At 39.2% G+C, this 72,089-nt stretch overlaps 4 protein-coding genes across 4 annotated transcripts in view; all 4 read left to right on the top strand.

Moving 5' to 3' along the window:
• The window catches only part of LOC123788861 (putative inactive serine protease 58), an 18,616-nt gene extending 5,358 nt beyond the window's left edge, over nt 1–13,258 (top strand). Inside the window, exons 2-4 of the mRNA XM_087860778.1 lie at nt 3,717–3,961; nt 4,752–4,888; nt 5,280–13,258. Of these exons, the coding sequence (XP_087716904.1) occupies nt 3,717–3,961; nt 4,752–4,888; nt 5,280–5,429 (532 nt within the window). The 3' untranslated portion in view covers nt 5,430–13,258. The remainder of the gene's footprint in view (nt 1–3,716; nt 3,962–4,751; nt 4,889–5,279) is intronic.
• Nucleotides 13,259–21,403: 8,145 nt separating this feature from the next.
• On the top strand, nt 21,404–31,572 carry LOC123788856 (olfactory receptor 9A2-like). The gene has a single exon (XM_087860773.1). It carries the CDS (start codon nt 29,100–29,102, stop codon nt 29,700–29,702), a length of 603 nt encoding a protein of 200 aa, XP_087716899.1. The 5' UTR covers nt 21,404–29,099; the 3' UTR covers nt 29,703–31,572.
• Nucleotides 31,573–37,183: 5,611 nt separating this feature from the next.
• LOC123788855 (olfactory receptor 9A1-like) lies at nt 37,184–44,818 on the top strand. Its single transcript, XM_087860772.1, has one exon. The coding sequence runs from the start codon at nt 39,958–39,960 to the stop codon at nt 40,900–40,902; it is 945 nt and encodes a 314-aa protein (XP_087716898.1). The 5' UTR covers nt 37,184–39,957; the 3' UTR covers nt 40,903–44,818.
• Nucleotides 44,819–56,203: 11,385 nt separating this feature from the next.
• LOC123788858 (olfactory receptor 9A4-like) lies at nt 56,204–59,231 on the top strand. Its single transcript, XM_045792477.2, has one exon. It carries the CDS (start codon nt 56,879–56,881, stop codon nt 57,821–57,823), a length of 945 nt encoding a protein of 314 aa, XP_045648433.2. The 5' UTR covers nt 56,204–56,878; the 3' UTR covers nt 57,824–59,231.
• Nucleotides 59,232–72,089: the final 12,858 nt, after the last annotated feature.

The following is a 72,089-nucleotide window of genomic DNA, read 5'->3' as shown; positions in this document are numbered from 1 at the left end:
TTCTTTCATATATGGCCTTTATGATGTTGAGGAATGTTCCTTCTATCTCTACTTTCTTGAGGGTTTTTATCAAGAATGGATGCTGTATTTTGTCAGATGCTTTTTCTGCATCTCTTGAGAGGATCATATGGTTCTTATTCGTTCTTTTATTAATGTGGTGTATCACATTGATTGATTTGGGAATCTTGAACCACCCCTGCAGCCCAGAAATAAATCCTACTTGACTGTGATGAATAATTCTTTTAATGTACTGTTGAATTAGATTTGCTAGTATCTTGTTGAGAATTTTTGCATCCATGTTCATCATATTGGCCTGTAAGTCTCCTTTTTAGTGGGGTCTTTGGTTTTGGAATCAAGGCAATGCTGTCTTTGTAGAATGAGTTTGGAAGTTTTCCTTCCATTTCTATTTTTTGGAACAGTCTGGAAAAATAGATATTCTTTATTATCTTTATTTTAATTTATTTTAGAAAGAAAGAGCACATGAGTGGAGGGGCGAGGGGCAGAAGAGGACAGAGAATCTCAAGGAGACTCTTCATTGAACACAGAGCTTGATGTGGGGCTCAGTTTCAAGACCCTGTGATTATAACCTGAGCCAAAATCAAGAGTCAGTTGCTTAACTGACTGAGGCACCCAGGAGCCCCGGTATTAACTCTTCTTTAAATGTCTGGTAGAATTCCCCTGGGAAGCCATCTGTCCCTGGACTTTTGTTTGTTGAGAGATTTTTTGATTACTGATTCAATTTCTTTGCTGGTTATAGGTCTGTTCAAATTTTCTATTTCTTCCTGTTTCAGTTTTGGTAGTTTGTGTGTTTCTAGGAATTTATCCATTTCTTCCAGATAGTCCAGTTTGTTGGCATACACTTTTTCATAGTATTCTCCTGTAATTGCTTGTATTTCTGTGGCGTTGGTTGTGATCTCTCCTCTCATTCATGATTTTATTTATTTGGGCCCTTTCTCTTTTCTTTTTGGTAAGTTTGATAGTGTTTTATCAATTTTATTAATTCTTTGAAAGAACCAGCTGTTAGTTTTGTTGGTCTGTTCTACTGCCTTGTTTCTATATTGTTTATTTCTGGTCCAGCCTTTACTATTTCCATTCTTCTGCTGGCTTTAGGCTTTATTTTCTATTCTTTTTCTAGCTCCTTTAGGTGTAAGGTTAGGTTCTCACAGGCCTTCTTAGTTACATTCCATCCATATCCCTCAGAGGGAACCACTATTCTCTTGTTTCTCCACCACAGTTTAGTTTTGCATGCTGTAGAGTTGCCTTAAGCTGTAATTAACTCACTCTAATTTGCCTGAATCATCTATTTATCATGAACTCTTTTTTTCAGTATAAACCTCTGTATTTACTTATAAACATTTTATGATAAATTAAATCACAAAATTTCTTAAGGGAAGAAAAAAAGAAATAGAGGAAGGAGAAGAAAAAATATTAGAGGGCACCAGTTTTAGATAGTTATTCAGTTAACACTGTCAGCACTAATGACTTTCCTTTAGCAAGAAAGGAGGGTAATCTTAGCAACAGAAAAAGCCAATTTGATAAACATAGATGCACAAGAGAGTTACTACAACTGATTTAAACAATAAGTTCGGCCTAACATTTCCTTAGGTTGTATAATTAAAACACCAAGTACTCATTAATTCCCAAGGTATAGAAATGGAGTGATGGGGGTCATTAAGCAATCTCTCATTTAGAAAGATAAGAGATAAAGAATCTTTTTTTTTTTTAAAGATTTTATTTATTTATTTGACAGAGAGAGAGACAGCCAGCGAGAGAGGGAACACAGCAGGGGGAGTGGGAGAGGAAGAAGCAGGCTCCCAGCGGAGGAGCCTGATGCGGGGCTTGATCCCAGAATGCCGGGATCACACCCTGAGCCAAAGGCAGATGCTTAACCACTGAGCCACCCAGGTGCCCCAAGAGGGAAAGAATCTTAACATGAAGGTTTCTTTCCTTTCTGTTCTAATGTATCTGTCAAATGAACAATCTTGCTCTTGTCAAAAGTTCCTCCCAGTAGCCACTGCAATTTCATATTGTTCTGGAGGAATTATGCCAATTGGAGAGAGATCATATGAATTTAAGCACAAAGGGATCATGTGTTTGGTATAGAGAACCAAATAGACTGAGATGATATAATGAGAAGTGCAACAGTCAGTGAAAACAACTTGGCCAAAGACCAGTCATCCCCACCTGGGGGCCCAGCAAATCCTTTACTGCAAGTAGATGAAACAAAGTATGACAGTTCTCAGGAACACAGCAAAACTAAGGAAAATCCTTATAATGTCCAATGTCTTGTAAAAGTGACCCGAAGAAAAATTTGCCTAAAGGATGTTGCTCTGATGAGACCTTTTAAACTTGTCAGTCCTTGGGCTTGGCTCAAGGATGAATTTATCAGGCCTATTCCTGTCCTATCTCTTTATTTTAATTTTATTTTTTGAAATATTTTATTTATTTATTTATTTTGAAGAGAGCAAGAAAGGAGAGAATGAGTACGAGTGGGGATTTGGGGGGAGGGGCAGAGGGGGAGGGAGAGGCACAAGCAGACTCCAAGCTGAGTGCAGAGCCCCACACAGGGCTTGATTCTACAACCTCGAGATCATGACCTGAGCCAAAATCAAGAGTCAGATGCTTAACCAACTGAGCCACTCAGGGTGCCCCCCCCCCACCCTGGTTCTATCTCTTTAGACTTTATGTGATAACTCTCTACAAGGTGACAAAGACAGACTGAGAGACAGGTGGTACTGTTGTTAGGAGACAATATAATCTTAGCATTTGGGAGCTTAACAAAAAAAATTTGTGCTCAGTACTAATGTGGTACTTATCTCACTCTTGTGGTTGGAGAAATACCTGAGTGGGAGACTCAGGAGCCTCACTGGAGAGCCCCGTTCTGAATTTAGAGTCTTCAGACATGTTAGTGAGTGGATCTCAACTGGGTCTCAGGGGAACATGCAAGACTTTTGACTATTCTTTTCCCAAAGGACCACCAGAAAACCCTGTTAATCCAGCAGTTTTGAGAGACATGAGTAGAGCACAGTATATTCAGGTGATCCTCCCTAGCTTTAGAATATTTAAACTCTCGGGGCGCCTGGGTGGCTCAGTCGTTAAGCGTCTGCCTTCGGCTCAGGGCGTGATCCCGGTGTTCTGGGATCGAGCCCCACATCAGGCTCTTCCACTATGAGCCTGCTTCTTCCTCTCCCACTCTCCCTGCTTGTGTTCCCTCTCTCATTGGCTTTCTCTCTCTGTCAAATAAATAAATAAAATCTTTAAAAAAAAAGAACATTTAAACTCTCAAAGCTGTTACTCACTTCCTCTGTACAATTTCACATTTCCTCTTCCCCTCAACTCCCAAAGGAGCCTCCCTAATAGAGCCTACTACTTTCATAAAAGCCTTCACTATCCATTTGCATCCTTCTTTCTACTGTTTCTCAGTCTTGAATTGGAGCTTCTCTCTAGAATTATGCTAAGAGTAGAGTCCAAGCCATTGCATTGCTTAACTCCGGGAGGCACTATTCACATTATAGTCTATGTGAATAGCAGCCCGTTGGCTTGTATGATGTACAATCTGCATCACCACACGTGGCAGCTACACATAAAGGATGAAGTGGACAAAAATGAGAGGAAAAGGTTAAATGGGTTACCATAGAAGGAAATTGTGTGTGTGTGTGTGAAATTAGCCTTGGGATCTGGGAGTATTAATCTTTTTTCTCTTTTTCATTTTTCAGCGATCTTCAGATCATCTTCTATGGCAGTTCCATAAATCCTGGAGACTTTACTGGGGAGATTGTACCTTATGAGAGGGTCATCATTCACCCAAACTTCACTGTTACCTCTCCTAAAGATGACCTCATGCTGATAAAGCTGTCTCTACCTTTTACCTTCTCCACCAGGAGTTTTCGGTTGTCTACTCTCAAGAATGAAGTGAAAGATTGCTTGATTCTCACTTGGTTAGACAACAAAGACTTTATTGGTGAGTGACTATCAAAAAGAAGAGTTGGTTCTTGGATATATTCACATCTTTAGGATCTCTAAGGAATTAGGGGAAGGAATTGGAACTTATAGGGCTAGTGCCAGATTTCTAAGCACATATGTAAAGCTAGAAATGGAGCAACAGTATGGGCTTTCTAGAGTAGAAGAATGATCTTTAGACTTTGGGAATAAAATCCTAAATCAAGATGTTGCGTGAATGTATCACATTGGGACACACTGTAGGGGCTAGAATCCAAGGTCTATGTTTGAGTATTGATTCTAACATTTGTTATAGGTTTATGAACAAATTCTTTCACTTCTTTGAATCTTAATTTGCAAATTTGTGAGAATCATATTTTCCCTTTACCTAACAGGAGTGATATTGTTATCAATTACAACAATGGTAGTAACTACCATTTGTCAATCACTAAGTATGTACCAGGCACGAAGCGTCCTATACATATTATATAGTCATCATCACATAATCATGTAGATAAGTATCCTTGGAATTTATATCTTATAAGACAGGAAAACGAAGACTCAGGGAAATTAATTATCCAAGATCATGAACTTGGCAATGACAGAGCTTGGATTCCGATCTTGTTTGATGTGTGGAGTGTCTTAGCAACCACCCCTGATGCTGATCATCTGTCAGAGATGATAAATTGAGCAGGAGGATGTGTTTGATCCATGGTCATTCATTCTTACTGAGTGGAAGCCCTGAAGGAGGAGGCAGGATGCCTTCTGAAAAGGCAAACAGGAATCAAAGTCTCCTTATTTCTTGTGTTTAGGAAATTCAAACTATAAGCTGCGAAGAGTCGGGATCCGATTGAGGTCTAATATAAACTGCAAAAAAATACTGGGTGAAAAACTGCTTGAAGACATGTTCTGTATAGGACCCACGCTAGGAAGCCAAGAGCCCTGCCAGGTAAGTCTTCTTACTTCATTTGCCCCTAAGCTCAGTCTTTACTCTTTGTGTCTCTCATCCTTCTTCGAGAGGCTGGATTTTTCAGTCAGGCTAGGAACTCAGAGAGTAAGGGGGCTGAAGAATGATGACTCTTTCTTCTCCACCCTGTGATAGAGATGAATGAAATAGATTTTTGGGTGGAAAGCTATCTTCCAGCTACTGCTTGGAAATATCCATGCAGGGATGACTAGGAGGTGTAGGGGTCATTAGTGCAATGGAAAGAAGCTTTCATACTGTATTCTTATATCTTGGACACCTTTGCATGGCAAATGTAGTAACTTTCATTTTTGTTCAGGTGTTGAGGAAATCTCAGGTGGGAAGGAATTTCTGATCCCTCTACTCTATCTGGCAGGTGGTCACAGCTGCACCAGCCATTTGTGGTGGTGAATTACAAGGAATTTTGTCTTGGGAAACTGGATGTATTCTAACAGGATACACTGTTGTCTTCACTGACCTACACAACTACGTTCCATGGATCAAGAACATTATGTCTACAAAATAAGCTGATATAGAGCTCCATTGACACCCTTACCTCCCAGCTGATCCACAGCAACCCCATTATGTATCTCAGTCCCAGTCTTTCCTAGGATCTAGGTTTGATTGGAGTTCCAAAAGAGATCGTTGATGACTCCTGGGTGTTGGCATGACTCTAGTCTCTTTAACTGCTCCTTCACTTATTCCTGACTCATGACTAAATGTTTATAACATTGAAAACATGAGTGCTGGTCTCAGGAGGTGGAATTCACCGAGGAATCTATTTGGATTCTACCAACTCAGATATTTCTGTTAAAACACTCTCTGCCTTATCTTAAGAACACAAAAAACAAGTGGAAATGAGGGATAATAACTACCAGGAGTCTGTCTGGGCAAAGTGTAACCATATAGCTGAGCAATAATTTGCCAAAAGTTGGTTAGATGATTAGCAGTTTTTCTGATGACCAAGTCTCTCCTGTGTAAGTGCGTGCGTACGCGTGTGTGTGTGTGTGTGCGTGTGTGTATGGATGGTTGTAGTTAGTTCCCATTAGTTTGTGTGTGTGTGTGTGTGTGTGTGTATACGTTTGTGTGTATAGCTGGTTGTAGTTAGTTCCCATTAGTTACTTAAAAGATCTATAGAATTTAGATTTGCTTAGGTTTACTGAGACCACCCAAAGGTCATTGTAATATTTGGAACAAATAAGGACTTTTGTATTTTGAATGAAAGCTGTAATGCATATTCGTAAACGATAGGATGGGATTTTTTCCAATACATTTTCCTTCTGGTTTACTGCTTTTTATTTAAAATCACACATACTTGCTTAAAGGGGGCAAAGTGGTGGAGTTCATGCGGATTTTGCCTGGGAGCTTTCATACATGCCCTGCATACATCTGTACAGCACCTGCACTCATGAGCACACACTTTCATCCACAAGCACACTCCGAAGACGCTTGTCATTCCAAAAATGTGTTTTCCACATACTACTTTTCACTAATCCATGAAAGATTAAACTGATTTTAAACTAAAGCCTATCCATTTTCATATAAAATATTGAGCATTCAGGAAATTTGTCTCTGAAGTGTGAAATGCATTTTTGTTTTGCCCCATGCTGTGAAATATTGGGATTTCTTAAAATTCAAATTGCTATCCAGTTGATTAAATCACCTATTTTTACAGATTCACAAATCAAAACATTTATCTTTTTTTTAGTATTTATTTATTTATTTATTTATTTTTTAATGTTTTTTAAATTATATTATGTTAGTCACCATACAGTACACCCCTGGTTTTTGATGTAAAGTTCGATGATTCATTAGTTGTTTATAACACCCAGGGCACCATGCGAAACATTTATCTTTTAAAGACTCTCATGTGGATTAGAGATAATGTGGGAATTGCATTATATGCAGAGGAACAGTGTAGGAATTAACAGCGGCTACTAATTTTGACACTTTCCACCTCTTTCACCCTTTTGTTGCCTAGTTAATTCCTACTACTCCTGGTTGCTAACAATCCTTTTCATCCTTGCCGTATGCCAAGTTGTGTATTGTCTGAACTAGTTGCAAGCAAACTTTTTACTGGGATAATCTTCCTAACGACCTACCCTGAGTCCTGTCCTCTGTTTTCTGGTTTCATGCTTACAGATCTTTCTCCATTCCACTGCCGTTGTTCCAGGCTGAGTCATGTGTTTTAATTACAAGTCTTTTCTTATTTATTGGGTCATAAATTCTTCAATTTGGGGCCTTCTTGCTTCTTTATATCTTCTGGACTTGAGTTTTTTGTGTATGAATTACCTTCTCTCTTTCTCATCTCATTCCTCAATTTGAGAAGGAAAAGGTAAGTCTACCTATCTATCCAGCTGTTTTACCTTCTATCTATCTATCTATCTATCTATCTATCTATCTATCTATATCTATATCTATCTATGATCTATTATCTATCTAATCATCATCTCATCACATCTGTGTATCTAACTGAACCGGGACTGTTTATCACACTACTAATTTTTGGAGTGTGTGAATACTTTTCTAATTATCCTATCAATTTCACCTAAACTCCAGTCCTGTGTATGATTGATTCCAAAGACTTTTTTCTCTTTTCTTTTTTTTTTTTAAACTATTTTCCATTTTACGTTAGTCTACTAAGAATTTCAGGTATCACATCTACCTTTCTCTCCTGACATGTCCACCAACAACTGCTCATTTCTTTCTAGCTCTTTTTTCTCTTTACATGGGCTAGGGCTAATGTTCCATGACCTTCTCTGTAGTTTAAATACTTTTCATTTAAATGGATCCTTGATACCAAGCTACAGATTTTAGTATCATAATTGAAGAACACAACAATGGGAGCAGGAATGCTTGCCCTGTTTGGTCAAGTGGATGGCTTTTCTCTGCACTCTGGTTCCCCATCCTGTCTCCAACCTTATGATTCAGTCATGTCTGACCTTCAGATCAGGAGGATAAGGATCACCTCTTGGGTACATACTTTTCTTTGTATAGTACTTCAAAGATCCCTTCTAAACTCATGTGAATATGTTACATATTTGGCTTTTATTTACCCCTCAATGTGATTATGGGCCTTCATTTCTGTTGGTTCCCTGGGTAAACTCTTGTAAGCTCACCATTTTTATTACCACATACTTGCCTACCACTTACATGCTTCTGACATCAAAACTTTTCTTCCTCAGTCCATGTCCTTCTTTGGAAATATGTAGGGGACTAATACTCAGTTTCGGTTGACTGTGGTTCAGTTCTCAGCCTAGAATTGACAAACTGTACGTTTGGAAAATCAATGAGCTTTGGTTTTTAGATTTGCTTAATTTATAACACAAGACTTAGACCTGACGATCTTGGTGGTGGACACTGACTTCCCTCCCAGCGTCCACTTCACCCCTCCTCTGTTAGGTCACAGTCATGCTCTAGGGTGCAGTCTGCATTGACTTAAACTTATCAGTGAACTGCCTGAGTTTGGTTTGGGGATGGATACATGATGCAGTTTGGCTTATTAAACATCAGTCCATCTACACTCAGTGTTGAGAAAACATCGTAATGAGTCCATGTTGAGACCTTGTTTTGGGCAGTAGTGGCAGGTGAATGAGACTGATCAGAGTTGCTCCTGTCACTTGGCAACCATCAGGGAAGCTGCCTGAGGATGAAGTGCATCCACAGACATCAAAACAAGAGAATTGCCCAGAAATGTAGCAGAAGTCCTGATAAAACCAGTCCAGAATTTAAGTCTTCTCTCTGGATGTTTTTAGTTATATAATCCACTATGAAATTCCTTTCAGTGTTTAAGACAACTTGAATTGGGCTTTCCATTGCTATAATTAAAAATATCTCAAGTGATACAGTTTCCAAAGTTTCTTCTATCTCTGCCATCAATCTAGACCAATGTGTGCTAAGTGTTTTATATATTCATTCTTATTAATTTTCATGGAATACGTGTGGAGTCATTTTTATTAGACACAAACATTCTGCATCTCCTCAGACCTCAACTGCCTCTTTGTTTTCAAAGGCTTTGCCTGTCTCCTTGATCATACTGCTACCACTTTTTCGGGGCTCTGTAAACTGGCTGGAGGCAGAGTTGAAACTCTGAGCATGAATAGCTCTCATGTCCCTAAGCTGAGCCTATCCACTCCAAGTTGCCACACTACTTTAAAGCTTGTATACAAAGGCACACTTTCAGGCCTTATTTTGGGCTTTCTGAGTGACTGTTAAGGGGAAGATGGTATCATGAATTCTGAGTATTTGTAACCTGGGGCATGAGCCTTGACCAATGAGAAATGAGACAGGGGAGCCACGCAGATAAACTCCCACTGTTCTTGCTCTGCTGTGGGCTGCTCTGTGGTGTGGGTTTGTCTCTCACCTTTCCCTGTAGCTTTGCTTCATGTCTCTCCTTGCCTCATTTCCACTTACTCCTTACTCTTACTGCCCTCGCTTTGTAACTTTCAAATCATGGCAGGTCTTTAATCCTTGCCTCTGCCTCGAAAAGACCATCTTTATTCTAATAAGGCAACTGAAGTTCAGGGATGAGTTTGTTCAAAATCAGTCAGCAGCAGCCCTTGGATTTGCATCTGCATCTCACACCAAGCCAAATTGCTGTAAATGTTTCTAAATATCTACTTTCAGGTTTGTAATGTTTTTTTCACAGAACATAACGAACAGTTCAGGAACTAGCACTGGTCCATGGACTATCACTGTCCTGATAATATTAGCACTACAAAAGCCTTGGGGTCTAGAGTTATGTTCTTTTTGCCATCTCTCCCCCGTATCTTCTTCCTATAGTACTCACTGCTGGTGGATGTGAGTGGTTGGGAGGATGTCAAAGGGACTTATAATTTATCTATTTATGTATTAAGTAATTTATACTTCATTGCTTTCCTTCTTAGAGATGGAATTATTTTTTTAAATTTTTTTGTATTAGGTTCAGTTAGCGAGCATATAGTACATCATGTTTTTGATGTAGTGTTCAGTGACTCATTAGCTGCATATAACACCCTGTGCTCATCACAACATGTGCCCTCCTTAATACCCATCACCCAGTCACCCCATCTCCCCAACCACCTCCCTTCTGTAACCCTCAATTTGTTTCCCAGAGTCCAGAGTCTCTCATGGTTTGTCTCCCTCTCTGATTTCTTCCCCTTCAGTTTTCCCTCCCTTCCCCTGTGGTCCTCTGCTCTATTCCTTATGTTTCACATATGAGTGAAACCATATGATAATTGTCTTTCTCTGCTTGATTTATCCCACTTAGCATAATTCCCTCCAGTTCCATCCATGTTGATGCAAATGGTGGGTATTCATCCTTTCTGATGACTGAATAATATTCCATTGTATATATGTATCACATCTTCTTTATCCATTCATCTGTTGAAGGATATCTCAGCTCCTTCCACAGTTTGGCCATTGTGGACATTGCTGCTGTGAACAGTGGGGGGCATGTGCCCCTTCTTTTTACTACATCTGTGTCTTTAGGGTAAATACCTAGTAGTGCAATCACTGGGTTGTAGGGTAGCTCTATAATCTTGAGGAACCTCCATACTGTTTTCCAGAGAGGCTATACCAGCCTGCATACCCACCAACAATGTAAGAGAGTTCCACTTTCTCCACATCTTCTCCAACATTTGTTGTTTCCTTGTTGTTAATTTTTGCCATTCTAACTGGTGTAAGGTGGTATCTCATTATGGTTTGATCATTGAACACTACATCAAAATCTTATGATGTACTATATGCTGGCTAACTGAACATAAAAAAAAACAACAAAAAAAAAACCCCAAAAAGAGACAATTAACTGTGTGCTGGGGTAAGTTATTTAAACCTTCTAAACCTTAGTTTTGTCATTCCAAAAGGGGGATATAATAATTAGTGACTAAGGGCTCAGACTATGGAGTTAGCTGGCATTTGCATCCTTGCTTCATTACTTAAAACTTATGAGAATCTTGGTTATGTTATATAACCTCTATCTATTTCACTTTCCTTATATATTAAAATAGAGATAATGCTACTACTACCACATAGATTAGTTGCGGATTATAAATTACATGTTATGTATCTAGTTCTTAAAAGATGGCATAGTACATAGTAAGAGCTCCATAAATATTAGATACTACTTTAGGAATAGGGTTGTTGTAGTGGTTGAATGAGATAACCAATGTAAAGCATCTGACATATGATAGGTATGCAATAAATTGAGACCATTACTCGATCATTAGATCCCTAAGAAGCACATCACCTCTTTTTTTGCTACCGCAAATTATAATACTTTTGCCTTCGAAATCAATTTCTATCTTAACTGTATTTTATTTACAAAACTTTTGATGTAACTTAATTTTATTGAAGTATAATTTTTGAAAATTTTTTATTATGTTAGTCACTATACAGTACATCATTAGTATACATCATTGAAGTATAATTAACATACAATGTTACATTAGTTTCAGGTATACAATGTTTCAATTCAACAATTCTTTTTTTTTTTTTTAAGATTTTATTTATTTGACAGAGAGAGACACAGTGAGAGAGGGAACACAAGCAGGGGGAGTGGGAGAGGGAGAAGCAGGCTTCCCACTGAGCAGGGAGCCCAACGCGGGGCTCGATCCCAGGACCCTGGGATCATGACCCAAGCTGAAGGCAGACGCTTAACAACTGACCCACCCAGGCGCCCCTCAATTCAACAATTCTGTACATTACTCAGTGCTTACCATAATTGTAGTCACCAACTGTCACTGTACGATATTATAGTATTATTCACTGCATTTCCTATGCTGTACTTTTTATCTCCATGACTTTTTATTTTATAATTGTAAGTTTCTACCTCTTAATCCCCTTTATCTGTTTCACCCATTCCCCACCCACCCCTCCTCCCCCTACCACCAGTTTGGTTTCGCACATCACTTCTTTCTGAAGGTCACAACACATATATACATGTATCAAAGAGCGTTTGGATTCTCAACTGGCAAAACTTTTTTGGAAAAGAAAACCTGGGGAATTCGTATTGATTTACACATACATTTATTCCTCTTTTAATGAAAACTTACTGAATACATGCAATGTGTTAGATTCTGTGAGGACTATAAAAAAGTAGATCCTGCCCCAGAACTAAGAACTGTGAACTCAAAGCCACATAACTGAGATAGGACGTATCCACAGATAACTAGTGCAATGCTGAACTGCTGGGTTCTAGAGGAGACATACGGGGTGCTTAGGAAATCCCACCGAGGAGGAGATCACATCTAGGTAGAGAAACAGGTCACTTGAGAGAGTCATCACTTAAGAGAGGACCTTGAGCCAGTCCTTAAAGTATTAGTAGAACGTTCATAGACATAGATGGGAAAAGAGGGCATTTCAGGAGTCAGACTCAGCATGAACAGAAGTCTGATTTTAGGGAGATAGGAACAGCATTTGGTAAGTAAGCCTTTGACAAACACTAAGTAGTCCAGAATGGGGATAGTACAGGGGAAGTGTGCACAGAAAATTGGCTGCATATAACTGGAAGGGTGGGTCATGGATCAAGTGTGACAGATTCTGATTACAGTGGTTACATTTATTCCTTGTCTCACTGGTTTCCAGGAGGAGAGATTGTTCCTACACACTCCTGACCTGTTGCCCTATTCCCTCCCCTACTCCTAATGGAAGGTGGAGGGATCTTTCTGTGTGTTGAGTTCAGGGGCAGACACGAAGCCCAGCGGCCTTTTTTCCTCCTGTTGTTTCTCTGAGACCCAGAGACCCACAAGAAGCCCAGCAACTTCATGTGGTGGGTTTTGCAGAGGCAGAGCCAGAAAAGCGGTGAGGGTGGGGGGAAGCCTACATTTCCTTTTTATCCCTATTTAGGATGCACTGATCCCACCTATCTAAGCCTGTATTTCAGCCAACTTGTCAGTGATAGGCTTCTATATATTTATGTATATTTACATGTTTATCTCCATCAATCTCTCTTCCTTTTTTGTGTGTTCTTGGATATGTTATATCATAACATAACAAGACGGAACCCAAAAGTATCAATATCCTATTAATACAGCAGAACACACCTTGAATCTTACCTCCAATGCGACAGGGTAGAAGGTGGACATATCCACCCCCCTTCTCTCTGAGAGTGTCTTTGAACCTTCCATCAGAGGAGCTGGTCATCAGAAAAAGCAGTTTTCTCTGTTCTGCCTCAGTCTTTCCAGCAAATCATTTTGCCCATCTGATAGGTGGGAACTGATATCTTATTGTAACCTTAATGTGGATTTCTCTTATAATGAGTGAAGATTAACATCATTTTTATAAGGGCCATTAGTATATCTTTCTTTGAGGACAATTTGTTTTTATTTTTTACTTTTCCTGTTAGGTTTTAATCTATTTTCTTGATTCTAAGAACTTTTTATATATTAAGGAGATTAGCTTTTTATCTGTGATATAATATACCAATATTTTCTCCAGATTTGTCTATTGTGTTTGACTTAGGTTAAAGTCATTTTGACAAGCAAAAGTTAAACCTTAAAAAATATTTATGTGGTCAAATTTGTCTATCATTTATTTTATGTTTCTTTTTTTTTCTTTTGCAGTTTCAACTATTTATTTATTTACATTTTATGTTGTTTTTACTTTATTATTTTTTTAATGATTTTTTATTATATTATGTTAGTCACCATACAGTACATCCCCGGTTTCCGATATAAGGCTCGATGATTCATTAGTTGTGTATAACACCCAGTGCACCATGCAATACGTGCCCTCCTTACTACCCATCACCGGTCTATCCCATTCCCCCACCCCCCTCCCCTCTGAAGTCCTCAGTTTGTTTCTCACAGTCCATAGTCTCTCATGCTTCATTCCCCCTTCTGATTACCCCCCCCTTTCTTTATCCCTTTCTTCCCCTACCCATCATCCTAGTTCTTATGTTCCATAGATGAGAGAAATCATATGATAGTTGTCTTTCTCTGCTTGACTTATTTCACTTAGCATTATCTCCTCCAGTGCTGTCCATGTTGTAGCAAATGTTGAGAACTCGTTCTTTCTGATAACGGAGTAATATTCCATTGTATATATGGACCACAACTTCTTAATCCAGTCATCTGTTGAAGGGCATCTCGGCTCCTTCCACGATTTAGCTATTGTGGACATTGCTGCTATGAACATTGGGGTACATATGGCCCTTCTCTTCACTACGTCTGTATCTTTGGGGTAAACACCCAGTAGTGCAATGGCTGGATCATAGGGTAGCTCAATTTTTAACTTTTTAAGGGACCTCCACACTGTTTTCCAGAGTGGCTGTACCAACTTGCATTCCCACCAACAATGTAGGAGGGATCCCCTTTCTCCACATCCTCTCCAACAATTGTTGTTTCTTGCCTTGTCTATTTTTGCCATTCTAACTGGCGTAAGGTGGTATCTCAGTGTGGTTTTGATTTGAATTTCCTTGATGGCTAATGATTTTGAACATTTTTTCATGTGTCTGTTAGCCGTTTGTATGTCTTCATTGGAAAAGTGTCTGTTCATATCTTCTGCCCATTTTTTGATTTGTTTATTTGTTTCTCGTATATTGAGTTTGAGAAGTTCTTTGTAGATCTTGGATACCAGTCCTTTATCTGTAGTGTCATTTGCAAATATATTCTCCCATTCCGTGGGCTGCCTCTTAGTTTTTCTGACTGTTTCCTTGGCTGTGCAGAAACTTTTAATCTTGATGAAGTCCCATAAATTCATTTTATCTTTTGTTTCTCTTGCCTTTGGGGATGTGTCATGAAAAAGGTTGCTTTGGCCGATGTCGTAGAGGTTGTTGCCTATGTTCTCCTCTAGAATTTTGATGGATTCCTGTCTCACATCGAGGTCTTTCATCCATTTGGAGTTTATTTTTGTGTATGGTGTGAGATAGTGGTCAAGTTTCATTCTCTTGCATGTAGCTGTCCAATTTTCCCAGCACCATTTATTGAAGAGACTGTCTTTTTCCCACCGGATGTTTTTTCCTGCTTTATCAAATATTAGTTGCCCAAAGAGCCGAGGGTCCATTTCTGGGCTCTCTATTCTGTTCCATTGGTCTATGTGTCTGTTTTTGTGCCCGTACCATGCTGTCTTTGTGATCACAGCTTTGTAGTACAGCTCGAAATCTGGCATTGTGATGCCCCCAGCTTTCTTTTTCCTTTTCAACAGTTCCTTAGAGATTCGGGGCCTTTTCTGTTTCCATACAAATTTAAGGACTGTTTGTTCCAGTTCTTTGAAAAATGTCCTTGGTATTTTGATAGGGATAGCATTGAAAGTGTAGATTGCTCTGGGTAGCATGGACATTTTAACTATGTTAATTCTTCCGATCCATGAGCATGGAATATCTTTCCATCTTTTTATGTCTTCCTCAATGTCTTTCAAGAGTGATTTATAGTTTCTAGAATAAAGGTCCTTTACGTCTCTGGTTAAGTTAATTCCAAGGTAACGTATGGTTTTTGGTGCTATTGTAAATGGGATGGATATCCTAATTTCTCTTTCTTCGGTCTCGTTATTCGTGTATAGAAATGCAACTGATTTCTGAGCATTGATTTTGTATCCCGCCACGTTACTGAATTGCTCTATAACTTCTAATAGTTTGGGAGTGGCTTCTTTTGGGTTTTCCATATAGAGTATCATGTCATCTGGAAAGAGAGACAGTTTGACTTCTTCTTTGCCAATTTGAATACCTTTGATGCCTTTTTGTCGTCTGATTGCTGTTGCAAGGACTTCTAGTACTATGTTGAATAATAGTGGCGACAGTGGGCATCCTTGTCGAGTTCCTGATCTTAAGGGAAAGGCTTCCAGCTTTTCCCCATTGAGAATAATATTTGCAGTAGGCTTTTCATAGATGGCTTTTATGAGATTGAGAAATGTACCTTCTATTCCTACACTCTGAAGGGTTTTAATCAGGAAAGGATGCTGTATTTTGTCAAATGCTTTTTCAGCATCAATTGAGAGGATCATATGGTTCCTGAGTCTTTTCTTGCTGATATGATGTATGACGCTGATTGATTTGCGAATATTGAACCACGCTTGCATCCCAGGTATGAATCCCACTTGATCGTGATGGATAATCCTTTTAATGTACTGTTGGATTCTATTAGCAAGTATCTTGTTGAGGATTTTGGCGTCCATATTCATTAGGGAAATCGGTCTGTAATTCTCCTTTTTGATGGGGTCTTTGCCTGGTTTGGGGATCAAGGTAATATTGGCCTCATAGAATGAGTTTGGTAGCTTTCCTTCTGTTTCTATTTTTTGAAATAGCTTTAGGAGAATAGGTATTATTTCTTCTTTGAATGTTTGGTAGAATTCCCCAGGAAAACCGTCCGGGCCTGGAGTTTTGTTATTTGGAAGGTTGTTTATCACTGACTCAATTTCTTCATAATTAATTGGCCTGTTTAAGGAATCAATTTCTTCCGGTTTCAATCTTGGTAGTTTATAGATTTCCAGGAAGGATTCCATCTCTTCCAGATTGCTTAGTTTATTGGCATATAGCTGTTGATAAAAATTTCTAATAATCCTTCCAATTTCAATGGTGCTCGTCGTGACCTCTCCTTTTTCATTCATAATTTTAATAATCTGGGTCCTTTCTCTTTTCTTTTGGATAAGTCTTGCCAGTGGTCTGTCAATTTTATTGATTCTCTCAAAGAACCAGCTTCTAGTCCTGTTGATCTGCTCTATTGTACTTCTGGTTTCTGCTTGATTGATTTCAGCTCTAATTTTGGTCAACTGCTTCCTCGTGTGTGGATTAGGCCTGTCCCTCTGTTGCTGTTCCAGCTTCTTGAGGTGAGAAAATAAAAACTGCATTTTAGATTTTTCTATTCTTTTGAGTGAGGCTTGGATGGCTATGTATTTCCCCCTTAGGACTGCCTTTGCAGTATCCCATAGGTTTTGGACTGTTGTATTTTCATTCTCATTGGTCTCCATAAATTGTTTAATTTGATTTTTGATTTCCTGGTTTATCGAGTCATTCCTGAGCAGGATGGTTCTTAGTCTCCAAGTGTTTGAGTTTCTTCCAAATTTTTCCTTGTGGTTGAGTTCCAATTTCAGAGCGTTGTGGTCTGAGAATATGCAGGGGATAATTTCAATCTTTTGGGATCGGTTGAGACCTGTTTTGTGTCCCAGAACATGGTCTATTCTTGAGAATGTTCCATGGGCATTAGAATAGAATGAGTATTCTTTGGTTCTGGGGTGTAGTGTTCTATATATATCTATGAGGTCCAACTCGTCGAGTATGGCATTCAAAGCCTTTGATTCTTTGCTTAGTTTTTGCCAGGGTGTTCTGTCTATTTCTGATAGTGGAGTGTTGAGGTCCCCTACTATTAATGTATTTTTATTTATATGTCTCTTTATTCTGGTTAAGAGTTGGCTTGTGTATCTTGCTGCTCCCCTGTTGGGGGCATATATATTTATAATTGTCATATACACTTGTTGAATACTTCCCTTAAGAATAATATAGTGCCCTTCTGCGTCTCTAACTATAGTCTGTAGTTTAAAATCCAATTTATCTGATATGAGAATTGCTACCCAGCTTTCTTTTGAGGTCCATTTGCGTGAAAGATGGTACTCCATCCCCTTACTCTCAGTCTGAATGCATCTTTGGGTTTGAAATGAGTCTCTTGTAGACAGCAAATGGATGGGTCATTTCTTTTTATCCAATCTGCAACCCTGTGGCGTTTTATGGGATCGTTCAAACCATTTACATTAAGACTGATTACTGAGAGATATGATTTTAATGTTGCCATGTTGCCAGTAAAGTCTTTGTTTATATTGGCTGTGACTTTCTGTTCTGTATCACTCTTGGGGCCTTTTTACTTTTATAGAACCCCCCGTAATATCTCCTGTAGGGCTGGTTTCGTGGTTACAAAATTGGTTAGTGACTGGCGATTCTGAAATGTCTTTATTTCTCCATCAATTCTGAATGACAGCCTTGCTGGATAAAGGATCCTTGGCTGCATGTTTTTCTCTGAAAGAGCTTTAAATATGCTCCCCCAACCCTTTCTCTCATTCCGGGTCTGTGTAGACAGGTCTGATGTAATTCTGATGCTTTTGCCTTGGTATGTGAGAAATTTCTTTGCCCTGGCCGCTTTCAATACTGTATCCTTGCATCTAATATTTGCGAATTGCACTATGACGTGACGTGGCGTAGGTTTGTCGTCGTTGAGCTTGGGAGGGGTCCTCTCTGCCTCTTGGACACGAATGTTTGTTTCCCTTGCTAGATTAGGGAAGTTTTCAGCTACAATTTGTTCAAATATCTCTTCTAGACCTCTGTTTTTCTCCACCCCCTCGGGGATGCCGATAATTCTAACATTGGATCGTTTCATTGAGTCAGTAATCTCCCGTAACCTACATTCATGGGCGTGGATTTTTTTAAGACCATCTTCTATTTTCATTTTTTCCTCTATTAACCCATCCTCCAATTCACTAACCCGTTCCTCTGCTACTGCGACCCTGGCCGTCAGAGCCTCTAGTTTTGCCTGCATTTGGCTCATAGAATTTTTAATTTCTGTCAGATTCACTCTCATTTCTGTCCTTAGGGATTCTATATTCTCAGTAACATTTTTGGTAATAGTTTTTTCAATTCTACTCATCATTTTGACCATCGTTACTCTGAATTCCATTTCTGATAATTTGGTTATATCCATATCCATTATTTCTGTGGCAGAGGCCACAGACTCACTGTCTTTTCTTTGCTGGGGGGGGCTTCTCCTTCTTGTCATTCTGATGAAGAGAGGTTGCGGGGTTTCCAGAGCCCAAATTATTGACTGGGTCCCAGGCCGTGCCCCTTGTTTTATAGGGATCTTAGGGATGTGGGCTTCTTCTTTAAAGATTTTATTTATTTATTTATGTGGCAGCCAACCAGTGAGAGAGGGAACAGAAGCAGGGGAGTGGGAGAGGAAGAAGCAGGCTCCCAGCGGAGGAGCCCGATGAGGTACTCCTTTCCGGAACGCCGGGATCACGCCCTAAGCCGAAGGCAGGCGCTCAATGACTGCGCCACCCAGGTGCCCGCGTTGTGGGCTTCTTGATTTTTCAGCCTGCCTTCTGGGGGAGGGCCCTGCCGCGCCGATACTCGGGCAGCCCTGTTTGGGTAGAGTCTCTGCGTCCCCTGCGAGGGGGGATGGGGATGGGCACTCCCTGAGCCGGTATTTCCAGGCTTTTGTTCTCTGGCGGCTTTCCCTGGCGGTTTGCTGTGCCTCTTCTGAGAGTCAGAGCAGCAGCGGCCAAATTTCAGCCTCTGTCACGGAACAGAAGGATTGCGGCCCGTAGAAACCATGAATCTTCATATTCAAGGAACAGATAGTTATGGCTTGCAAGTTGCAGGAGACCTCAGTTCCTCACTGCACATATCTCTCTCTGTAAAGCTGCATGATTGTCTTCATGACATGGGAGCTTTCTTCCCCAGAATGAGTGATCTCAAACCACGCTGGCTCCACCTTCCAGCGCCTAGCCACGGCGTCCTCAGAGTCCAAGAACGCTGCTCGCCGCCCAACTCGCCCCGCCCCCTTCCCCCTTATTTTATGTTTCTTGATTTTGTATCACAGTAAGAGTCTTTCCAGACTTCCAAATTATAAGGAAATTTACCTATTTTTCTTTTTCCCATTTTCAAATTTACATTTCGCCCCCTCTTCAGAGTTTACTCTAGAATAATACATGGAAAAATTTACTGAGCATCTATTATGCACCAAAAGGATATGTTTGATATGTTTACAAGGATATGTTTGAGTCTCATAATATCAGAGTTTGTAGGTTTTAACAGACCACCCAAGACAATTCATTATTCACAAGAAACCTTCTACAAAAATAGTATTTTGTATTCATAATGAATACTAGGAATGGGGAGACTCTGGTCACTAAAACTGTTTTGCTAGTAGATTTCTATGTGACCTTGAGTAAGTCATTCAACCTCATATTCACTAATATTAAATATTGTCTATCCCACATTTCAAAGATTTTCTTAATTTATATTGGCCAAAATTAAAGTACTCCTTCAGGAGAAAGGTAACACATTTTTACAGTTTGTTATGATAGTACTGAGTAACTCAGTTGGACAAGAAATAAAGTAGATCGAATGTATGTTATATTGAACAAAAGTCATACATTTTTTTTAAAAGATTTTATTTATTTATGTGACAGAGAGACAGCCAACGAGAGAGGGAACACAGCAGGGGGAGTGGGAGAGGAAGAAGCAGGCTCCCAGCCGAGGAGCCCGATGTGGGACTCGATCCCGAAACGCCAGGATCACGCCCTGAGCCAAAGGCAGACGCTTAACGACTGCGCTACCCAGGCACCCCCAAAAGTCATACATTTTTGCATTAAATAGTAGGATCTCCTTTACCTAAGAAAGTTTAAAATAAATATAACATTTTAAAAGCTTATTGCTTATCTCTGTTTATAAGAGTAGCAAAGTTTATTGAAGAAAAACTGAAAGATTAAAAAAGGAAACAGTAAAGATCACCCATAGCATAAAAAATATCACAAGAGGAAACATTTCACAACAACAGAAGAATGTAACCCTGGAGCAGGACTTTGCAAACAGCACAAAACTCGAGAGCCGTGTGTAAAAGGAATACTATGTGTTGGCTAATTGAATTTAAATAAAAATAATTATGTTAGTCACCATATCGTACATCCCTGGTTTTTGATGTAAAGTTCGATGATTCATTAGTTGCGTATAATACCCAGTGCACCATGCAATATGTGCCCTCCTTACTACCCATCACCAGCCTATCCCATTCCCCCACCCCCCTCCCCTCTGAAGCCCTCAGTTTGTTTCTTAGAGTCCATAGTCTCTCATGCTTCATTCCCCCTTCTGATTACCCCCCTTTCTTTATCCCTTTACTTCTCCTACCGATCTTCCTAGTTCTTATGTTCCATAAATGAGAGAAACCATAAGATAATTGTCTTTCTCTGCTTGACTTATTTCACTTAGCATTATCTCCTCCAGTGCCATCCATTTTGCAGCAAATGTTGAGAAATCGTTCTTTCTGATAGCTGAGTAATATTCCATTGCATATATGGACCACGTCTTCTTAATCCAGTCATCTGTTGAAGGGCATCTCGGCTCCTTCCACGATTTGGCTATTGTGGACAATGCTGCTATGAACATTGGGGTGTATATGGCCCTTCTCTTCACTACGTCTGTATCTTTGGGGTAAATAACTAGTAGTGCAGTGGCTGGATCATAGGGTAGCTCAATTTTTAACTTTTTAAGGGACCTCCAATTATAAGGGAAAAAATAAAAAAAGAAGACGTGGTCCATATATACAATGGAATATTACTCAGCCATCAAACAGAACGATTTCTCAACATTTGCTGCAACATGGACGGGACTGGAGCAGGTAATGAGAAGCGAAATAAGTCAAGCAGAGAAAGACAATTATCATATGGTTTCACTCATTTATGGAACATAAGAAGTAGGAAGATTGGTAGGAGAAGAAAGGGAAGAAGAAAGGGGGGGGTAAAAGAGGGGGGAATGAACCATGAGAGACTACGGCCTCTGGGAAACCAACTGAGGGCTTTGGAGGGGAGAGGGGTGGGGCAGTGGGATAGGCTGGTGATGTGTGTTGAGGAGGGCACATTATTGCATGGTGCACTGGGTGTTATACGCAAGTAATGAATCATGGAACTTTACATCAAAAACTAGGGATGTACTGTATGGTGACTAACATAATATAATAAAAAATTATTAAAAAAATATAAATAAATATCAATAAAACTCAAAAATAAATAAATAAATAAATAAATAAATAAATAAATAAAATTTATTTCATGGCAAAGCATAATCAAAGTCAGAAGGCAAAGAGCAAACTAATAAAGATGTTTCTAATCCGTACGAGAGTAAAAGAGTATATTTACTTCATTGTATACAAAACCATGTTAAAAATCATAAGAGAAAAGCCAACAAGCCAATAGAAAAATAAGTATATAAGGAGGCAGTTTTCAGAGAAACAAATACAAAAAGCTTTAAAAACTGTGAAAATATATTCGACTTACAATTAAATAGAAGCAAAGATACATAGATCTAGATATTTACTTTTATTTAAACTGGCTCTACGCCCAACATGGGACTTGAACTCACAACCCCAAGATCAACAGTCACATGTTATACTGACTGAGCCAGCCAGGCACCTCTATATTATTGAGCCCTTAATACATGCCACTATTACAGTGAGAAAAAAGAAAATTATTTCTTCCCTGTGGAGGACTGGCATCGAAAAGAAATAATAACAACAAACTGAACACACACACACACACACACACACACACACACACATGAACTGAAAAATGCCATGATAAAAAGTAATGTGTGCAATGAGAGCATTTCACAGGCTGTATCAGAGAAAGCATTCCTGAGTAAGTGACCTTTGAGTAGGGGCTGAGGAATGACTAGGTTGAAGGTTAACTAGGAAAGATGGGTGGAAAGGGGAAAAAACATTGAAGAGACAAGAATAATATGTTCAAAGGCCGTGAGGCAGGAGGAGAGAGTAAAACTTGTTCAATGAGCAGCGAGAATATCAGGGTATCTGGAGGAAAGAAAGAAAAAAGGGAGAGTGTAATACAGAGAAGTTTTCAGTGTACAAGTCTTTCACCTCAATGGTTAAATTGTATTTTAGGTAAATAGGTATTTCATTCTTTGGGTGTTACTGTAAATGGAATTGTTTTCTTAATTTTCTTTTCTGATTGTTCCTTGCTGTTGTATAGAAAAGCAACGGACTTGTCTGCTGTTGTATAGAAAAGCAACTGACTTGTCTGTGTTGATCCTGAACCCTGCAACTTTGTGGAATTCATTTATTAATTCTAATAGCTTTCTTAGGAGATTCTTTGGGATTTTCCATATATAAGGCTATGTCATTTGTGAATGGAGATTTACCTCCTCCTTTCTGATTTGAGTGTTTTTAATTTCCTTCCTTCCTTCCACCCTTCCATCCCTTCTTTCCTTCCTTCATTCCTTTTTCTTTTTCTCCTAATTGCTGTGGCCAGAATTTCCAGTACAATATTGAATAGCAGTAGTGAAAGTGGTTATTTTTGACCCGTTATTCCTGATATTAGTGGGAAGGCTTTCAGTTTTTCACCATTGAGTATAATATTAGTTTTGAGTTTTTCATGAATACCTTTTGTCCCGTTGAGGAAGTTCCTACTTTTCCGAATCTTTTGATCATCAAAGGATGTTGAATTTCGTTAAATGCTTTTCTGTGTCAATTGAGATGATAGTGTGGTTTCCCTCCTTCATTCTATTCATTCTATTTCTATTCTACTAATTTCTATTTCTATTAATTCTTCATTCTATTAATGTGCTGTATTACATTCTTTAATTTTCTTATGTTGAACCACCATTTCATTCTTGGGATAAAGCATATATGGTCATACTATATAATCCTTTAATATGCTTTTGGATTCAGTTTGCTAGTGTTGTGTTGAAGATTTTTGCATCTATATTCATATTGGTTTATTATTTTTTTTGTGTTGTCTTTATATGGCTTTGGTATTAGGATAATGCTGGTCTCATACAATGAGTTAGGAAGTTTCCTCTTCTATTTGTTGGAGGTGTTTGAAAAGGGTTGGTGTTAATTCTTCTTTAAGTGTTTGGTAGAATTTACCAGTGAAACTATCTGGTTCTGAACATTTTTGGGAAGGTTTTAATTACCAATTTAAAATCTTTACTTGCTATAGGCCTTTTCAGATTTTCTGTTTCATAATGAATCAGTCATGGTAAGTAGGTTGTGTGTTTCTAGGAATTTATCTATTTCATCCAGATTATCCAGTAATAATTAGATACAGTTGTTCATAGTATTCTCTTATACTTTTCTTTTCTGGTTCTAGTAATTTGAGTCTTCTCTCTCTCTCTCTCTTTTTTAAGTCAATCTAGCTAAAGGTTGTCAATTTTGTCATTTTTAGCCAATAACCAACTTCTGATTTTATTGATTTGCCTTATTGCTTTTCTATCCCTTATTTTATTTATATTTACTTGAATTTTTATTTCTTTCCTTATTCAAGTTTTAGATTTAGTTTGCTCTTCTTTTCCTAATTCTATAATGTGTAAAGTTAAGTTACTCATTTGAGATCTCTATACTTTTTAAAAGTAGGCCTTTACAGACATAAAGTTCCCTCTTACATCACCGTTGCTGCATCCCATAAATTATAGTATGTTATATTTTTATTTTCATTTATCTCTTAGTATATTCTGATTTCTTCTTTGACTTATTGGTTACAAGTATGCTGTTTAATTTACATGTATTTATGAATTTAATGGTTTTCTTTCTGTTATTGATTTTTAGTTTTATTCATTATAGTCAGAAAATATACTTTGTATGATTTCAATCTTTGTAACTCTGTTGAGACTTCTGGCCTAACTTATGACCTATCTTGGAGAATGTTCCACGTGCACTTGAGAAGAATGTGTATTCTACTTTTATTGGATGGTGTGAACTCTGTGAGGCCTAGTTAGTTTATCCTGTTGTTCAAGTTCTTTATTTCCTCATTAATCTTCTGTTTAGGCATTTTATTGAAAGTGGGGTGTTGAAGTTCTTCCTTCAATTATGTTAATATTTCTTTCATATATTTTGGGACTCGGTTGTTTGGGACATATATTATTATAATCATTGTTATTATTTTGTTGTTGCATTGATCTTTTTAATATGATGTCTTTTGTCTCTTTTAACAGTTTTTGACTCAAAGTCTATTTTGTCTGACATTAGTACAGCCACTTTGGCTCTCTTTCTGTTGGTATTTGTATGAAATATCTTCTTGCATCTGTTCATTCCCAACGTATTTGTGTCTTTTGATATAAAGTGAGTTTCATGTAGACAGCATGAATAGTTGACTCATTTAAAAAACTCATCCTGCCAATCTCTGCATTGCGGTTGAAGAGTTTAAACCATTTACATTTAAAATAGTTGCTGATAAGGAAGGACTTACTTCTGCCATTTAGCTATTTGGTTTCCGCATGCCTTATATATTTTTTCTTTCATTTCCTTCATTCCTCCATTTCCTTCCATTACTGCCTTCTGTTTTGTTGAGTTTATTTTTTTGTAGTGAGCTGTGTGACTCCTTCCTTCCTCCTCTGTGTATATATTTTTAGTTATTTTCTTTCTGGTGATTATATTTAAACATCCTGTTTATAACATCATAGTTTGAATTGATACCAACTCAAGTAGCATACAAAAGCTGTTCTATGCAGCACCATTCCCCTCTTTTATTTCATCAAAAATTATATCATTTTACATTATTTGCCCCCAAAATAGATTTATAATTATTTTTATGCATATATCTTTTAAATTATGCATTAAAGAAAAAGTAGAATTACAAAATCCAAAAATACAGTAAAGCTGGCTTTTATATTAGCCCATATAGTTACCATTAGTGAACATCTTTATATTTTCATTTTCAAGTTATTCTCGGGTGTCCTTTGATTACAACCTGAAGGATTCCCTTTAGTATTTCATTTAGGACAAGTCTACTGATAACAGACTCTCACCTTTTATTTATCTGGGATTGTCTTCATTTCTCCCTCATTTTTTGAAGGAGAGTTTCGCTGGATTCAGAATTTTTGGTTGACATTTATTTTTCTTTCAGCACTTTAAATATACTACTCCACAGCCCTCTGTCCTGTATTTTTTGGTGAAAAATTGGCTGTTAATCTTCTGAGGATACCTTGTATGTGACAAGGTGCTTCTCTTGCTGCTTTCAGGATTGTCCCTTTGTTTTTGTCTTTTGACTGGTTATAATGTGCCTTGGTGTGGATCTCCCTGAGTTTATCCTATGTAAAGCAAAAGGTTAGGGTCTTCTCAGTTCTTTTCTGAGCACACATCTTGCCCTGTACATGTGTGTGATTTTCTGAATCCCCCAGTATATGCAGGTGCTTTTAAATCCCTTAATTTCCCAAAGACACTTTCCCCAACTTTCCCTCACGCTTTAGATGGTCTATTGTATATCTCAACAATAATCTTTTGCCCCAGATCTGCTCTGTTTCCTCAGGGACTGAGATTCCACCATAAGAATGCAGATTGCCATTTTCAAGACTTCTGTTAAGTGGGAAAAAGGGTGGGTAAGGGTAAGTAAAAATACCACAGAGATTTCCTAACATTTTTATTTTTTATTTTTTTTTAAAGATTTTATTTATTTATTAGACAGAGACAGAGACAGCCAGCGAGAGAGGGAACACAAGCAGGGGGAGTGGGAGAGGAAGAAGCAGGCTCCCAGCGGAGGAGCCTGATGTGGGACTCGATCCCGGAACGCCGGGATCACGCCCTGAGCCGAAGGCAGACGCCCAACCGCTGTGCCACCCAGGCGCCCCTCCTAACATTTTTAAATTGTCTTTTTCTTGAAACAGTGTTTCCGTGGTTGCTATAAATCTTTGAATGTTTTCCAGAATTCTGACAAAGTTAGTTTTGACAGTTTCTGCATGTTTTCTGTTGTTTCTATGGAGGGACGAGAGCTGCCTGTCCACCATTGTGCTCACATCACTGCTCATCTCTGGTGTGTTGGTTTTTGATGTGTATCTTGGAATTGTTTGTCGTGTCTTCCACTTGGGCGTATCTAGGCTCTGTAGTGCCAAATCAGAGAGATGCTCTGGAAGAGAACAGGGGCTGGTTTGAACCGTTTTGTGGTAACCAGGACTTGGGGCCTGGGAGGAAGCCTGCCTGGCTGCTGAGAAACTCCTGACAAGGGAGATTTCAAGTTTGGCCATTAAAAAACTTTCAAGAGTTCTAAAATTTGATTAGCCTCAGGGGAGAAAGGCTGAAAGTTTTTCTGGCTTTCCCTTGACTGCATCCCTAGGGTTTCTCTGAACTTGACAAATTTAGTTTCTCAGTGAATAACTCCCTGCAGGGACAGACAGGAAAAGGAAAGGAGGGGGAGAGACAGAGAGAAACAATTGGACTTCCACAGCACTATTATTACTGGACATTCCCCTAAGTACTCGTATGAAGACAGTTTTCTCTTGCACTGAGAACAAGGACAGCAGCAGCATGCTCTGGGCCACAGAGCGTGCTGTGGACTAGTCAGGCAGGAGGTAGCCCAGGCTGATCCCTGGACAGCCATAGAACATTCCAGTTCAGTCTTTTTCTCTGGAGGTGAGTGTCTTCCAGGGCTCCCCTCTGTGAAGAAGAGAGTAAGAAAATCAGGATGGGACGTTCTGGGCTTCACTGCTGTCTAAAATGAGGACACCTCCACTAGAGCGTGAAGAGTGGGCTGGGGAGCTGCATAATGGAGGAACTCAATGGAATCCTCCCTCCATAGCAGAGAGCAGATTCAGCTCTTCTCAGTGCTGGTGATAGACACAGCTCTCTGCCATGAGCTGCTCTCTCATTTGTCCTTATTTCCTGTTAATGTAAGCTTGCCATTTTGTAGGGGATCTCAGGGAGAGAGCCCACAGATTGACCAGACAAGGCCTTAGTGAAGAGTGAAGAGAGGGTCCTATTTTACAACAGGAGGAGAAACAGGTCGGGGTGGATACTCACTACTCTATCACTGACTTGTTTGGATTAATGTATTGAATAAATATTGAAAGAGTACATAGAAGCTTACCCTGTGTCAGACTCTGTTCTTGGCACTGGAGATGTGACAGTGAACAAGAAAGACAAAGGTTCTTCAATTTCAGCTACTGATGAGAACCAGTAAGAAGAAAATGCTGCCTGTAAGAGGACAGAGTGTGAAGATGTGCTTGTGCTGTTTTAGAGAGGGTGACTGGAGAGGGCCCATGGTTGGAGACATCTGACATCTTGCATGTGGTGAAGGAAGGAGCCCAGACATACTAAGCAGATCAGTGTGACCCATTTTGGTGTCTTTGACACTTTCCTTATTGTCAGGACTCTGGAGAAAATGGGAGGACATAGATAGCAGATGTCTGGGGACTTTTTCAAGCTTCTCCATGGAACGCAGACCATGACTGGCTGGAAATAGGGACGGGGTGCCCATTTGGAGGTCTTATTTCTTTGCTAAAACTAGAGATTTGAGACATGAGGAGGGCAAAGGATGTTGCTTGTTTTCTTGGTGCCAGGGTGGAGATCGTATAAGACAGATGGGAGTTGGGGATGAAAATTCCAGCCTCCTCTTCACTCCTCTGGACCCCTACTCCCTGCTGTCATCTGGTGACAGAAGGAATAATCTCAGAGCTCAGGGTTACCAACTGGAAACTAATGAGGTTCTTCCTACCAGGAGGAGGCGCAGTCATTGAAATGAGAGATGGAGATGGCTTTCCTGGTAAGAATAAGGAGGAAGAAAGTGGATACCCCACTGCAGGGAGCCAGCTCCTCAGAAGACAGGGAAAGACTCAATACTTTGTCTCAATATAGCTCTTGTCTTACGATAATTTCCCAGGTAGACCCCACCTCCCTGCCTGCCAGCTCTAACGACAGACTGAAACGGTGATTAGGATAACTGAAGTGAGAACTTTAAGTGAACATAAGGCAAATGGAGCCCACATTCAGAGGAGATGAAGGGAAGAAGTAACCATATCTGGGTGGGATTGGCAGGATTTTGTAGGACACGGGTGTAAGGGGCAGAGGATACGGTTTAGGGCATTCAGGAGGGATGGGTTGGTGGTAGAAACGAGCACATTGTGGTCAAGGAAGTGGACAGGGTGGCAGGTCAGAGCAGAGCTGGAGGCAGAAGGGCCAGTGAGTTGAAAGATGAGGGTGCATACAGGGGAGGGTGGGTGTTGGTGACTGATGCTCCCTTCTTACATATGTATAGTTTTTCTCCTGTGTATTTTCTTCACGAAACATTTAACATCAGCCTTGTACAGAGAACAGTAGGAGATGAACCCACTTGGTCATGATGTGGAGCCTAAGAGCAGAGATAATACATCCTCAAGTTGGGAATAGCTTTAGTCCTTTGAAATTAGAAGCATGTGAACTCTCCTTTGTTCTTTAGATTTCCTAAAGGCAAGGCAGAGGACTAAATGTTGAAGAATTATTCTAGCGCCATTGAATTTTATCTACTTGGCTTCCATGGCTCCAAAGAACTACACCGTATTCTTTTGGTCACGTTCTTCTTTCTGTACTCAGTGACAGTCATGGGAAATATGCTCATCATTGTGATTGTCTGTGTTGACAAACGTCTGCAGTCCCCCATGTATTTCTTCCTTGGCCACCTCTCCGTCCTAGAGATCCTGATCACATCAGTTGCTGTCCCCTTGATGCTCTGGGGGCTGCTGCTTCCTGGGATGCAGGCAATATCTTTGACAGCATGAAGTGCACAATTATATTTGTACCTTTCTTTGGGCACATCAGAATTTATATTAATGGGCGCGATGGCTGTGGACCGTTACGTGGCTGTCTGTAACCCCTTGCGGTACAACATCATAATGAACAGCCACACGTGCATCTGGGTGGTCATTGTGTCATGGGTGTTTGGGTTCCTGTTTCAAATCTGGCCTGTCTATGCCACATTTCAGCTTACCTTCTGTAAATCCAATGTATTAGACCATTTTTTATGTGACCGAGGGCAATTGCTCAAACTCTCCTGTGATGACAGCCTTCTCACAGAGTTTATTCTTTTTTTGATGGCTGTATTCATTATCGTTGGTGCTTTGATCCCTACTGTCATCTCCTACACGTACATCATCTCCACCATCCTCAGGATCCCTTCCGCCTCTGGGCGAAGGAAAGCCTTCTCTACCTGTGCGTCCCACTTCACCTTTGTTGTGATTGGCTGTGGCACCTGCCTGTTCCTCTATGTGAAACCCAAGCAAACACAGGCAGCTGAGTACAACAGGGTAGCATCACTGATGGTTTTAGTGGTGACTCCTTTTCTGAACCCATTCATCTTCACCCTCCGGAATGACAAATTTATAGAGGCTTTTCGAGATGTCATGAAACGCTGTTGTCAACTCCTCAAGGATTAGCTGTGTCCTAAGGGCAATCGTAGACTAATCATCATGGACCTGAGTAATCTGAAAGTAATAATTCAATCTGAAATGATAATTTTCAACACCAAGTGGTTTGTGATCTACAAGAGAATTTTAAGACACTGATAGTGCCCAATTTATAATCAGATGATTCCTACATGGGAGATCACATTATTATTTTTTAACTGGATATATATGTTTATACACTCTTCTGTAGTTATAACACACCTTACAATATAAATCTAACAAATATAACGTATAAAATATGTGTGATTTTTTTTTTCTTTTTGAACACTCATCTCTATTTTTTTGGCATTTTATGTAATCTTTATTTTTATATTCTATATTTTAAAATCTATGGTTTCTAATTCTTTTATTTTTGTTTGTTTTTTTTCAGATTTTTATTTAAATTCTAGTTAGTTAACATACAGTATAATATTGGTTTCAGTAGTAGAATTTAGTGACTCATCACTTACATATAGTAACACCCAGTGCTCGTCACAAGTGCCCTCCTTAATGCCCATCACCCATTTAGCCCATCCCCTGCCCACCTCCCTCCATTAACCCTCAGTTTGTTCTCTATAGTTAAGAATCTTTTATGGTTTGCTTCCCTCTCTCTTTTTTCCCCCTTTCCCCTATGTTCATCTGTTTTGTTTCTTAAATTCCATATATGAGTGAAATCATATAGTATTTGTCTTTCTCTAGCTGACTTACCTTGTTTAGCATAATACACTCTGGCTCCATCCACATCGTTGCAAATGGCAAGATTTCATTCTTTTTGATAGTTGAGTAATATTCCACTGTATATATATATAAATTGAAACTTAATGTATACAAATTGAAAAAGAAATCAACCAGGAGTTTGGGGGAATCCCAGGACAGGATACAAACAGAATTTGCTGTGTTATGAGTCTATGATATGGGCTCACTGAAGAGGTTGGTAGAAAAGGACCTAAGAAACTTTGGATATCAGCATAGTTCTCAGCAAGTCCTGAACAACTTTAGAAAATGGTAATTTGACTAAAAACCATAAGGCTAAAGACCAAAAGAACTGTATATAATCACTGTACTCTAATTGGCAAAGTTGCTTATGTAAAATAAATCTCCACATGAATTAACCATAATTAAGACACTTTTACAAATATGAAACAACACTAGAAATCAGAAAACTTAAAAAAACCTCAGGATAGAAGTACACAAGAAAACAGGTGTGAACAAATGTTAAGTAAATTCAAGAAATTGAAAGAACAGTCAAAATCATCTCAAGCAAGGATCAAATTACAGTGTCCTTAAGGAGGAGTATATTTTGTGAAAATACAATGTGACATTGAGATGAGGAATGAAAACAGCCAAAAAACCCTAAAATAAAATAAAATGCTAGAAATGATCAGAGCAAATGTGATCAATTAAAAGAAATTAAAAGACAAAATAACCAAAGGCAATGCATGAACCTTGATAGAACTTTGATTTTTTAAAAAAGCTATAAATGTATTTGGGAAAAATTTTGGAAAATTTTAATGTGGACTATACATTTTATATTACTGGAGTAATGTTAGTTTCCTCATGTGTGATAATGGTATTATTGTTATATAGAAGGTCCTTACTCAACATAAAGTGTATTCTCAGTACCAGGAACATACTTTTACTAATCAGGATGCAGATGAATGAATATGGGAAGCATAGTGATCCACAGGACTAAACCCCTGAAAGCCATTTTAAGTGACTTTTGCAGAAGAGTAGTGAATAGATCACATAAATAGAAGAAACAATAGTTTCTGCACTGTGCTCACCATCAATCAGTCAGATAAGGAATTGAAAAATCAACTCTGATCTTTGGATTTTTATTTATTTATTTATTTATTTATTTATTTATTTATTTATTTATTTTTTAAAGATTTCATTTATTCATTTGAAAGAGAGAGAGAGAGAGACAGAGCACAGAAGCAGAGGAGAGGCAGAGGGAGAGCGACAGGGAGAAGCAGACTCCCTGCTGAGCCAGCCAGGAGCCTGATGTTGGGCTCAATCCCAGGACCTGGAGATCATGATCCAAGCTGAAGGCAGATGCTTAATCATCTGAGCCATCCAGGCACCCCTGATCTTTGGATTTTAAAAGAGACACCATAAGACTAACCTAAGGATTCCATCTAGCAATCTGCTAGATGCCACATCACAAACCCAATCCTAGAGTTTCTCACAGTACATTACATGCACCCAAGGTCCCTGAAAAATCAAGAGAATGTGTAAGAGGACCAAAGACTCTAAGGATCAGTCTCACCAGGACAAATTTTCTCCCAATTTTCAAGACACCCTTTCTTCTAATTCTAATGAGATTATGGAAGCTGAATATTCGATTTGGTATAGCTTACCTAACAAGTTAATACAAAACTCAAGTTAAGATTCCTGAGGTACTTTCTCCAGAAATGGGATCTGGAAGAATAGTGACCAAGGAAAAAGGTCTTCAGAAATTAATGCAAATTACTTCATTAAATATCCTTTAGTAGGGTCCTTCAGGCCCCAAGATTAGGAAAATATCTGCCTAATAATGCCCTGGTAAATTTTATTTTATAAGTAGTCTGATTTTTTAATTTAAATTCAATTAGCCAATGTATAGTACATCATTAGTTTTTTATATAATGAAATCTGAGATAGAGTTGCTCCTGTGTGATGCTGGTAATGATGGGGTAATTACTTTATCCTAAACCGAGTTCCCAAAACCCAGAAGTCAACAACTTTATCACTTCAGAAGGTGGGAGTAAGATAAAAAGATGTTTTTGTGCTTGATTTGTGGTGGGAGGAGAGGCATGATTAAGAGGTAGGAGACTTGCAGCAGAGAGTCTCTGAAGAGAAAATTCTGAGTGATTGTGTGCCCTGATACATTACTAGGAGCTGAGTGAAGGTGAATGCCATCTAGGAAGGAAATAATTGCTTACATTTCTTACAAAGTTTTCAAGTGAGGAAATAATTAGTCCCCTGTGAGTCAGTGCAAAGAAACTTTTCAGGTGGAAAAAATGTTTTTCCTAGTTTAGAGATGCCTTATAACACAGATGCTCAAAGATGGAGAACTTTCCACCTACTGTCCAGTGGAATTTGGAGAAGACCCTTAACTAAGGATTAAACCAATATGTTAACTAGACCTGGACATCCATGAGTTGTGTTTCTGTGATGTACTCATGTGTACACATTCATGCAAGTCTGTACACACGCCTGAGTGTAACCCATCTCTCCACTTCCAGCGCAATACCAGCAGCCTTGATCAGAACGTAGGCCTGCACTGTGAGGTCTGTGTTACAGATTGTGAGGGATGCTTCTTCTCCAATTATGGTGTCAGTGGCATTGACTTCGAAAGTGACATGCCTTGCTTCCTTGTGCTGTTTAGGGCTTATTCATAACTATTCCTTTTTTTTTACTTTTCTAATCCCGACCCTTTTGCCCAATGCTCAGTCTAGACCAAGAAAACAATATTTTTCAGGGCTCTGTGATTTGAGCTATTCATACAACAATCCTCCCCATGATTCCATAAGCATAAGAGAGAGCTCAGAGAAGGCATCTGTCTCTTTTTTAAAAAAGATTTATTTGTTTTAGAGAGAGGGAGAGAGAGAGAGAGAGCAAGGGTAGGGTCAGAGGGAGAGAATATCAAGCATCTCTGATGAGTGCGGAGTCCGACACCAGACACAACCCTGAGATCATGACCTGAGCTAAAATCAAGAGTCAGATGCTCAAGCCACTGAGCCACCAGGTGCCCCAGAGAAGGCACCTCTCCTAAATCTGCCCTTTCTTCAACCCTTACCACTCCCTCCTCACCAAAACACAGGTCTAATTCATTCTCTCCTTCTGGTCCAAATTGGACCACATTCACTCTATATGAGTGCCCTAGTAACTCTTACATGCCCTGATAAGTCCAGGGCCAGAAGATAGGGGATAAAGCACCAGGGAGGATCAAGATTCCTGACAAGCAGGGGCGCCTGGGTGGCACAGTGGTTAAGCGTCTGCCTTCGGCTCAGGGCGTGATCCCGGCGTTATGGGATCGAGCCCCACATCAGGCTCCTCCACTATGAGCCTGCTTCTTCCTCTCCCACTCCCCCTGCTTGTGTTCCCTCTCTCGCTGGCTATCTCTATCTCTGTCGAATAAATAAATAAAATCTTAAAAAAAAAAAAAAAAGATTCCTGACAAGCAGACAGCTAACTCTTCCCCTAAGATGCTACAGTTAAGTTCCAGGGAAAAGAAGAAATAAGTAGCCTGACTTTCTGTTTGTGATCAACTGTTCATTCATTTCTACTTGCTCCCCAGCCATACTGAGAGGCACTATAAGAATAAAAAAGGAGTTAATTAACAAGGACAAAGAGAATTGGGAAAGTGGTGCAATAAATGATATTTCGCAATTTATTTTTGATACGGGAAAGCAGAGTCTCCAAGATAATAAGACAATGCAATGCAAATAAAGTTTCTGCTAAGGGAAAAATTAAAAAAACAACAACGAGCAATTGGATTTATTCAACAGAACTGGTAAAAGCCTTAGTACATGGAGGCACCAGCTACCATGGAAGGTGAGGGGGGAGGCTTGGGTGTCAAAATGGGAGTATTAGTTAAAAGTTTGCTTACACAGCAGCTGGGCACCAAGAATCCCTTGCATTTTCTAAGCAGCCCAGGCAATATCTGTTTCACAGGTAGGGTGCTGCTTATCTCAACTTGGCCAAGGGCTGTCTCAGTTTTAAAACAGAAAGTCCCACATCCTGGGAACTCCTTCTGTCCACTGTCCAGCCAGGGCACTTGTTCAGTCTGTCGACATTCCATCCACCCACCACAATAGCTGGAAGAGACAAGACTTTATTCTTATTAAAAAGAATTAAACTGGGAAAGTTCTAGATTTTAGGACTAAAGATATAACATTTACAGCTTAAAACAAATGACCTTGCATACTGATCTTGAAGTTACAAATAAAATTTCGCAAGCAGATAAATTTACAAATATGGAATCTGAGTAAGGAGGAATGACTATCATTCTCTTATTTTTTTTCTTAAATTTTCATTTTGAGTTTTGAGTTTATTTGAGTCCAGGTATCCATGTATTCTTACTTTTCATCACTGTAATCATATATACAAATTTTCACTTTGTCTTAACATTATCACAACAAACCATAAGTTTTGCCGTACTCTTCATTTTAATAACATATTCTTTTAATAAGTACCTACTATGTGATAGGGACTATTGTGAAAGCTACAAATGGAATAATATTTCATCAAGTAGTTTTAACGTAGTTTACTCGACCATTCCCCTAAGAATGGACATTTAGTTCTTTTCCAGTTTTTCCTTTTATAGATAAAAAAAGGAGACCAAGAAAGAACTGTATCATTTTCTTATTGATGGATATTTGTTTTGTATCAGTTTCTATAATGAACTAAACTGCTGTGAACATTCTAATGAAAGTCTTTGTGAGGACACACGTTTTCATTTTTCTTGGGTACATACCTGGGAGTATAATTACTGCATCATTTAGGGAAAGTGTATACTTAGCTTTGAAGGGTCACTTGTGGTGAGCACAGCATAACAGATAGAGAAGTTGAATCAGTATGTTGTGCACCTGGAGTTAATGTAACGTGGTATGTCAACTATACTCAAAAAAATTTTTAAAACTGGCAACACTTTTTCCAATGGGGTTTACTAGTTTTCATTTTTTCCTACTCCTGAACTGTCTACTGAGCTACCTTGGCCTTAACACTGGGAGGATATCTAGAGTAACCCAAGTAGAGAAGCTGATTGTGCTGTAAGGGTTTTGAGGGAAAGAGTCCACCCTCCTCGGATTTCCTCATTTGCCAGTGACTTTCTTTCACTGTTCCCCAACAGTCAGCACATGACCCCACACAGCCGCTCAGAGGCAAACAGGCACGTGGTGGGATGGAGGTGTCGTGGACAGCTGTCAGCACACTTGCCATGCGGGTGATAGCCTCTGTGATGGGCCCTTATTTCACAGTGTAATTACTGACTCCTGATATGTCAGTGCATTTCTGGAATCTGCACAGGGTTAACACTGAAGTGAAAATTTCAGTGGGCCTCATTTTTTTTTTTTTTAAAGATTTTATTTATTTGACAGAGAGAGAGAGCCAGCGAGAGAGGGAACACAAGCAGGGGGAGTCGGAGAGGAAGAAGCAGGCCCATAGCAGAGGAGCCTGATGTGGGGCTCGATCCCATAACACTGGGATCACGCCCTGAGCCGAAGGCAGACGCTTAACCGCTGTGCCACTGAGGCGCCCCCATTTTTCTTGATAGAGAGAGAGAGAGAGAGCGCCCAGGGTGGGGGGCACAGGGAGAGAATCTCAAGCAGACTCCCCCTGAGCATAGAGCCTGACATGGGGCTCAATCTCATGACCCTGAGATCGTGAGCTGAGCCAAAACTGAGTGGGACGCTCAACCGACTGAGTCACCCAGGTTCCCTTGGGCCACGTTTCAAGAGATTTTAACTGATACAATTTTTTGAAGGATGATTTGATAACAGATATTAAATTTAATATAGTAATTTAGGAAGTTATAGCTGTACAAATATACAGGCTTACATGTGAAGATTTTTATTGCAGCAGCTTTTTTACTGGTGAAGAACTGGAAAAGGCAGTCACTTAAAATGTGAGTGGTATATTATTGCCAATACGCAAAAGCTTAATGCATGCACACATATGCATGTAACAAAAAGAAAGTAGCAGGACAATAGGCTTACTAAAATAGCAAATAAAAACCATATATAGATAAACTTGTACTTGCATAGAAAATTTCTGTATGGAACAACAGAAACTAATAGCAGTGTTTAGGTCTAGGAGATAGATCAGAAAAATCAGGCATTGGTGAGAGAGACACTTGCATCTATTTTATATTCCTGTATAAAATTTTATTTTTTACCTTGAGTTGTGCTAGCTTTATGATAAATGGAAAATGTTTTATTAATGTAAACATAAATATTTTAAATGTGATTTTGCTATTTTATTCCGTACCCCAGCCATCCTCACTTTTATATACTACTTTTTTGTCAGTTCTCTGGGTTGATTTCTAAGCCCTTACCTCTTACTTCAAGTAGCTCAGGAAGGTGCCCTGGTAACAGTTGAAGACCTGAAGAGAAAATGTGGCTGAAGAGCCACAGTGGGAATGCATGCGTGTTGCAGAGATGGGAACGGGTTGTACCATTAGCAGATCCTGAGGCTGATTTGCAGGGTCGGTCCTATGTCTCTCTTACCAGAGTTCCTGTAACTATAATCAGAGAGTATCTTGTAGAGGGAGTGCAGAAGTCATCTGGATAATATGGGGTTCTTAGGCCTTTGAGATGAAAACTTTTTGACAGAGGCTATTTGTTGGCCTCTGGGTTTTTTGTTTTGTTTTGTTTGGGTTTTTTTAAAGATTTTATTGATTTATTTGAGAGACTGAGAGAGAATGTGCCAGAGAGCACCAGCGGGGGATAGCACGGGGTGGGGGCAGGTAGGGAGAACCATCAGGGGGGAGGAGCAGAAGGAGAGGCAGGCTTCTGGCTGAGCAGGGAGCCCAACTTGGGGCTTGATCCCAGGACCCTGAGATCATGACCTGAGCCGAAGGCAGATGCTTAACCGACAGAGCCACCCATGTACCCCTTTTGGCCACTGGGTTTTTCATCTTTGATAAGTGTCTTGGAGCCATTTATGGGGTCTTCTGATTGTGGGTTGCTACGGCTCTTGCAGGGTTAATTGGAAACAGAGGCACAGAAGACAGCAGGGCCTGGCTGCTTACAGCTCAGACTATTTGGTGATTACCAGGACTTGGGGACTCGGTAGAAGCAGCCTGGGCATTGAGAAACCCCTGCTAGGAGATTTCAAGTTTGCGCATGACACAAAACTTCCCCATGTTCTAAAACTTGATTAGCCTCAGGAGGGAAAGGTGAAAGTTTTTCTAGCTTTCCCTTGACTGCATCCCTAGGGTTTCTCTGAACTTGACAAATTTAGTTTTTCAGTAAGTAACTCCCCGTGGGGACAAACAGGAGAAGGAAAGAAGGAGGGGGAGAGACAGAGAGAAACAATTGGACTTCCACAGCACTATTATTACTGGACGTTCCCCTAAGTACTCGTATGAAGACAGTTTTCTCTTGCACTGAGAACAAGGACAGCAGCAGCATGCTCTGGGCCACAGAGCGTGCTCTGGACTAGTCAGGCAGGAAGTAGCCCAGGCTGATCCCTGGACAGCCATAGAACATTCCAGTTCAGTCTTTTTCTCTGGAGGTGAGTGTCTTCCAGGGCTCCCCTCTGTGAAGAAGAGAGTAAGAAAATCAGGATGGGACGTTCTGGGCTTCACTGCTGTCTAAAATGAGGACACCTCCACTAGAGCGTGAAGAGTGGGCTGGGGAGCTGCTTAATGGAGGAACTCAGTGGAATCCTCCCTCCATAGCAGAGAGCAGATTCAGCTCTTCTCAGTGCTGGTGATAGACACAGCTCTCTGCCATGAGCTGCTCTCTCATTTGTCCTTATTTCCTGTTAATGTAAGCTTGCCATTTTGTAGGGGATCTCAGGGAGAGAGCCCACAGATTGACCAGACAAGGCCTTAGTGAAGAGTGAAGAGAGGGTCCTATTTTACAACAGGAGGAGAAACAGGTCGGGGTGGATATTCACTACTCTATCACTGACTTGTTTGGATAAATGTATTGAATAAATATTAAAAGAGTACATAGAAGCTTACCCTGTGTCAGACTCTGTTCTTGGCACTGGAGATGTGACAGTGAACAAGAAAGACAAAGGTTCTTCAATTTCAGCTACTGATGAGAACCAGTAAGAAGAAAATGCTGCCTGTAAGAGGACAGAGTGTGAAGATGTGCTTGTGCTGTTTTAGAGAGGGTGACTGGAGAGGGCCTATGGTTGGAGACATCTGACCAATGACTTGCATGTGGTGAAGGAAGGAGCCCAGACATACTAAGCAGATCAGTGTGACCCATTTTGGTGTCTTTGTGTTTTTTTTTTAATAATAATATTTTTTTATTATGTTAGTCACCATACAATACATCCCTAGTTTTTGATGTAAAGTTCCGTGATTCATTACTTGTGTATAACACCCAGTGCACCATGCAATACGTGCCCTCCTTAATACCCATCACCAGCCTATCCCACCGCCCCCCCCCCAAGCCCCCAGTTTGTTTCCCAGACACTTTTCCTTATTGTCAGGACTCTGGAGAAAATGGGAGGACATAGATAGCAGATGTCTGGGGACTTTTCCAAGCTTCTCTATGGGAGGCAGACCGTGCTGGTTGGAAATAGGGACAGGTTGCCCATTTGGAGGTCTTATTTCTTTGCTAAAACTAGAGATTTGAGACATGAGGAGGGCAAAGGATGTTGCTTGTTTTCTTGGTGCCAGGGTGGAGATCGTATAAGACAGATGGGAGTTGGGGATGAAAATTCCAGCCTCCTCTTCACTCCTCTGGACCCCTACTCCCTGCTGTCATCTGGTAACAGAAGGAATAATCTCAGAGCTCGGGGTTACCAACTGGAAACTAATGAGGTTCTTCCTACCAGGAGGAGGCGCAGTCATTGAAATGAGCGATGGAGATGGCTTTCCTGGTAAGAATAAGGAGGAAGGAAGTGGATACCCCACTGCAGGGAGCCAGCTCCCCAGAAGACAGGGAAAGACTCAATACTTTGTCTCAATATAGCCCTTGTCTTACGATAATTTCCCAGGTAGACCCCACCTCCCTGCCTGCCAGCTCTAACGACAGACTGAAATGGTGATTAGGATAACTGAAGTGAGAACTTTAAGTGAACATAAGGCAAATGGAGCCCACATTCAGAGGAGATGAAGGGAAGAAGTAACCATATCTGGGTGGGATTGGCAGGATTTTGTAGGACGCGGGTGTAAGGGGCAGAGGATACAGTTTAGGGCATTCAGGAGGGATGGGTTGGTGGTAGAAATGAACACATTGTGGTCAAGGAAGTGAACAGGGTGGCAGGTCAGAGCAGAGTTGGAGGCAGAAGGACCAGTGAGTTGAAAGATGAGGGTGCATACAGGGGAGGGTGGGTGTTGGTGACTGATGCTCCCTTCTTACATATGTATAGTTTTTCTCCTGTGTATTTTCTTCACGAAACATTTAACATCAGCCTTGTACAGAGAACAGTAGGAGATGAACCCACTTGGTCATGATGTGGAGCCTAAGAGCAGAGATAATACATCCTCAAGTTGGGAATAGCTTTAGTCCTTTGAAATTAGAAGCATGTGAACTCTCCTTTGTTCTTTAGATTTCCTAAAGGCAAGGCAGAGGACTAAATGTTGAAGAATTATTCTAGCGCCATTGAATTTTATCTACTTGGCTTCCATGGCTCCAAAGAACTACACCGTATTCTTTTTGCCACGTTCTTCTTTCTGTACTCAGTGACAGTCATGGGAAATATGCTCATCATTGTGATTGTCTGTGTTGACAAACGTCTGCAGTCTCCCATGTATTTCTTCCTTGGCCACCTCTCCGTCCTAGAGATCCTGATCACATCAGTTGCTGTCCCCTTGATGCTCTGGGGGCTGCTGCTTCCTGGGATGCAGGCAATATCTTTGACAGCATGCAGTGCACAATTATATTTGTACCTTTCTTTGGGTACGTCGGAGTTGGTATTAATTGGAGCAATGGCTGTGGACCGTTACGTGGCTGTCTGTAACCCCTTGCGGTACAACATCATAATGAACAGCCACACGTGCATCTGGGTGGTCATTGTGTCATGGGTGTTTGGGTTCCTGTTTCAAATCTGGCCTGTCTATGCCACATTTCAGCTTACCTTCTGTAAATCCAATGTATTAGACCATTTTTTATGTGACCGAGGGCAATTGCTCAAACTCTCCTGTGATGACAGCCTTCTCACAGAGTTTATTCTTTTTTTAATGGCTGTATTCATTATTGTTGGTTCTTTAATCCCTACTATCATTTCCTACACGTACATCATCTCCACCATCCTCAGGATCCCCTCCGCCTCTGGGCGAAGGAAAGCCTTCTCTACCTGTGCGTCCCACTTCACCTTTGTTGTGATTGGCTACGGCACTTGCCTGTTCCTCTATGTGAAACCCAAGCAAACTCAGGCAGCTGAGTACAACAGGGTAGCATCACTGATGGTTTTAGTGGTGACCCCTTTTCTGAACCCATTCATCTTCACCCTCCGGAATGACAAATTTATAGAGGCTTTTCGAGATGTCATGAAACACTGTTGTCAACTCCTCAAGGATTAGCTGTGTCCTAAGGGCAATCACGGACTCATCCTCATCAACCTGAGTAGATGAAACCACTAATTCAATCTGAAATGATCATTTTCAACACCAAGTGGTTTCTGATGTACAAGGGAATTCTACAAAGTTCTTCAAGGGAATTTTAAGACACTGATAGTGCTCCAATTTGTAATCAGATTATTCCTATGTGGGCGATCTCACTATTGTTATTATTAATTTTTAAAGATTTTATTTATTTATTTGACAGAGAGAGACAGCCAGCGAGAGAGGGAACACAGGAAGGGGGAGTGGGAGAGGAAGAAGCAGACTCCCAGTGGAGCAGGTTTCCCGATGCGGGGCTCGATCCCAGAACCCTGGGATCATGCCTCTAGCCAAAGGCAGATGCTTAACGACTGAGCCACCCAGCCGCCCCTCACTATTATTTTTTAACTGGATATATGCTTATACAGTCTTCTGTAGTTATAATACATCTTACAATATAAACTTAACAGGTGTGAATCTACAAAATATATGTGATATTTTTTAGAACACTCAGCTCTTTAAATGGGAAAGTAAGGAAGAGTATATTCTTTCAGTGGCAGTTGACCTCCATGATTGATTCTGGGTGCTGAGTCATCTTCCCATATGTTTTCCCGTGCTTTCATGATTTTCTCACTGCCTAAAGCACCTTCTATTTCTTTTGGAGTGACCCCAAGTTCAGCCTCAGGCTCCAGCCTTTTCTTGAGGTTCCTGTCCCTAGGTCCAGCAGGGACACTGCCACCCTGTAGATCTTCTCAACTAGTAGTCATGAGAGTGAACTCACTCCACAGCCCTGCCTCCTTCCCAACCTCGGGGCCAGACGTGTGTTAATTGAGGCATGTCTCTAATTAGTAGACTTTCTCATGGTGAGGAGGGAGGGTCTTGGAAAGAGGCATTTTCTTATCTGTCATGATTCTCATTATCACACCAGCCCCAAATGTGGGAGGGCATGACTTCTAGGACCTGAACTGACAAGAGCAAGCTGACCTTGCTGTGTCCCTGGGCTGAGGCAGGAGTGCAGGGAGGGCAGAAAAAGGGGCTGCCCCTGGTCACTTCTCCCCGCATTCCTCACATTGTTCAATCCTGACACTGGGTGTTCCATCTCCCTTCTCTCTCAGCTACATTTCTGTCTTCCATTCCCCCTCCCCCATACAAGGACTGAGTTTACCAGTCTGTCCTCCAGCTCTACAGGGAGCATCCTAATCCACATCTCAGTTCCTATATTGTCCTGTCTCAGCCCCTTTCCCCCACACCACCATTGTCAATATTTCTGCCATTCTCATGTGGCTAAGCAGGGGTCAAAAGACTGTACACATGAGACTGCCTTCCCAACATAATACATGTATATATTCTGGAGGCTGTTCTAGTGCATTTGATAAGAATATGTATTTTGCTGTTTTAAGATAGAATGTTCTGAATATATCTGTTAAGGTTTACCTGGTCCAATATGTCATTCAAAGCCACTGTTTACTTGTTGATTTTCTGTTTGGATGATTTATCCTTTGATGTAAGTGGGGTAGTTAAAGTCCCTATTAATATTGATTTTGTCCTGTATGTTTGTTAATAGCTGCTCTATGAATTTGGGTGATCCTACATTGGATGCATAAATATTTACAATTGTTATATCTTCTTGTTGGATTGTTCCCTTTATGGTTATATAATGTTCTTCTTTGTTTCTTGGTACATCTTTGTTTTAAAGTCTATCTTGTCTGATATAATTATCATTACCCTGGCTTTCTTTTCACTTCCTTTTGCTTGAGCAATGTTTTTCCAACCCTTCACTTTCAATCTGTATGTGTCTTTAGGTCTTAAATGAGTCTCTTTTAAGCAGCACATGGACAGGTATTGCTTTTTTATTCATTCTTTCACCCTGTCTTTTGACTGGAGCCTTTAGTCCATTTATATTCAAAGTAATTATTTATAGTTGTACTTATTGCCCTTTTGTTACTTGTTTTATGGTTATTTTTATAGTTCTCTATTTCTTTCTTTTGCTTTCTTCTTTCATGGTTTGCTGGCTTTCTTTAATCATATAGTTGGATTCCTTTCTCTTTATTTCTTGCATATCTATTACTTGTTTTTAATTTGTGGTTGCTGTTTGTTTTGTGTATAATATCTATGCATATAGCAGTCTATAGTAAGTTGTGGTTGCTTAAATTTGAACCCATTCTTTACTCCTCTCCCCACGCCCCCTAACATTTAGGTATGTGGTATCATACTTTACATCCTTTTATTTTGTGAATCCCTTGACTTATTTTTATAGATATTATTTTTTTGCTTTTGTTCTTCCTACTTTATAACTCCTGCTTGTGGTCTTTCCTTTCTAATCAAAGAGTCCCCTTTCATGTTTCTTGTAAGTCTGGTTTAGTGGTCATGAATTCCTTCAACTTTCCTTTATCTGAGAAACACTTTATCTTTCCTCTTATTCTGAATGATAGTCTTGCTGGATGCAGTATTCTTGGTTGTAGGTTTTTTCTTTCAGCACTTTGAACATAACATGCCACTCCTTTCCAGCCCGCAATGTTTCTGCTGAAAAATCAGTGGATAGCCTTATGGGGCTTCCCTTGTATGTAACTGTTTTCTTTTCTCTTGCTGCTTTTAAAATTCTCTCTTTATCACTACTTCTTGCCATTTTATTTTATTTTATTATTTTATTTTATAGATTTGTTTATTTGCGAAAGAGAGAGAGAGAGAGAGAGAGAGCAGAGGGAGAAGCAGAGGGAGAGGGAAAGAGAGAGCATCCTCAGGCCAACTCCCTCCGGAGTGTGGATCCTGACACAGGGCTCAATCCCACAACACTGAGAACATGACCCGAGCTGAAGTCAAATGCTTAACCAACTGAACCACCCAGGCACGCCTACTTTGTGCTGTTTTAAATACCATGTATCTGGGTGTGGACCTTCTTGGGTTGATTATATTGGGGGCTCTCTGTGCCTCCTGGATCTGGGTTTCTGTTTCCTTCCCCAGATTTTGGGAAGTTTTCAGCTATTATTTCTTCAAATAAATTTTCTGCCCCCTTTTCTCTCTCTTCTCCTTCTGGGATCTGTATAATGCAAATGTTATTATGCTTCATGGTATTGCTGAGTTCCCTCAGTCTATTTTTATCTTTTATTATTATTTTTCTGTCTCCTGTTCAGCTCGATTGTTTTCCATTGCTCTGTCCTCCAGGTCACTGATCTGTTCTTCTGCCTCCTCTAGTCTACTATATATTCCTTCTAGTGTATTTTTAATTCCAGTTATCGAGTTCTTCATGTCTGATTGATTCTTGTTGATGTTTCCTATCTTTTTGTTAAGGTCTCAGTGAGGTCCTCCACTCTTTACTCAAGTCCAATGAATATCTTTATGACCACTGCTTTAAATTCTTTATCTGGTATATTATTTATCTCCATTAAATCAGCTCTCTTGCTTTGATTTTGTTGTGTTCTTTCATTTGGGACATATTCCTCTGTCTCCTTTTGTCTAACTCTCTGTTCTGTTTCTGTGTGTTAGGAAAGTCAGCTACATCTCCTGCTCTTGAAAGTAGTGGCCTTATGAAGAAGAGGTCCTGTAGTGCCTTGCAGTGCAATGTGTCTTGTTCAACAGAACCTGGCACTTCAGGGGTATCTTCTATGTGTGTGGCATGTGTCCTGATGTTGTGACTGAGCCACTTTTGCCTTCAGTCCATTTGTCTGCAATGACTCTGCCTGTTGTAGGAAGAGTTTAGTCCCTGTGTTGTGATTAGGCCAGTCTGGGGCTACCATGGGCTTGCGTTGAGTCAGATCAGGTGTTTGCCCAAGAGGTGATAGCACTGAACTACAGGGCACTTTCCCTGTGTTGTTCCCCGAGAAGCTTTTGTTGGTAGGTGGAGCCTTCAGTCAGAGTAGATAGTTGCCCCTCCCATTGCTGGGGCTATAGTCAGATTGGTATGTGCACTTATCATAGTCTGTTTATTCCTGAATTGGATATGCATATGTGTGTGTGTGTGTGTGTGTGTGTGTGTGTGTATTCTCAATGTGTCTTTTAAGAGTGCTAGTTAAAAGGATTCAGGGTCCAAACTGAAGAGACTTTCACTAGCCAATATGGGACAAGTTGTAATTTGAAAATACAATAATTGCAATCATTTGAAACACATCAAATATATTTAGAACCATGAGTTCATAATGATGCAAGTTATTCACCTTCAAAAGAGAATAAGGAAACTTATTTATTTATTTAAAGATCTGATAAATGGAAAGATTCAAGTATTTATTTTGGGTAAATATATAGTAAATGAAAATATCAAAGTATTGTAGATAATTAATGAAACATGGTAGAATTAGAATATCACCATTTAGCAACCCCCAATGATGTTTATGCATCAACTGTTTCTAACATCATGGAAAAGAGAAAACTAGATCTTATGTGTCTTTTGATGAAATATTATAATAATCCTTCATTTTTTTCAAAACTAGAGGAACTTAGTCTTATCAGTCCTCTGAATTCAGCTGCCAATTTACAGGAAAATATGTGGAGAACAGAAAGATATATTTTGCTGTACCATAAGGATGCATAACCAAAATCCAGACTATAAGAAACTACTGTCAAAACACCTAGTGAATTCAACAAATAGATTATAAGGAAAAGAAAGGGATGCTGAATGGATCTACAGATTAAAAGGACTAAAAGGATACGTGAAATTTTTTAAAAATGGGCAAAACTAACTAAGCTATAGTATATAGTGATGCAAATATGAGTGATAAAAAATGTAGTGAAGTGATTATTGCAAAGATAGTTACTTTTGGGGAAATGAGGATTGTAATTGTAATGGGGTAATGCAGAAGGTTCTGGGGTTTCCCTGAATGTTCTTTCTTTTTCTTTGATCTGGGTGGTAGTTACAAGGGTACTTAACTTAACCATGATAAATGAGATCTATATTTGCTTCATATAGTGTTTTTGTATCTGTACTTTATTATTAAAATCAAGCAATTAGAGGGATTTCCAGTTTCCATTTCAGGAGCTTGAAAGTTGTCACTGTTGTCCTCACAAGAATAAAACACAAAGAAACTGAAAATCAGCATACTTTCTTAAATCTGTCAGAGGATTAAGGTCACAGGGCAAACCATTGCTCTTCAAATTGGGAAGGCAGGCAAATACAATGAATCACAGTGTACTGGAGCAGAAACTCTGGAGCAAAAGTCCATTGCTGGAGCCAGTATGAGGTTAGAAAGTACTCAACAAATTGTTGGAGGCTCCATATGGACAAACTTGGGGGCTAAAACCTCCAGAGAGGCCCAGTCTCAGGAGGGCCCCCACGCATTTTTGAATTGCATGTCCAGGATCCTTGTCAGGATCTCAGAGTGAAGATCACGGAACTCAGAGTCCTGTCGAATTAGGGGATGGGAAAAAGTAACCATTCTGAAATACATCAAGAGCATCCTGTTCCTTAAAAGCCTGCCTTAAAGGGAAACTATTTTATCAAAGCCTAAATACCTTGGATTTTTACCAGAGTCTAACCAATATGGGGGAAGGGAAATAGCCAACTCCAGTCTCTCTGTCCTTCCTATTTCACCAAAGTTACAGGGAAGCTGAAAGTCACAACCCAGGGACACATGTTCACCAAAAGATTGAGACTTAATTATAGGACTGTAGAATGCTGAATGCTACACTCCCTCTACTCTGTACCACCACATCAGTAGGGCTGCTGTTTGATAGCAGGGGATTACAACAGACATAACTGTAAGTCTAAGACCTTATTTAAGAAGGAGATTCTAGGGAAACACAAAGACAGCAGGTGAGACAAAAATAAGAACAAGAGATTTATTTTAGCCTCTCACACGTATAGCTACATTAACAGTAAACACAGCCCAACTCCTAGCCAGATAAACATAAAACCTCACATAGAAGACCTGTTTACCTCAGATCTTTTTACCCATTATGTAATGTCCAGCTTCCAGTGAAATATTATGAGGCATACTAAAAAACAAACAAAGAAAACAAAATATGAAGAGACAGGTCAAACATGAGAATCAGACTCAGATATGGCAGAAATGTTGAAATGATCAGGCTAGGATTTTAACATAACTGTACTTTTAACATGCCAAGGGCTTTAGTAGAAAAGTGGACAAAATGCAAGAGCCAATGGGTAACATCAGTAGAACAATGGAAACTATAAGAAAGAGTAAAAATGAAGTGGTAGAAAAAAACCCCAATCTAAACAAAAATAAAGAATGGCTTTAATGAGCTCAGCAAAAGAGTGCAGATAGTTGAGGAAAGAATGAGTGAGCTTAAAGATATGTCATTAGAAACTTCCAGAACTGAAATGCAAAGTGAAAAATGAATGAAAAAGATAAAAGAGAGTATCTAAGAATTTGGAACAATTACAAAAAGTATATCTTATGTGTCATGGGGATATGAGAAGTAACAGATAAATTATTGGAAGTAATAATAACTTATTACTTAAACTTTCTAAAATTAATGACAGGCATCAAACCACAGATCCAGGAAGCTCAGAGAATATGAGCAGGATAAGTAGCAAACAATTTCCATGTAGGCATTTCATATTCAAAGTGTAGAAAATCAAAGACAGACAAATTATTGAAAGAAGCCAGAAGGGGAGAAAACACTTAACCTTCAAAGGAATAAGAATGAGAATTACATTAGAGTCCTCTTCAGAAAACATGCAAGCCAAAAGAAAAACAGAGTAAAATACTTAATGTGTTGATGAAAGAAATCCACCAGCCTGGAATTCTGTGTCTTGGGAAATTATTCTTAAAAAGTGAAGAAATACTTTCTCAGACAAACAACATTTTGTTTGTCACCAGTAGATCACCCTTGTAAGAAATCTTAGAAGAAGTTGTTTGAAGAGAAGGGAAATAATATGGCTTAGAAATTGAATCTACAGAAAGAAAGGAAGAACCTTAGAGAAGGAATAAATTAAGGTAAAATAAAATATTTAATTTTTCTTATTCTTACCTGATCTCACAGATAACAGTTTGCCAGAATGACAGAGTAGCAACATACTGGATTATTGTAGCTTATGAATAAGTGAAATATATGACAGCAATGTTTAAGGGATGTGAGAGAGGAGCTGGGGATATTTTGTTATAAGATACTTGCACTACCCATGGAGTGGTATAATGTTATTGAAAGGTGGTTATAGCAAGGTCACAGGATATAAAGTTAGTATACAAAAGTCAGTCACCTTCCTATGTACTTGCTTTACCAAATACCAGCAGTGAAAAAAATTGGGATTTGTAATTAAAAACACAACACCATTTACATTAGCACCAAAAAATATAGGTGTAAACCTAACAATCTGTGCATGATCTGAGAAAAATACAAAAACTTCAAAACTCTGATGAAAGAAATTAAAAAAGATAGAAAAAAATGGAGAAATACCCCATATTCATGCACAGGAAAACAGTATTATTAAGATGTCAATTCTTATCAACTTGATCTATAGATTCAATGCAATCTCAACCAAAATCCAAGTAAGTTATTTTGTAAATAATGACAAAGTGATACTAGTGTTTATATGGAAAGGTGAAAGGCCCAGAATAGCCAACACAATCCTGAAGAACAGAGTTGAAGGTACTGACTCTACTCAATTTCAAAACTTATTATAAAGCTGTAGTTATTAAGACAGTGTTTTATTGTTGAAATAATAGAAAAATGTATTAGCGGAATCGAATAGAAAGCCCAGGAATAGACCCATACAGACATCATCAACTGATTCTGACCAAGAATAAAGGCAAATGGAGAAAGGATAGGCTTTTCAACAAAAGGTGCTGGAACAATTGGACATTCACATGAAAAAAAAATCTGGACACAGATCTTAAACCTTTCACAAAAATAAACTCGAATTGGATCAGAGACCTAAATGTGAAATGCAAAACTACAAAACATCAGAACCTAACTGGAGAAAAGTAGGTGACCGTGGGTTTGATGAATAGTTTTTAGATACAACACCAAAAGCATGATCCATGAAATTAAAAACTGAAAAGTCAAACTTATGCTCTGGAAAAGACTGTTATGAGAATGAAAAGACAAGCCACAGTTTGGGAGAAAATAATTGGCAAAATACATGTGAAATATTGGACATGTACACAAAACATACAAAGAGCTCTTTAAAACTCAACAATAAGAACAAATAAATTAAAAATGGGCAAAAGATCTGAACAGACGCCTCACTAAAGGACATATGCAGATGATCAAGCATATAAAAAGATGATCAACATCCTATGTCATTAGGAAATTGCAAATTAATACAACAATGAAACACCACCCCACACCTAGTAGAATGCCTAAAATCCCAAACACTGAATATTGGTGAGAACGTGGAGCAACAGGAACTCTTATTCATTGCTGGTGGGAGTGCACAATGGTACAGCCACTTTGAAAGACAATTTGGCAATTTCTTATGAAGCTAAATATACTCTTTTTTTAAAGATTTTATTTATTTATTTGACAGAGAGAGAGACAGCTAGAGAGAGAGGGAACACAAGCAGGGGGAGTGGGAGAGGAAGAAGCAGGCTCCTAGCGGAGGAGCCTGATGTGGGGCTCGATCCCATAATGCCGGGATCACGCCCTGAGCTGAAGGCAGACGCTTAATCGCTGTGCCACCCAGGCACCCCAGCTAAATATACTCTTACAGTACAACCCAGCAATTATCTTCCTTAGTATATACAAAAAGGAGTTGAAAACATGTCCACACAATCTTGTACATGAATATTTTTTGTAGCTCTATTCATAATTGCCAAAAATTGGAAGCAACCGAGACATGTATTATGGGTTGAATTATGTCTGTCAAAATTCATATGTTGAAGTTCTAACCTTCCAGTATATCAGAATGTAAACTTGAGTGGAAATGGGGTTGTTGCAGTTGTAATTAATGAAGATGAGGTCATACTGGAGTAGGGTGGGTCCCTAATCCTATTGACTGGTGTCCTTATAATAGAACATTGTGTGAAGAGACACCTAGGGAGAATGACTTGAGAACATGAAATAAGAACCAGATAGCGATAGAGAAGGATTAATAAAGCCTAACGTAATGACTTGGAAAAGAATAATATGATTGATAAATCCCTCACAAGAATGAGCAAGGAAAAAATAGAAACGTAAATCACTAATATCAGAAATGGAAACAAGGGATGTCACAGTAGTGCAATAAACTGTAAATGTGTAAAAATGGTATCATGAACAACTTTATGTTAATAAACTTGACAACTTAGATGAATTAAACAATTCACCTGGAAAATACAAACTGAAGCAGAAGTTTTGAATAGTCCTCTAGCTTCTAAAGGCATTTTACCTATAAATAAGTACTTCCTCACAAAGAAAACACCTGGCCTAGATTTCCTCACTGATGGATTTTTCCAAACAATTTAGGAGGAAATAATACAAACTTTTCCCCATAAAATAGGAAAGGAAGCATATTTTCTAACTCATTTTATGATAACCAAAATTATCTTGATGCCAAAACCTGACATGGACCTTACCTAAAAGAAAATTATAGGCCAATCTCTCTCTCTTTCTTTTTTATTATGTTCCGTTAGCCACTGTATAGTACATCATTAGTTTTTGATGTAGTGTTCAGTGATTCATTAGTTATATATAACACCCAGTGCTCATCACAACACGTGCCCTCCTTGATACCCATTACCTTTTTACCCTCTTCCCTCACCCTCCTCCCCTCCGAAACCCCCAGTTTGTTTCCTGGCGTCCATAGTCTCTCATTATTGGTCTCCCTCTCTGATTTCTCCCCCTTCCCCTATGGTCCTCTGCACTATTCCTTATGTTCCACATATAAGTGAAACCATATGATAATTGTATTTCTCTGCTTGACTTATTCCACTTAGCATAATCCCCTCCAGTTCTAACCATGTCGAAGCAAATGGTGGGTATTCATACTTTCTGAGGGCTGAATAATACTCCATTTTGTAGATGTACCACATCTTCTTTATCCATTCATCTGTTGAAGGGCATCTCGGCTCCTTCCACAGTTTGGCTATTGTGGACATTGCTGTTATGAACATTAGGGTGCATTTGCCCCTTCTTTTCACTACATCTATATCTTTGGGGTAAATGTCTCTCATTAACAGAAAGGCCAAAATCCTGAATAAAAAACTAATCAATATAATCTAGTAACTTAAAAAGGATAGCCCATATACCTCAGTATTTCCCCCCTAATCTTTCTCTTCAGCACTTTGGCAATCACTGTTTGGGTTTCTTTAACTACAGATTACTTTTATCTATTCTAGAATATATGGCACCACACCATTTGCCTTTTTTGGTATCTGACCTTTTCATTCATTGTAATGTACACGAATTCATCCATATTGTGTCTTATCAGCATTTTGTTACTTTTCATTGCTGAGTAGTTTCCTAATATGAATATAACATTCTCTTGTTGATGGGTATTTGTTTTCTGTCACAATTAGTTGTAATGATTAAAGGCACTATAAACACTGTAACAGAAGTATTGGTGAAGACATATGTTTTGATTTATTTTAGGCAACTACCTATGAGTAGAATTGCTTTAACTTTATAAAAAATGAAACTTTTTCCAAAGGAGTTTCATTACTTTATGTTCTTTTGACCTTCTCTACTCTGCCAGTGTCTAGTTGATCATACTAGAAAGATATCTAGAGAAATGGAACCATGCCTGAAATTAAGAATGTTGATTGTACAATGAAGGCTCTGACACAGAATGCACCCTCCACCCTCCTCAGGTTTCCCCATTTGACAGCAGCCCTCCTTCACTGTTCCTCAACAATCATCACATGACCTCACATAGCCACTCAGAGGCTGACAAGCACGTGGTGGGACAGAAATCTTGTGGGCAGCTGTCAGCATACTTCCCATGGGGATGAGGCCCTCAGGGATGGGTCTCTACTTCATGGTATGATTAGTGACTCCTGTTTTGTGAGTGGCATTCTAGGATCTGCATGGGATTAATGCTAAAATAGAAATACTCTGATCAGAGGCTCTAGGCATAGGCCCAATGCAATCTCATTTAAGAAATAAAACAGGTAAACAGAAGGAGGAATGAACCACTAGAGACTATGGACTCTGGGAAACAAACTGAGGGCTTCAGAGGGGAGAGGGGTAGGGGACTGGGATAGGCCGGTGATGGGTAGTAAGGAGGGCACGTATTGCATGGAGCACTGGGTGTTATATGCAAATAATGAATCATGGATCACTACATCAAAAACTAATGATGTACTGTATGGTGACTAACATAACATAATAAAAAATTATTTAAAAAATTATAAAAAGAAACAAAACAAGTGAGCAAAGGGGAAAAAAAGGAGAGAGAGAGGCAAACCAAGAAACACACTCTTAACTACAGAGAAAAGCTGATGGTTACCGGAGGGGAGGTGGTGGGGGGATGGGTGAGGTAGGTGATGGGGATTAAGGAGTGCCCTTGTTGTGCTGAGCACTGGTTAGTGTACGGAAGTGTGAATCACTCTATTGTACACCTGAAACTAATATTACACTGCATATTAACTAATTGGAATTTAAATTAAAAATTAAAAAGAGATTATAAATTAATGTAACTTTTTGGTGGTGACTTGATAATAGCTAATAATTTAATACAATTAAAAAGTTATAGGGGTGCCTGGGTGGTGCAGATGGTTAAGCATCTGACTCTTAGTTTTGACTCAGATCATGATCTCTGGGTGAAGAGATTGAGCCCCGCATCAGGCTCTGCTCTCTGTGTGGAGTCTGCTTCAGATTCACTTTCCCTCTCCCTCTGCCCTTCCTGCTCATGCTCTCTCTCTCTCTAAAATAAATAAAATGAATCTTGAAAAAAGTTATACTTGTACAACTTTTCAGACATGAGAATATTTATTACAGCAGCAATATAGACATGAAAAATTGGAGAAAATGAAATGTTCATCAGCATATTAAGTAATGATCAGTGTTCTCATAAGTGAATATTTACTAAGCAATCACTTTAAATGTGATTGACATATTGTTAATATGGAAAAGTTTAATAGAAACACAAACATACATACACACACACATATATAAAGAAGTAGCAGACAGTATATTTATTAAAATATCATTTACTTAAAATAGCATATACAGACATTCTTATTTTTTTATAATAATATATTTTTATTATATTATGTTAGTCACCATACAGTACAGATATTCTTATAAACATACAGAATACTCTATGAATACACTAGAAATGTATAATAATAACTTATAATATTTATCTCTAGCAGATGGGTCAGGAGAATCAAGCAGATGGGGAGCAGGATATTTACACTTTACATTATACCCTTCCATTTGATTTTTAAAAATTGACCTGACTAATTTTATGAAAAATGACAGTTGTTTTACAAAGTGTAAGAGTAAATATTTTAAGTGTGATTTTGCTATTTTACCCCAAATCCCACCCATCCTCACTTTTATGTAGTATTTTATTGTTGTTGTTGATTCTGAATATTGTGTCTTCACTTTGACCCCTCAATTCAAGCAGCACAGGGAGGTGACCTGAGAGCATTTGAAGACTGAAGGGAAATGTATGGCTGAACAACCACAGTTGGATAAATGATGGAGGGCCTGGAATGGGCTGTGGATTTAACAGAATGTAAGTTTGGAGTAGGTGGCAGGTCCCCTCTCTCTCTTACCAGGCTCTCATAACTGTGGATGGAGGGTATGTGGTGGAGAGTGTGCAGATCCTTTGGGAAAGATGTGTTCTATGAAACCTTGGAGATGGAGAAGATTTAGTGACCTCTAGGTTTTTGATGTGTGTCGTTTGTAGGCATTAGTAGACTCATCAGCTTGGGGGTAGCTTAAGCTCTGTAGGGATAAATGGAGTCAGGGAGAAGCACAGAGCAGATTAGGGGACTGATTGCTCACAGCTTGGTTGTTGTGATGAGTAAGGGTCTGGAAGGAAGGCAGCCTGGACATTGAGAAATTCTGAGCAGGAGTTTTAAAGTGTACCCAACGCACAGAACTTTTCCAGGATCTAAAACTTGATTATCCTCAGGAGGGAAGACTGAAAGTTTCTTTAGCTTTTCCTTGACTACATCCCTAGTGTGTCTCTGAAAGTGAGCAAATTATTCCTCAGTGTATAACTATCCTTGGGGATAGACAAGGTAGAGAAAGAAGGAGGCAGAGGGAATGAGGGAAGGGGAGATAGGTGGATTCCTCCCAGCACTACTTCTGGAGTTTTTCCTAAGCTCCTGTGTGTGGATGGTGTTCTTTGTCATGAGTGGAGACAGCAGGAGCTTCCCCTGCCTCCTAAGCATGGCTCTTTACTAGCCATGGGTAGCTTGGGTTGATGCCTGAAGAGCAATAGAACTTTCCTGTCCAGTCCCCATCTCTGGAGGTGAGTGTCATCCAGGTATCCCATTTAGTGAAGGAGAGAGTAGAAGAGCATTATCATGAGAGGGTCTAGGCTTGGCTGCCATATAGAACAAGGACACCTAGAGCCTGAAGAGTGAACCAAGGGAGCTACAGAGTAGATGGCTCTCCATCAGATCATCCCTCCATAGCAAAGGGCAAGTTGATGGTGCCTGTGCTGGCAATGGGCACACTCTGCCACCACCTGAATCCCTGCTCTCTCATTTTTCATCCTGTCTTCCTTACATCTGCTTGCCATCTTGTTGGGGATCTCCTGGAAGAGAGACTGCAGGTTGACTGGGCAGTGCTTTGGGGAAGAGCGAATGGAGAGAAAGGTAGTCAGGTTGGATGCTCTTCATTTCTTCATTGATTTCTTCTTTGATCTATTAATTGATATATTCATTTAAAATATTTATAGAATATATACTTTGTCAGACTGTTCTTGTCACAGGTGGTAATACAAGAAACGTAAAGAGGGTATGGTGACTAACATAATATAATAAAAAATCATTATTAAAAAATAAAAAAAAATAAATTTATTTTTCTGAACCAAAAAAAAAAAAAAAGAAACGTAAAGAGGTTGCTTCAAGGTACTTCATTCTGATTTGGGATTTTGATGATAAAAATAACAAACAAGTAAATATATACTATAATTTGAGGTATTGATGAGAGCCATATAGAAAGAAAAATACAGCCTAAAGAGGTTAGAGAGTGAAATTGTGCATATATTGTTTTGGAGAGGATGAAGGTGGAAATGGTTTGTAGAGAGGATATCTTTGAGCAAAGACCTGCATGTGGTGAGGGAAGGAGCCCAGTCCTTCGGAGGAACTCGGTATGATCTCTATTGGTGTCTTCTAAATTTTTCATTACCTTTTGGCTCTGGGGAAAATAGAAGGTCATAGATAAGCAGATGTGCTCTTTGGAATTTTCCAAGTTGCTCAGTGGGACTGACCCCATGGCAGTTTGGTTAGAGGGATAGGCTGCCCATTTGGAGGTCTTGTCTGCATGCTGGAAGTAGAGATTTGAGACCCAGGGAATATGGAGGATTTTGCCTCTATATCACAGGTGTTTTCTTTCTTTCTTTTTTTTTTTTTTAAAGATTATTTATTTATTTATTTGACAGAGAGAGAGTCAGTGAGAGAGGGAACACAGCAGGGGGAGTGGGAGAGGAAGAAGCAGGCTCCTAGTGGAGGAGCCTGATGTGGGGCTCGATCCCAGAATGCCGGGATAACGCCCTGAGCCGAAGGCAGACGCTTAACAACTGTGCCACCCAGGCACCCCATCACAGGTGTTTTCTTGTCTTCTGGTCCCAGGGTGGAGACTGCAGTACAGGTAGGAGTTCCTTCTGGACCCCTCCCTCCCTGTTGTCAATTACTGACTAGGGGAATCAAAATCTTAGAGTTAGAGGTCACTAATGGGGAGCTGGGGAGACTCTACCTGCTTGGAGAATATATGTTCACTGAAATGAGAAATGGAGAAAGGCTTTTATCATGAGAATAAGAAGGAAGAAGTGGATAATCCCCTCCAGGCAGCCAGCTCTCCAGAAGTCAGGGAGACTCAATATTTTGTCTCAAAATAGCTCTTATGACAATGTCCTAGAGAGTTCCCACTTGATAACACCACCACAAAGTTGATAATATAATTGAGGGAGAAACTTAACCTGAATATATGCAAATGGAGCCTATGTTTAGAGGATACAAAGGAGTAAGCATATCTGGTTGTGATTAGCTAAGATTGGGATTAGCTACTTTTATAATTGTTGAAATGTAGCAGGATTTTGCAGGACATGGATATAAGAGGCAGAGAAGACACTTTAGGGCATTCAAGGGGTGGTGATATAAATGAGCATATTATGGTCAGGGAAATAGGGTAGAAGGTGAGAGTATAGTCGGAGGCAGGATGGCTGGTGAATTGAGAGGCAAGAGTAGAGGCAGGGGTGGGTGGGTTCTCATGCCTAGGGTGTGTTGGTGGCTATTGCTCATCTTCAGCATATACATTTACCTTCATATATTATACATGTCATTCATAAAACATTTAGCACCAATCTTTTTTTTTAAATTTAAATTCAATGGTTTTTGATATAATGTTCAATGATTCATCAGTTCAGTATAACACCCAGTGGTCATCACATCACGCGCTCTCCTTAATGCCCATCACCCAGTTACCCTGTCCTCCCACACCTCCCTTTCCACAACCCTCAGTTTGTTTCCCGGAGTCAAGAGTCTCATATGGTTTGTCTCCCTTTCTGATTTCTTCCCATTCAGTTTTCCCTCCTTTCCCCTATGATCCTCCACATTATTCCTTATGTTCTGCATACGAGTGAAGCCATATAATTGTCTTTCTCTGCTTGACTTATTTCACTTAGCATAATACCCTCCAGTTCCACCCGCCTTGATGTAAATGGTAGATATTCGTCCTTCTGATGGCTGAGTAATATTCCATTGTCTTTATGAACCACAACTTCTTTATCCATTCATCCACTGAAACACCAATCTTGTATAGAAAATAGTAGCATTAAGTTGTGGATTCTAGGAATAGGATATACTTGCTCAAATTGGAATTGTCCTTAATCTTTTTGAAATTAGAAGCCTGTTTTCTCTCCTTTGCTCTTTAGGTTTCATAAGAAATAAGAGCTCAGAACTAAATGTTGGCGAATCACTCTAGTGCCACTGAATTTTATCTCCTTGGCTTCCCTGGCTCCAAAGAACTACACCGTCTCCTCTTTGCTACCTTCTTCTTCTTCTACTCAGTGACATTAATGGGAAACACAGTCATCATTGTGATTGTGTGTGTTGATAAACGTCTGCGGTCCCCCATGTATTTCTTCCTTGGTCATCTCTCTGCCTTGGAGATCTTGGTTACAACTGTTATCGTGCCCGTGATGCTTTGGGGGTTGCTGCTCCCTGGGATGCAGACAATATCTCTGGCTGCGTGTGTCACCCAGCTCTTCCTGTATCTGTCTCTGGGGACCACAGAGTTTGCATTGCTGGGCGCGATGGCTGTGGACCGTTATGTGGCTGTCTGTAACCCTCTGAGGTACAACATCATTATGAACAGCTGCACCTGCATCTGGGTGGTGGTTGTGTCATGGGTGTTTGGGTTCCTTTTTGAAATCTGGCCAGTGTATGCCACATTTCAGCTTACCTTCTGCAAATCAAACGTGGTGAACAATTTCTTCTGTGACCGAGGGCAATTGCTCAAACTATCCTGCAATAATACCGTTTTCATGGAGTTTATCCTATTCTTAATGGCTGTTTTTGTTCTCTTTGGTTCTTTGATCCCTACAATCATCTCCTACACCTACATCATCTCCACCATCCTCAGGATCCCCTCAGCTTCTGGGCAGAGGAAAGCCTTCTCTACCTGTGCGTCCCACTTCACTTGTGTCGTGATCGGCTATGGCACCTGCTTGTTTCTCTATGTGAAACCCAAGCAAACTCAGGCAGCCAATTACAACAGGGTAGCTTCACTGATGGTTTTAGTGGTGACCCCTTTTCTGAACCCATTCATCTTCACCCTCCGGAATGACAAATTCATGGAGGCCTTTCGAGATGTCATGAAACGCTGCTGTCAACTCCTCAAGGATTAGCTGTGTCCTAAGGACAATCATGGACTCATCATCATGGACCTGACTAACCTGAAAGTAATAATTCAAATTGAAATGATCCTTTTCAAAACCAAGTTGTTTCTGATGTACAAGGGAATTCTACAATAGTCTTCAAGGGAATTTTAAGTTACGGACAGTGTTCCAATGTGTAATCAGATGATTCCTACATGGGAGAACTCATTATTGTTTTTTAACTGGATGTATATGTTTATGCACTCTTCTGTAGTTATAATACATCTTAAAATATAAGTTTAACAGGTATAAATGTACAAAATATGTGTGATTTTTTTTTTTTTTTGAGAACACTCAGCTTTTTGAGTGGGAAATCAGGAAAACTACAATTCATCCTGTGGCAGTTGACCTATGTGTTTGATACTAGATGCTGGGTCATCTTCCCATATGTTGTCCTGTGCATTCATGATTTTTTCAATGCCTAAAGCACTCTCTATTTCTTTTGTGAATGACCCCAAGCCCTGCCTCAGACTCCAACCTTTTCTTGAGGTTCTTGGCCCCAGGTCCATCAGGGACACTACCTACCTGTAGATCTTCCTGACTGGCAGTTGTGAGAGCAAACTCACTTCACAACCTTGCCTCCTTCCCAACCTCAGGGCCAGATGTGTGTTAATTCAGGCATGTCTCTAATTGGTGGGCTTTGTCATGGTGAGGAGGGAGGGTCTTGGAAAGAGGTATTTTCTTGTCTGGCACGACTCCCATTATCATGCCAGCCCCAAATATGGAAAGGCAATGGGCTGAGTTCTAGGACCTGAACTGATGAGGGTGAGCTGACCTTGCTGTGCTCCTGGGCTGAGGCAGGAGTACAGGGAGGGTAGAAAAGTAGTTGCCCCTGGCATTTCTCCCTGCTTTCCTCACGTTGTCCAATCCTGACACACCAGGGCATTCCATCTCTTTTCTCTCTCAGCTACATTTCTGTCTTCCGTTCCCCCTCCCCCCAACAAAGACCAAGTTTACCAAGCTGTCTTCCAGCTCTACAGAGAGCTTACTAATCCACATCTCAGTTCCTACATTGTCCCGTCCCAGCCCCTTTACTCCCACACCACCACTGTCAATGTTTCTGCCATTCTTATGTGGCTAAGCAGGGGTCAAAGACTGTGCACATGAGACTGCCTTCCCAACATAACACATGTGTGTCATGACCTCACTGAAGGGGCTGGGGAAAAAGGGATGTGATCTACAAAACTGAAAAATAGTGTTTTGACTGGAATGTGTAAGACTATGTTAATCAAGGGATCCATGCACCATCATAATAGTATCGTTAATAATGTTGTTTCTAGCTGGGTGTATGAGTTAACATTTCTGAAATTCTGTACATATATAGTACAGATGAATGAATAAAATATAACAAATAGTGGGAGCTGGGTCTGTCACTGTGGATAGGTAAGTTACAGAGAAGCAAGAGGAGAAGGCTAGAATCAGGCACATGGTACTGAATTCGTGTTGGAGCATCTGTGCATGCATATTTAGATGAATTTTTATATATCTGTGGATCGATTAATATGTGATATAAATAAATGATATAAGAAATGTCTCTTCTTTTTCAAAAGTATTTGGTTGTTCTATTACCATTCTCTTGACATATAAATTTTATTTTATTTTTTTTTCCAAGTCTAAGCCCTTTATTTTTTTATTACTTTTTTAATAATAATTTTTTATTATGTTATGTTAGTCACCATACAGTAGATCCTTAGTTTTTGATGTAATGTTCCATGATTCATTATTTGTGTATAACACTCAGTGCATCATGCAATATGTGCCCTCCTTACTACCCATCACTGGCTCATCCTAATCCCCCACCCCCTTCCCCTCTGAAGCCCTCAGTTTGTTTCCCAGAGTCTACAATTTCTCACGCCATATACATTTTAGAGTCAGTTTGTCCAGAACTCAAAAAAGCTTGTTGGGATAGTGATTGGGACTGTGTCAAATCTATAGTTAAGTTATTAAAGCCCTGCAATATAAGATTCCCTTCATTTATATATGATTGTAAACTTTCTGCCTCACCATGGGGTGAGTAGGGGTTCTTTGAGGGTAGGAGGTCAACTCCTGTTCCTTCTTCTGTCTCTGATACTTTTTCTTTAGGTCTCATTTCAAATGTAGGCATACTTGTCTTTCCTCTGCGATGCTAGGCTTGCTCCTTTGTCTTCTATCCACATGCACAGTGGGTTTTCCTTTACATTTTATACCTTCATATTACCATAATACCATTGTCTAATAGGGTTTACAACTCCTAAGAGGCCATATACTATTATCAGGCCATTCTAGTATTTTAGAGTCCTTATCCATTTTTCTTGCATCCCCCAAACTTTCCAATACAATGTGCCAGTATTGTGTTTGGAAACTGTGCCTGATGTCATGTGTCCCTCTCAGGTACACCAGCAGTAGTTAGCAATTACGTGCTGCTTATTATAGACTCTGAATCAGAGGAGTTGACCAAACCCTGGAGATTTCCCTATTCACATGCCATATCTGAACAGTTACTTTTACACCAAAATATTCATAAAATTCACTATTAATAACTCTTAAGAATTCAAAATAAAAGGACAGAAGCTTTATTCACTATCATAGCGGCATTAATCACAATTGTCAAGAAGCAGAAATGACTCAGAGTCTACCAAATGAATTTATAAACAAAACATGGTGTAAACATACAATGGAATTTTATTCAGACTGAAAAAGCAATGAAATTCTGATACATGCTCTAGCATACATGATTCTTGAAAACATTGCTAAGTGAAATAAGCCACACAAAAAAGGGACAAATGTGGTATGGTTCCATTTATTCAAGGTACCTAGAATAGTGAAGTTGATAGAGACAGAAAGTAGAATAGTGAGTAGCAGGGGCTTGGGGAGAGGGAAAGTGGGAGGTAGTAATTAATGGGTACCAAGTTTCAGCTTAGGATGGTAGTGTTCTGGAGATGGGTAGTGGTGATGGTTGCACCACAATGTGAATGTACCTAATGCTACTGAACTGTACATTTAAAATGGTTAAAAATGGTAAATTTGTGTTATGTATTTTTTATCACAATAAAAAAGAAAAAATATCAAATAATTGTAAATGATTTGTATAGTGAATCATCAGACTGTTGCTCTTCCCCTTCTGATCCATGGTGTTTTCATACTCTTCAGGGGTGACTTTGTCCAATTGTTTCTTTTGCTAGTATATGCTTAGAAACAATATACAGCTATTTCTTAGCTTATCAAGTAGTTTTTCCTTTAGTTAATAATTGCCTTATTTTAAAATTCTGCTTCAATACTCACTCTTTCTTTTTCCTGCTTGTATATCTTTACTGATATCATAAACCTAACAATAAATTATATCTTGTGCTTTGTGCTCTGCAGGCTTGGTTTGCTATCAAGTTTGGATGGGGCAGACTCTCCAAAATCCTTCTAACAGAGAACTCATATGAGGTAAGCTATTTTGGATGCTTTTATTCCAGCATCATACTTTATTGTCACTTTGACCAGATAAAAACACCTCCACACCAGCCACTGGGGATGCCTTGCTGCAGAACCCCCCCCAACTGCCCCATGGGCACCCCCAGTACTATACCCCACCCTGGCCTCCAGAATCAATGCAGGTTGATTGAGCTGTGGCTGAAGGCTAGTGAACATCACAGACACTTAGCCCAAATCTGCAGACCAAAGAGAATCCACAAACTCGAGCATTAGCTCTTTCTTTTGGGAAAGCAAAAGACACCTGGTCTGGGGCACTGCATGATCTAGAGGACAAACAAGCTTAAGCATTTGGCCACAAGAGGGCTCAAGAAGCAAGTGTATCCATACAAGTTCTGAGAAAGCCTCTGAATCACTAGAATCACTCAGAATCGCTAGCTGGACTGCTAGAAGATCGTTTTCTCCTGATATCAATCAGTGATTTATCTAATCCGTTAATCCATGAATGAAAAGTGAAATATTATTCAACGATAAAAAAGCGAATCTCGTCCTTTGCCAACAACATGGATAGCAAGATAGTGACGTGGATAAATCTTGAGGGCATTACATCAAGTGAAATAAATCAGACAAAGACAAATATTGTACAATCTCACTTAACACTTGGAATTTAAAAAACCAAACTCATGGAATAGAGAATGGACTGGTAGTTGCCAGGGGCTGGGGAATGGGGGAAATTTGGAGACGTTGGTCAAAGGGAACAAACCCCTAGTTCTAAGATGGGTAAGGTCTGGGATCCAAGGTACAGCATGGTGACTACAGTAAACTACACTGCATTGTATACTTGAAAGTTGCTGATAGAATAGATCTTAAATATTCTCATTACAAAATAAAAAGTAATTGTGTGAGCTGTTGGATGTGTTAACTACTTTATTATGGTAATCAGTTCACAGTATGTATGTGTATACAGTTATTCATATTTGCATAATTACATGAAGAAAATTCTGGAAAGCAGTGTGGGTAACTGATACCACGGGGCTGTTAGGAGTAAGAGTGGAAGAAGTTTTTCTACTGCATAACTTTTTTTTCAATAATTTTATTTACATATGAGAGAGAGAGAGAGTGAGAGCCGGGGGAGGAGCAGAGGGAGAGGGACAAGTGGACTCCATGCTGAGCGTGGAGCCGGCTACTGAGCTCATCTCAGGATGCTGAAATAACTACCTGAGCCAAATCCAGGAGTTGGATGCTTAAGTGACTGAGCCCCCCCCAAGCCCCCCAATTGCATAGCATTTTCTATTGTTTTGGTATGTGTTTCATGAGAATGTGTTATGAATGAAATCCTGTATTATCAATTGGGCACGTATTGCGTGGTGCACTGGGTGTTATACGCAACTAATGAATCATCGAACTTTACATCAAAAACCAGGGATGTACTGTATGGTGACTAACATAATATAATAAAAAAATATTAAAAAAAAATAAAAGAAGTAAAGTTATTCTCTGTTTTTCCAGTGTCTTAGGGTTAATTAAACTCCTGCTTTTAAGTGCCTGGAAGGTTTGATTGTTTATGTAAATATCTCATTATTTTTAGCAGATGAATATTTACTTAAGTCCAGATACTCTGTAAAGTTTGTTTAGCTGAATGTAGAAAATGGGATAAATATAGGGGAGGAGATACGGAGTTTCACATTTTTCTACCTGTGCCTTTGGTCACTTTGTGATGACATACAGGGGTTCTTTAGATATTGAGAGGACTTATCTGATATTATCTTATATGCATGTTGGAAATATCTTTTATCAGTCTTCTTTAACTTTTTTAAAAAAATTTAAAAATTTTAATTCTAGTATAGTTAACACATAGTGTTGTATTAGTTTCAGGTGTACAATGTAGTGATTCAATGGCTCCGTACATTTCTCGGTGCTCATCACGACAAGTGTACTCATAATCCCCACCACCTGTTTCACCCATCTCCCCACCAGTTTGCTCTCTATAGTTGAGTCCATTTGTTGGTTTATCTCATTTTTTCTTTGTTTTGTTTCTTAAATTCAACATATGAGTGAAATGATATGCTATTTGTCTTTCTCTGACTTATTTCACATAGCATTATACTGTCTAGATCCATCTATGCTGTTGCAAATGGCAAAATTTTATTCTTTTTTATGGCTGAGTAATATTCATATATATATATATGTAGGCTGTGTGTGTGTGATATATATATATATATATATATATATATATATATATATATAGGCTGCTTCTTTATCCCTTCATTTATTGATAGACACATGGGCTGTTTCCATAATTTGGCTGTTGTAAATAATGCTACAATAAACATAAGGATGCATATATCTTATTGAATTAGTGTTTTTGTATTCTTTGGGTTAATATATAGTAGCAGAATTACTGGGTCATATGGTAATTCTATCTTTGATTTTTTGAGGACCCTCCATACTATTTTCCACAGGGGCTACACCAGTTTGTATTCCCACCAACAGTGCCAGAGTGTTCCTTTTTCTCCACATCCTTGCCAACACTTGTTGTTTCTTATGTTTCTGATTTTTGCCATTTTGACAGGTGTGAGATGATATCTCATTGTAGTTTTGATTTGCATTTCCCTGATGATAAGTGATGTTGAGCATCTTTTCACTTATCTGATGACCATTTGTTTGTTTTCTTTTTTTTTTTTATTAATAATGATTTTTTATTATATTATGTTAGTCACCATACAGTACATCCCCGGTTTTCGATGTAAGGCTCGATGATTCATTAGTTGTGTATAACACCCAGTGCACCATGCAATATGTGCCCTCCTTACTACCCATCACCGGTCTATCCCATTCCCCCACCCCCCTCCCCTCTGTAGCCCTCAGTTTGTTTCTCATAGTCCATAGTCTCTCATGTTTCATTCCCCCTTCTGATTACCCCCCCTTTCTTTATCCCTTTCTTCCCCTACTGACCATTCTAGTTCTTATGTTCCATAGATGAGAGAAATCATATGATAGTTGTCTTTCTCTGCTTGACTTATTTCACTAAGCATTATCTCCTCCAGTGCCGTCCATGTTGTAGCAAATGTTGAGAACTCATTCTTTCTGATTGCTGAGTAATATTCCATTGTATATATGGACCACAACTTCTTAATCCAGTCATCTGTTGCAGGGCATCTCCGCTCCTTCCACGATTTAGCTATTGTGGACATTGCTGCTATGAACATTGGGGTGCATATGGCCCTTCTCTTCACTACGTCTGTATCTTTGGGGTAAACACCCAGTAGTGCAATGGCTGGATCATAGGGTAGCTCAATTTTTAACTTTTTAAGGGACCTCCACACTGTTTTCCAGAGTGGCTGTACCAACTTGCATTCCCACCAACAATGTAGGAGGGATCCCCTTTCTCCACATCCTCTCCAACAATTGTTGTTTCTTGCCTTGTCTATTTTTGCCATTCTAACTGGCGTAAGGTGGTAGCTCAGTGTGGTTTTGATTTGAATTTCCTTGATGGCTAATGATTTTGAACATTTTTTCATGTGTCTGTTAGCCATTTGTATGTCTTCATTGGAAAAGTGTCTGTTCATATCTTCTGCCCATTTTTTGATTTGTTTATTTGTTTCTCGTGTATTGAGTTTGAGAAGTTCTTTGTAGATCTTGGATACCAGTCCTTTATCTGTAGTGTCATTTGCAAATATATTCTCCCATTCCGTGGGCTGCCTCTTAGTTTTTCTGACTGTTTCCTTGGATGTGCAGAAACTTTTAATCTTGATGAAGTCCCATAAATTCATTTTATCTTTTGTTTCTTTTGTCTTTGGGGATGTGTCATGAAAAAGGTTGCTTTGGCCGATGTCGTAGAGGTTGCTGCCTATGTTCTCCTCTAGAATTTTGATGGATTCCTGTCCCACATCGAGGTCTTTCATCCATTTGGAGTTTATTTTTGTGTATGGTGTGAGATAGTGGTCAAGTTTCATTCTTTTGCATGTAGCTGTCCAATTTTCCCAGCACCATTTATTGAAGAGACTGTCTTTTTCCCACCGGATGTTTTTTCCTGCTTTATCAAATATTAGTTGCCCAAAGAGCTGAGGGTCCATTTCTGGGCTCTCTATTCTGTTCCATTGGTCTATGTGTCTGTTTTTGTGCCAGTACCATGCTGTCTTTGTGATCACAGCTTTGTAGTACAGCTCGAAATCCGGCATTGTGATGCCCCCAGCTTTGTTTTTCCTTTTCAACAGTTCCTTGGAGATTCGGGGTCTTTTCTGGTTCCATACAAATTTAAGGACTATTTGTTCCAGTTCTTTGAAAAACGTTCTCGGTATTTTGATCGGGATAGCATTGAAAGTGTAGATTGCTCTGGGTAGCATGGACATTTTAACTATGTTAATTCTTCCGATCCATGAGCATGGAATATCTTTCCATCTTTTTATGTCTTCCTCAATGTCTTTTAAGAGTGATTTATAGTTTCTAGAATAAAGGTCCTTTACGTCTCTGTAAAGGTAACGTATGGTTTTTGTTAATTCCAAGGTAACGTATGGTTTTTGGTGCTATTGTAAATGGGATGGATTCCCTGATTTCTCTTTCTTCGTTCTCGTTATTCGTGTACAGAAATGCAACTGATTTCTGAGCATTGATTTTGTATCCCGCCACGTTACTGAATTGCTCTATAACTTCTAATAGTTTGGGAGTGGCTTCTTTTGGGTTTTCCATATAGAGTATCATGTCGTCTGCGAAGAGAGACATTTTGACTTCTTCTTTGCCGATTTGAATACCTTTGATCCCTTTTTGTTGTCTGATTGCTGTTGCAAGGACTTCTAGTACTATGTTGAATAATAGTGGCGAGAGTGGGCATCCTTGTCGTGTTCCTGATCTTAAGGGAAAGGCTTCCAGCTTTTCCCCATTGAGAATAATATTTGCAGTAGGCTTTTCATAGATGGCTTTTATGAGATTGAGAAATGTACCTTCTATTCCTACACTCTGAAGGGTTTTAATCAGGAAAGGATGCTGTATTTTGTCAAATGCTTTTTCGGCATCGATTGAGAGGATCATATGGTTCTTGAGTCTTTTCTTGTTGATATGATGTATCACGCTGATTGATTTGCGAATATTGAACCACGCTTGCATCCCAGGTATGAATCCCACTTGATCGTGGTGGATAATCCTTTTAATGAACTGTTGGATTCTATTAGCAAGTATCTTGTTGAGGATTTTGGCGTCCATATTCATTAGGGAAATCGGTCTGTAATTCTCCTTTTTGAGGGGGTCTTTGCCTGGTTTGGGGATCAAGGTAATATTGGCCTCATAGAATGAGTTTGGTAGCTTTCCTTCTGTTTCTATTTTTTGAAATAGCTTTAGGAGAATAGGTATTATTTCTTCTTTGAATGTTTGGTAGAATTCCCCAGGAAAACTGTCTGGGCCTGGAGTTTTGTTATTTGGAAGGTTGTTTATCACTGACTCAATTTCTTCATAATTAATTGGCCTGTTTAAGAAATCAATTTCTTCCTTTTTCAATCTTTGATGACCATTTGTTTGTTTTCTTTAGAGAAATATCTGTTCATGTCTTCTGCCCATTTTAAATTGAATTGTTCTTTTATTGTTGAGTTAAAATTCTTTTTATATTTTGGAAACTAATATTTTTTAAAATTTAAATTCAGTTAGCCCACATATAGTACATCATTAGTTTCAGTTGTAGTGTTCAATGATTCATCAGTTGCGTATAGCACCCAGTGCTAATCACATCACGTGGCTTCCTTAATGCCCATCACCCATTCACCCCATCCCCCCACACACCTCTCTTGCCACAACCCTCAGTTTGTTTCCTGGAGTCAGTAGCCTCTTCATGGTTTGTATCCCTCTCTGATTTCTTCCCATTCAGTTTTCCCTCCTTTCCCCTATGATCCTCCGCACTATTCCTTATGTTCTGCATATAAGTGAAACCATATAATTGTCTTTGTCTGCTTGACTTATTTCACTTAGCATAATACCCTCTAGTTCCAACCACTTCAATGTAAATGGTAGATATTCATCCTTTCTGATGGCTGAGTAATATTCCATTGTATATATATGAACCACATCTTTTTAATCCATTCATCTGTTGAAGGACATCTTGGCTCCTTCCACAGTTTGGCTATTGTGGACATTGCTGCTATGACTATTGGGGTGCATATGCCCCTTCTTTTTACTGCATCTATATCTTTGGGGTAAATACCCAGTAGTGCAATTGCTGGGTCGTAGGATTGCTCTATTTTTAATGTCCTGGGGAACCTCCATACTGTTTTCCAGAGTGGCTGTACCAGCTTGCATTCCCACCAACAGTGTAAGAGGGTTTCCCTTTCTCCACATCTTTGCCAACATTTGTTGTTTCCTGTCTTGTTAATTTTAGCCATTCTGACAGGTATGAGGTGGTATCTCATTGTGGTTTTGATATGTATTTCCCTGATGGCCAGTGATGTGGAGCATTTTTTCATGTGTCTGTTGGCCATTTGAATGTCTTCTTTGGAGAAATATCTGTTCATGTCTTCTGCCCATTTCTTGACTGGATTATTTATTTTTTGGGTGTTGATTTTGATAAGTTCTTTATAGATCTTGGATACCATCTCTTTAACTGTCATGTCATTTACAAATATCTTCTCCCATTGAGTAGGTTGATTTTTAGTTTTGTTCACTGTTTCCTTTGCTGTGCAGACACTTTTTATTTTGATGTTGTCCCAATAGTGTATTTTTATTTTTGTTTCCCTTGCCTCAGGAGACAGATCTAGAAAAATGTTGTTACAGCTGATGTCAGAGAAATGACTGCCTGTGCTCTCTTCTAGGATTTTTATGGTTTTAGGTTTCACATTTAGGTCTTTAATCCATTTTGACTTTATTTTTATGTATCTACGTATGAAAGTGGTCCAGTTTCATTCATTCTTTTGCATGTAGCTCTCCAACACCATTTGTTGAAGATACTGTCTTTCCCATTGCATATTCTTGCCTCCTTTATTGAAGATTAACTGGCTATATAAGCATGGGTTTATTTATCAGCTTTCTATTCTGTTCTGTTGATCTATGAGCCTAGTTTTGTGCCAGTACTATACTGTTTGATCACTACAGCTTTGTACTATATGTTGAAATGTGGCATTATGATACCTCCAGTTTTGTTCTTCTTTGTCAAGATTGCTTTGGCTATTTAGGGTCTTTTGTGGTTCCATACAAAGTCTGAGATGATTTGTTTTAGTTCTGTGAAACATGATGTTGGTTTTGTGTGTGTGCATGTGTGTTGTGGAACTTTATTTTTATTTATTTGTTTTATTGTTATGTTCAATTAGCCAACATATAGTATATCATTAGTTTTTGATGTAGTATTCAACAATTCATTACTTGTGTTTAGCTGTTGGTTTTTTGGTAGGGATTGCAGTCAATCTGTAGATGGCTTTGGGTTGTACGGACATTTTAATAATATTTGTTCTTTCAATCCAGGAGTGTGGAATATCATCCCATTTGCTTGTGTCCTCTTCAGTTACTTTCATCAGTCTTTTATAGTTTTCAAAGTACAGGTCTTTCATCTCCTTGGTTAAGTTTATTCCTAGGTATTAGTATTTTTGGTGCAATTATAAATGGGATTGTTTTCTTAATTTCTCTCTGCTACTTAATTATAGTATCTAGAAATGCAATGAATTTCTGTATATTGATGTTGTATCTTGCAATCTTAGTGAATTCATTTATCAGTTGGTAGTTTTTGGTGGAGTCTTTTGGGGTTTATATATATAGTATCATGTCATCTGCAAATAGTGAACGTTTGACTTCTTCCCGACCTCTTTGGATGCCTTTTATTTCTTTTCTTGTCTGATTGCTATGGCTAAGACGTCAGTACTATGTTGAATAAAGGTGGTGAGAGTGGACATTCTTGTCTTGTTCCTGAGAATAAGTTCTCAGTTTTCCACCATTAAGTATGATGTTAGTTGCGTTATTTCGTATATGGCCTTTATTATATTGAGGTATGTTCTCTCTAAACCCACTTTGTTGAGGGTTTTTTTTTTTTATCATGAATGGATGTTGTACTTTGTCAAATGCTTTTTCTGCATCTTTTGAAATGACCATATGGTTTTTATCCTTTCTCTTGTTGAAGTGATGTATCACCTTGATGGACTGGTAAAGATTCAACTACCCTTGCATCCTAGGAGTAAATCCCACTTGATCATGGTGAGTGATGTTTTTAACTTATTGTTGGATTTGGTTTGCTAATATTTTGTGGAGGATTTTTGCACCTATGTTCATCAGAGATATTGGCTTGTAATTCTCTTTTTTTGTAGTATCTTTATCTCTTTTGGTATCATGGAAATGCTGGCCTCATAGAATGCATTTTTGAAGGTTTCCTTTGCCTTCTATTTCTTGGACTATTTTGGGAAGAATAGGTATTTATCTTTCTTTAAATGTTTGTTAGAATTCATTTATGAGGCTATCTGATCCTGGACTTTTGTTTGTTGGGAATTTTTTGATTACTGATTCAGTTTCTTTGCTGGTAATCAGTCTGTTCAAATTTTTCTATTTCTTCTTAATTCAGTTTTGGGAGGCTATGTTCTAGGAATTATCATTTCTTCTAGGTGGTCCAATTTGTTGACATATAATTTTCATAATATTCTCTTCTAATGCTTTGTATTTCTGTGGTGTTGATTATTTCTTCTCTTTTATTTTTTTAAAAAAGATTTTATTTATTTATTTGACAGAGATAGAGACAGTCAGCGAGAGAGGGAACACAAGCAGAGGGAGTGGGAGAGGAAGAAGCAGGCTCATAGCGGAGGAGCCTGATGTGGGGCTCGATCCCATAACGCCGGGATCACGCCCTGAGCCGAAGGCAGACGCTTAACCGCTGTGCCACCCAGGCGCCCCCTTCTCTTTTATTTTTGATTTTGTTTATTTGAGTTCTCTCTTTCTCTCTCTCTTTCCCTCCACCTTTCTCTCCCTCCCACCCTCTCTCTGTGTTTCACTTAGTCTTGTTAAGGTTTATCAATTTTGTCACTCTATTCAAAGGACCAACTCAAGGTTTTATTGATCTATTCTCTGTTTAATTTCAATTTCATTTATTTCTCCTCTAATCTTTCTTTTCTTTCTTTTTTCTCTTTTCTTTCTTTTTTTTTTTTTTTACTGTTTTTTGGTTTGTTTATTCTTCCTTTTCTAGCTCTTTTAGGTGTAAAGTTAGGTTGTTTATTTGAGTTTTTCTCGCTTTTTGAGGTAGACCTATATTGCTACTAACTGGAGTCTTAGAACAGTTTTTGCTGCATCCCAAAGAGTTTTGTACTGTTGTGTTTTCATTTTCATTTGCGCCCATGCATTTTTTAATTTTCTCTTTGATTCTTTCCTTTACCCGTTCATTGTTTAGCAGCCTGTTATTTAACCTCCATGTATTTGTGTCCTTTCTAGATTTTTTCTTGTGGTTGATTTCTAGTTTCGTAGTATTGTGGTCAGAAAAGATGCATGGTATGACTTCATTCTTTTTGAATTTGTTGAGACTTGTGTGGCCTCACATGAGATCAGTTCTGGAGAATGTTCTATGTGAACTTTAAGTTTTTTTATTTATTTGATGGAGATACAGAGAGAGAGAGAGAGAACAGGGGGAGAGGCAGGTGGAGATGGAGAGGGACAGAGAGAATCTCCATGCTGAGCATGGAGCTTGATGCGGGGCACAATTTCACAACCTTGAGATTATGACCTGAAATGAAATCAAGAGTCAGATACTTAACTAATTGAGCCACCCAGGTGCTCCTCTATGTGCACTTTATTTTAAAAAATTTTTTTTATTATATTATGTTAGTCACCATATAGTACTTCCCTGGTTTCTGATGTAAAGTTCGATGATTCATTAGTTGCGTATAACACCCAGTGCACCATGCAATACGTGCCCTCCTTACTACCCATCACCCGTCTATCCCATTTCCCCACCCCCCTCCCCTCTGAAGCCCTCAGTTTGTTTCTCAGGGTCCATAGTCTCTCATGCTTCATTCCCCCTTCTTCTTTTTTTTTTTTTTTTGATTTTTTAAAATGTTTTTTTATTATATTATGTTAGTCACTGTACAGTACGTCCCAGGTTTCTGATGTAAAGTTCGATGATTCATTAGTTGCGTATAACACCCAATGCACCATGCAATATGTGCCCTCCTTACTACCCATCACCAGTCTATCCCATTCCCCCACCCCCTCCCCTCTGAAGCCCTCAGTTTGTGTCTCAGAGTCCATAGTCTCTCATGCTTCATTCCCCCTTCTGATTACCCCCCCTTTCTTTATCCCTTTCTTCCCCTACTGATCTTCCTAGTTCTTATGTTCCATAGATGAGAGAAATCATATGATAATTGTCTTTCTCTGCTTGACTTATTTCACTTAGCATTATCTCCTCCAGTGCCGCCCATGTTGCAGCAAATGTTGAGAAATCGTTCTTTTTGATATCGGTGTAATATTCCATTGTATATATGGACCACATCTTCTTAATCCAGTCATCTGTTGAAGGGCATCTCGGCTCCTTCCACGATTTAGCTATTGTGGACAATGCTGCTATGAACATTGGGGTGCATATGGCCCTTCTCTTCACTACGTCTGTATCTTTGGGGTAAATACCCAGTAGTGCAATGGCTGGGTCATAGGGTAGCTCAATTTTTAACTTTTGTTTTGTTTTGTTTTTGTTTTTGTGTTTTGTTTTGTTTTGTTTTTTAAAAAGCTGAACTTTATAATTTTTTTATGATTCCATCTTATGTTATCTATTAAGAAGTAAAAGTGGAATCCAACCCCAATACTCTGGGTCCCGGCCCTCTGCACTTCTTTTTTTTTATTTTAATGTTTTTTTATTAAATTATGTAGTCACCATACAGTACATCCCTGGTTTCTGATGTAA

The sequence above is a fragment of the Ursus americanus genome, chromosome 3 (assembly GCF_024610735.1).
Source record: "Ursus americanus isolate L20-20 chromosome 3, mUrsAme1.1.p, whole genome shotgun sequence".
Classification (NCBI taxonomy): Eukaryota; Metazoa; Chordata; class Mammalia; order Carnivora; family Ursidae; genus Ursus; species Ursus americanus.
This window is presented reverse-complemented; position numbering and strand designations above follow the sequence as displayed.

What these genes read in the sequence shown, in the direction of transcription:
- LOC123788856 (XM_087860773.1), top strand. Translation starts at nt 29,100, where the DNA reads ATGGGCGCGATGGCTGTGGACCGTTACGTGGCTGTCTGTAACCCCTTG.
- LOC123788855 (XM_087860772.1), top strand. Translation starts at nt 39,958, where the DNA reads ATGTTGAAGAATTATTCTAGCGCCATTGAATTTTATCTACTTGGCTTC.
- LOC123788858 (XM_045792477.2), top strand. Translation starts at nt 56,879, where the DNA reads ATGTTGGCGAATCACTCTAGTGCCACTGAATTTTATCTCCTTGGCTTC.